Genomic DNA, 71,112 nt, shown 5'->3' on the forward strand with positions numbered 1-71,112 from the left:
AAAATAATACAAATATAACTCATGACTTAACTCTAAAAATTCTATTATATAATCGTAAAGCTGCTGAAACTGTTGTTCAGTTTGACATTAACTTTTTAATATATATATATATATATATTTTAAAAATGAAATTATCATCTATTATTTTCGATTAGACGTGACCAATCACGTATAAAATCACATTTTAAAAAATATTAGAATTCATTTTAAAAATGAAAATTTTACAATTTTGCGTTTAAAACCAGAGTAAAAATGTTGAATTCAGGAGTTGATCGTACGTGGAGAATATTAAAGAACTCTCGTTGCATTCAAAATTGATGTCTTGCTAATTTTTTTTATTTTCATTTTAAAAAGTTACCAATTATAATTAAATTTAAAATATGATCCTTTGAATATAAATACAAATTTAATTGATGTTTAATATGTTATTTAATCGAAGTTTAATATGTTATTGATTTTCTTAAAATAAACATTCCTTCATATTTGTATTCATATTCAATGTATCACATTATAAATTTAAATTTAAGTTCGTAACTTTTAAAAATCGAGATAACGTATAACTAATAAAGTATTAATTTTAGATGTCGTGGGTACCCTAATATTTCTCATACTTAACCAACTTTTAAATCTAACTTTTCTACTCTGGTTTTAAATATAAGCTCTTAACATTGTCCTTTTTAAAATAGATTTTCAAAAATCTTTTTATAAAGTTTGATTTTATAATTGATCGATAATGTTAGTCTAAAATAATCAATGACGACTCTGATTTTAAAACACGCGTTTATTTTCAAGAAAATTTAATCGTCGAACTAAGTTTCGGGCCTTGATGTTTATAGGCCGAATGACACTTTGATTAGGGTGTATAAAGTATAGGGTAAACTACACTGGTGCCACTTAACTATTATCGGAGTTTATTTTGACCACCGATATTTTGATTTGATCAAACAAATCACTAGAATATTTAAATGTTTCATTCAAGCCACTGTCCATTAACTTTTAATGGAGGAGGTGAGAGGGTAGTTAAAAACTTGGTATAATTACATATTTGATCTACAATATTTATATATTCTATTAATTTGGTCATAATTTAATTCTTAATTGGATTAAATAAATAAAAATTAAGAAAATATACTCTAATCAGGTAGTGACACGTGTAACCATCTAATTAGAGATTAAATTTATATTTTTTTAATGAAATTATGACCAAATTGATAGAATGTATAAATATTGAGGATCAATATGCAATTATACCAATTTTTTTAATTGCTTCGCACCTCCTCCGTTAAAAGTTAACGGAAAGTAGCTTGATTGAAATATTTAAATAGTTGAGTGGTTTGATTGATTAATTCGAAACATCGGTGGTCAAAATAAAATCTGACAATAATTAAGTGGTCACCAGTGTAGTTTACTCTAAAGTATAATAGAGCCATTTTTGGATCACTAATGAGAATTTCCATAACCTTTTGTAATCATTTGGCCAAATCAATTTGAGAATTAATAAGAATTATTAGCACATCAAAGAACAAGCCACTCACTAATGAAATTCTTTGACAAAGTTAAACAAGTAGTAATCTGTTTTTTTTTCTTTTTTGGATGAAATAACATAGAGAATATATATATATATATTGTCTAGTGATGAAGCAAGCGACGTGCTTTTAACAATGTAGCTCTAAACCTCCTAACATCAAGCTTCACATTCTGTTTATCCAAATACGTTGACCTTACTGCATCCCATCCCTTTTTATGAACTGATAATGGGTCTTTAATGATCAAATGGTCCGCCTTGTACTTACTCATTAGACTGCTCTCTTTTGCCTTTATTTTATACTCCAAGTACCTTAACTTCATATCCATGGCAGGTTCGGCAAAGTCTTTTCTAGCCAACCCATCAATGGATCCTAAAGGAACTATTTGAATTACGATTGCGTTATCGGGAAGGAACACCATGTTTGTTAATCCAGCTCCATGGATGCCCATCATTACATCACAAGAATTCACTGTCTGTGCAACACTTGCCAAGCTGGTCGATATATTCGGCTCTATTGTAACTACATTGTACCCCAAGCTCAAGGCCATTCTCGTTATTTTTTCGGTATTCATTAGCAATCGAGATCTTCTTCTGGATATGATCAACAGCCGAGGCCTTTTACCCGCATCATCCCTTGTCTTGATTGCTTTTTCCCTCTTCAATGAGTAGGTTCTTCTCAAAAACTGCCTGAAATCTTTCATTGATAGCTGATCTCGCAACTTGGATCGGTCAATACCGAGTTCCTGGTGATATTTAAGCCCAACGATCATCCTTGGGTAGCAATGTGTTTTCCCTTTTCGATCGATGTCAATAATGTCGTATCGAGATAACTTTCCGAGCATTTTTTCGAACTTGGCGATCCACCAAGGCCTGTTATCTGTCACAAGAAACTGCACTTCTCCATTAAATTGTTTAGAAGTTATGTATAGTGGGATCACAAGGTCACTGAAATCATGGAAATGGTTTCCCGAAAATCCACCGAGAGAGAAAAGGATGGCCGGAACACTTCGAGTAACGTCACAGTTAACGAATCCCATCGAAGTTACAGACCAGCTTTTAACAAGGTCCATGGCTGCAGTGTTTTCTTTTCTTACATAAGGCTTTACCGTCCAAGAGATCTTTCTGGTCCCTAACGAAACGATAGATATAGTGGAGGAATGCCCCTGAACTGCAACATCCCCATTGATATCGCAGTAATTCGATATCGGTTCGCAATTGCATGCACTGCATATTGGCTTGGCTGACGAGCTCTCTTCAACTTCAAAACCAGGAAAAAAAATACCATGAAGTTACTAACAAAGAATACATGGTTTTTGTTTACCAGATTGAATTGCTTACTGGAAATTGAGCTTTAAGATGATTATGTAGTTTGAACATACCTAGTTTCTGCAAAGGACTTGTATCCTTGAACATTGTAATTTGATTTCCAGCATCCATGGATGATTGTGATTGTATATGCACTGCATCATGAAGTTACTATGAACAAATGTCGACTTCAACATAAAAGTTGAAGAAGAAAACTTACAGAGAGATAATTGAGTGCAAAAATAAAACTTGAAACCGAAAGGAATGCTGAACGCCATGAACAAGCTTCCAACGAGTACTCCATATGTTAATCTCTTGTCTTTAAAATTAAACCAACCAAAGCTTCTGCACTTGCGCATTTTGCTCACGACTCATTTCTTTGATATCAATTCTCTTCCTTTATACCAATGCTAAACTGAAGAACTGTAATCCTTGAGCTTTTAACATGCAGGTAATTGGAGGAACGGAATTGCTGTAGAATGTTTGTTTCAGAAGGGACATGGTGAAATGGACAAGTGGAGTTGATTGTGTAGACAGTAATCATTTCCTCTCATTGATGCGTTTTGCTTCAATGTCAATTTGCTTTTCATGGAAGTTAACTGATGTTTTTGATTTTTCAACATTGAAAGCAACGAGCTAACTAAAGTTGTTAACAACAATTTTAAATGATGCAATTAATGTGGTTACTTCTATTTTAAAAAATGAGATCAGTGTGCATTTATTTAGTTTAGGCCCATCAATCTTTTTGCTTTACTATTTTCCTTTTGATTGAATTCAGCGTGTATTGTATGAAGGGCAAACCTATCTATGGTCAAATTATTTTGCTGACGTGGTATCCTATATGGACATGCCACGTCAGTGTTCCTATCTACGTGGACATACTATGTTAGCAGGAAACGTTAAATGTTAGTCGATTAACAATTTCTATCCAACCAAGAGTATTTTACCCCAAGATGAAACATTGAGGGTCAAATAGGAATGGCAACGGGGCGGGTTTTGCTTCCCCGTCCCCGTCCCCTCCCCGTTCCCCGTCGGGTTTTTTATCGGGGTGTCCTATCGGGGATTTTTTTTGTCCCGTCCCCAAACCCGACCCGAAATATTGTACCCGAACCCGAGAAAAACCTAGCAGCCGTAGTTTTCATAAAAAAATAGAAAAAACGATCACAAAAAATGAAAAATTAGTCTACATGATTTACAATTCAAACTCAATTCTAAATAATTGTCTAAACTCCGAAATAAAACACATACATAATTAAATACAAATTTGTTCCGATATTCAAATCATACAACGAAGATGCATACGTAATAGTAAGTCAAATAAAGTCATCCAAAATCGTTGTGCCACTTTTGTCACTTTCTTTGGTAGCTCCCTACATTGAGAAATTTATCAATAAATCAACCAAATTTTACTTTAATAATTAATATAAAAATATAAAATATTATATATATATATATATATATATATAATCGGGGACGGGGCAACCGGGGCGGGATACCTTGCCCCGTCCCCGAACCCAAAAAAATCCCCGAATTTACCCCGATATCCGACCCAATATTATTCAAAACCGACCCGACCCGAATTTAACCGGATTTCGGGTTTCTCCATCGGGTTCGAGTCGTTCTGCCATTCCTAGGGTCAAAGTGTTAAAAAGAGAACCGGGGTTAACATGATACTATTGTCAAATATTAGGGTCCAAGCCATTTTGACCTTATTCGACTCTTGAAACCCCTATTTTCCCTTTAGGACCCTTTAGATGACCCAGCCCACCTAAAATGAACTTTCAAGTCTAATTTAAGGTCCTAACCCTTTGAAAGCATTATAATACCCTAATGTTTGTTAATTTAATTTGAAGTCTAAAATTTTGAGAAATGACTAAAATACTTTAAGGAATATTGGTTAGACTTGGAGCCAAAATCTTGTGGAATGATCAAAAGACTCTTAAATCTAAAACATTTGATTTTAAGAACCTGATTTGATTTCTAAGTACGATTAATTTATGTTGATAACATAAACCTTGTTTATATGTAAATAAACGTATAGCGTTTATAAAAATATATACTTGTGTGTGATCATTGGTTGATTGTATCTAAATGTTAATAATTATGTGTGGCTTTGTGGTATTCAAGCAAATAACAATTTAACGACGACAATCAACTTATTATTTAATCTTTATAATACGAGTTTTTCTGGATATTTGATGATTTGATGCATGCATGCATGCATATATTTGTCAACTCTCATACAACTATCAATCAAATAGCATAATGTTTTATGATCAACTTAATTATGTGTGATAATTCTTTTGATTATATTTTTAAGTTTAATTAAATGTGTAATATGTAATCTGATAATAACTAATTAGATATTATCACGGTAACAAACCGGAAATTTGAAGAAAAAAAATATAATTGTAATTTGAGGTTTTAATTAAGTAATTTGGTGAAATTTGGAGACTAAATTGTAAGATTTTAAAAATTTGTAGCTTATTTTAGAGTTAAAGAAAATTCATAGACCAAGCCCTGAATTTACCCAAGAAATGTTGGTAAAGTTCGGTATTATATACGACAATTGGTTTCTGAAAAATCAGAAACCAATTGCTCCTAAATTGAGCCTAAACTCCCTTCCCCAACCTCAACTTCCGACTACGATCCCGACGTCATCCGAATTCCGATCGTCGTTTTAAAACCACCATCGTGTTCGTTATCGAGTGAGGAACAAATCCCTTAAGTTAATTGAAGTGAAATGCTGCCAAACGCCGTGAATTTCAAGTCAAAACATCGACGTTTATTTTTAGCTCAATCGCCGAGAAAATCTTAAATTCATCGCCGATCGTTGCTCCGTTTACGACGCCTCCCGCACCATCGTGTTCCTTGTGCCGTTCCGAGTCCGCCGGTGTCATCCTCGGTCTCCGTCTACGGCGGCGCGTGGGGTGGTGAAGCAGTCAAACTTTCCGATTTGTTGAAAACGAGCTCTCCGCGGTTCAAAAATTTGAACCGATCTTTGTAAGTATCTCGAAATCGCTCAAAATAATTTTTAGAAATTTTTTCGTGATTTTTAGAGCCCCGGAGGAGGTCCCACGCGCCACACGCACCGCCGCAGAACGAATGCATAACTGGAAAACCGGTTTTGAACTGATTTTGACCGGTTCGAACCGATCTGAACCGGTCCGACCCGACCCGATCGTTGACCCGACCCGACAGTTGACCGTTGACCGGTAATATTCTGGGAATTAATTCGATTTTGGTGCTATTCTGAGAATTAATTTGAAATGTTTGCTATTTTGGTAATTTTTTAAAAAAAAGTGATATGCTAGGAATTAATTAGAAATATGCTATTTTGGTAATTAATTTGAAAAGGATGCTATTTTGGTTATTATTTTAAAAAGGGTGCTATTTATGTAAAATGTTTGACAGCTTGTTGACCTCCTTTGACCAGAACTTTGACTGGCTTTGACCGGCTATTAAACGATCGTTAATCTTTTCTGAAAATACCTATCCTGACAGTTTTCGACATCCCGAATATGTTTTTGGGGTCCGTTTCATAAAATTCAAACCCAAAAGTCTCCGAATCGTCAGTCAAACCCGTTGACTTTGATTTTGACCAAGAATTCAAATTTTCGGAAAGTCATACTTTATGTTTTTCGACGTCTTGAATCTGATTCCAAAGTCTGTTTTACCAAATCCTGACCCGAAATTCCCGAATCGAGCTTGTAAACCCAAAAGGCTTAATATTTTAATATTTTGATTATTTAATTGAGATTTGGTTAAGGAATTGATTCAATAAAAAAATATTTTATGAAGGTACTCGTGTTTCACCTGAGCAAGGATCAATTAGGTCTGGTGTTGTCCATTCGTTAGATCAGCCTGAACCGCGTACTACGAGAATTACCCGTAGGTTTCCGTATATTATTTAAATAATATTTAGATTATTTATATTAGGTTTCCAATATGGATTTTTCCAATTCGTAGGAGCGTGATCGACAAAACCAGTAATAAGCTTCCCTATTTGATTTCTCAGACTGTTACAGGTGTGTTTCATGACAGTGTTATTTTACTGTTTTAAAAATATTGTTTTAGATTGGTGATAATTCATAATACTGTTATGACATGATACATGATACGTGATTCCTGAATATTGATTTCCTGATATCTGATTTCTGTATTTCGATATATGTTTTTTTAAAGCATGAATTATTCACCAATTTTACTTGAATACATACTTATTTATTACTGACATTGAGGGGGAAATTGTTGGAGGAAGAATACTTGCAGGCTTCTCGGCTTTGTGCTCAGGGCCTTACTGGACGTGACGGGGTGTATGGTTATGGGAAACCTCCATATTTTGTTCGTGACGGATGGGGGTAGTGTTCATATTTTAAATAAAACAAACATGTTTGATGAAATGATTTTACTGAAATATTTTATTAAAATGTTTTTATACATTGTTTGAAGCACACTGGGCTTTTTAGCTCATTCTATAGTTTTTACCATTTTTCAAATAATAGCAGACCGTAAGCTAGCAGATTTGGCATCAAGGGAGATCAACTACTTATTTTGTACGAACATATATCTCTACATGTTTTATGTTGTATCTGGTGACATGTATTTGCTGTCGTTTTGGATATATATTTTGTTTTGTATTATATTTAATGTTCTATAAGTTATATAAAAAAAACCTCTGAATGGGATATGTGACCACTTAGGTTTGAGTCTAACTTACAGACCGGGTCTGGGGGGTTACAATCACGTTTAGAAATAGGGATGGATCGGGGACAGTTGGGGCAATAATCTTTTTTTAGAAATTTTAAATTTTCATATAATTTAAATTTTTCTATTGATAATTTATTTTCACCTAATATAAAATTTTGTAGCCATTTCTATTTAGAAAGGAGTAAAATTTTTAGAGGACAAAGTTTTGGGAATGATTACTATTCAGAACAAATAAAATTTATCTAGGGTGAAATATTACGTACTTATTTATTGTCCCAAAAGTAGTAAAGATAATTATGGAAGCAACTGTAAAATTATCTAACCCAAGTTAATAAAGTAACTTTCTAATGCAATCTATTTTATGAATTCATTCATACGAAATTCCAAAAGCCTTCAAATTTACCTCTTGAGATTAAAGTTTGATCGTTTGACATGGGAATGGAAGAGTTCTAACTTTTCTTGTTTTACTTGGACCTTACGAGATACATAGTTTTAGTTAATTTCTTTGTTTGGTATGAACCAAAAGCCCTCAATGATAAGTTAATTATTATCTTATATTTACCTCAAAAAATTGCTCCGTTTAATCTTTGATTTACGTTGGACACTTTAAGTATTTTAATGTGTCTATTTGTGTTTGTACGACTTTTATGATATTCTTTTTACTATATTATTTAAATCAGACAAATTTTATCAACGATATATATGATTATTAAAGTGTATACACATTATTCACATTAATTCCCTAATAAGTTAAAATTAACTCCAATATTTATTAAAATAGTCATTTTAGTTCTTATCTTTTATAATATTTTAACTCCTGACATTTTATTTTAAGATAAAAAACTCTGACATTTTATTTTAAGACAAAAAACCCTGACATTTGATTGGATAATTACTTTGACTCTTATTTTTTTTTATTTTGAAGTATTTTAAATCTCAACGTTTTATTTTAAAATAAAAAACCCTCTATTTTAGAGCATTAACTGTTTGTTAACTAACGGTTTCCATCCATAGAAGTACTTTTTTCCCATTTTCTTTCTCATTTAGTTATATGAAGACTGAAGAACAAGTTATACTCAAAATTCTTACCTTCTATGGGCTAATAATAATACATAATTCATCAAAATGTTGAAAGGAGTCGCCTTTCACTTCTTCCTTTACAGAATTTTGCAAGTCAGAAGAAAATCCTCTGAAAAATAAAATTCCTCAGCCTCAATGGTAGCTGCTTCTTTGCTATATGTAAGGGTAAGACACTGACCAAATAAAACCGAGGTTGCAGATAGGAGGCCGCTCGAGGTGGTTATTTAACTAAAAGCCTCCAAAGGATTCGTCATGTCTTATTCATCGTGATGGAATTCAAGATCAAGTTTCCTCTTCAGATGAGATCTATCTGCACTGTGTAAACATTAATTTTTTTCATTTCGTTTTATTATTATTATTATCAATATTAGTATTAGTATTATTATTAAATAAAAAATAAATATTACAAGGCCCAAAATTAGGGCCCGATTACAATTACAACCGACCCAGTAGAACCCAAACCCTTTAAGGTTTGTAACATTTCAACTAGGGTTTTCTAAACCCTAGCTTCCAAACGCCGCCGCCGCTCCAAGAGTTCCAGTGAGTTCCAGCCGCCCCACGCCTCCAGCTGCTTCCAGAAGCCCAAGCCAGATGTCTCGTCCAGCCGTTGCCGACGCTTCAGTACTACCATGACACCTCTGACGAACACTCCAGAAGCTCTACTGCCACGACTCCGACCGTCCACGTCGCAGCTATGGGGTGAGTCACCACCTAGTTCGGTGACTCACCAGAAAAACCCCTTTGGACTGGTCCGATGAGAGCCTCGTCGAGGCTTATAAAAGCCATGAAGAGCCTGTAAAACAGAGGAGAGAGACATAAATCAGAAAGGAGGACCACAAAAACAACGAGCAAGAACAGAGAGGGAGCAACCAACAGCAAACCCAAAGCAGAGCGAACCCACAACACAGCAACCAGAAACAAAAATAAAAGAGAAGAGAGGAGAGGAACTTACTCTGTCATCGGAGAGCCCCAAACGTCGCCGGAGAACCGAAACGTCGAAGGTGAAAATCGTAGATTTACGATATATTATGGGGTTTTAGGTTAAAATAGCCTTAGATCGGGCCTTAGGACGTTTAGATCTACGCTTTGGGGGTATTTTGTCAATTCTGGCCACCGTGAACGGTGGCCGGCGGTGGTGGCCGGCTGGAGCCTGGCTGCCGGTCGGAGACATTTTAGAGAGAATGCAGAGAAAATATTTTCTCTCTCGGTTAGAGAGAGAAGAAAAAAGAAAGAATGAAAACAATGGCTTTAAGGCCGGCCATTTAAGGGTATTTATACCCAATATGAAACGACGTCGTTTCATGAGTAGTACTGTGCGTTTTGGGTAAAAGGGTAAATCCCGTCTGCAGTGCTCCAAATTCGTGTACTTTTCAATTTAGTCACTAAAATTAATTTTGATTATTTTAATTTAGTCTTCTAACTTTATTTAGTTTTATTTTAGTCATTAACTGTATATATAATTAGGATAAATAATATATTTAATCCTCTATAATTTTAATATTTTTGTTTTAGTCCCATATTATTAATTATGGTTAAATCATACTTTTAATGCCCGTATTTTATATATTTCGAATTAGGATTCTAGTTTTATAATTTTACATTTTAATCATTAATTTTCATTTTTGACTATGAATTTTTAATATTTTACATTTCAACACTATATTTTTAATTTATCTTATTTTAATCATTATTTATTTTCAATATTATTTTATTATTACTTTTATATTTTAATTATTGCTTTAATTATTATTTTATTAGTCATATAAATATATATATTGGTTTAATTAATAATCTTTATTTATTTTTCAAATATCGAAGAAAATGACAGTCTTAAAGCAACTAGATGTCCTATTCTGGTATTTTAAATAAATAAATATCTTACTTATAAAAACAAAAAAAAAAACACATTGTTTTATTTAAATTATTTTCTATGAAAAATAATTATATTTTAAATATATATTTATTTTTCAATATTAAGAAAGTGCAGTCTTAAAGCAACTGGATGTCCATTTTCTGATATTTTTAAATAAATAAATATTTTACTTTTATAAATTATAATTTTAATAAATGTTTTATTAATATTTATTTCTATTTTAATATTAAGAAAAGAGCTGTCTTAAAGAACCTAGAAGCCATTTTCTGATATTTCTAAATAAATAAATATCTTATATATATATATATATATATACACAGATATCTTAATATATTTTCTTAAAATTATATTAATAAATTTAAAATAACAGGATTATGAATTAAATATATTTTTAAATTTTTAAATTTCTAATAATAGAGACTATTTATAATTAAATAGGACCGATCTTGGGCATTGTGGGGATGCTAATCCTTCCCCAAACGTAATCGACCACGAATCCCTTTTTATTAATAAAAAGAATGAATTTTTGGTTATAAACGCAGACCAGTTTATCTTTTAACTGATGTTTTTCTAAAAACTCTTTTAAAAGATAATTTTTAGGTATTCGACCTACCTGACCCAAAAGGCCGATGACGACTCCTTAAAATATTTTAAAAACCATTTATTCACATTATTTTCCCGCCAAGTAAAAAAATTTCATGCCCGGGCGAAAACCGGTTACGACAGCTTGGCGACTCTGCTGGGGATCAGTCAAGCTTTGAAATTAATTATAAATTGTCTCTAGAAATTAAAAATTCATATATTTAATTTATCATTCTTTCCTTTTAAATTTTTTATACATATACTTATTATTTTTGTAATATTTTATATATTCTTCTTTATGATTGTTTTTATTTTATTTAAAGGTGTTAAATTTCATATTTATTTAATTGTTTGTTAGAAGTCTGAATATTTCTCCTCACACACAACACTTGCATTGCATAAACATAATCTCTATAACTTAGATTTGTCCCTTTTAAGTGGGAGTGAAAGCGACGTCTTCGTGAGAATTTATTCTCCGTGTCAGACCTAGCAAGTAGCTTTCAGGGTTCATATGCTTTATATCTTCGTGAGAATTTATTCTCTGTGTCAGGCATAAAGGAATATGTCCCCTCGAATTGAACTCGGTCCGCTTAAGTCTGTGATGGACTAGGATTGAGGGTTGGCAGCCCAAGGGGGCATCAACAAGGATAGTTCGAGTACCATTACTCTTAGAACCAAAACCCTACATATAATGAACCCTAGAAATTCTCCTGATCTAAGACAGTATTGAACCTCTGTCTATAAGTGTACACAAAGGAGAAATAAGCTTTAGCTTTTAATTTATTATTTTTCTCTCTGAATAAATGCATATGAACTAGTAATCATGCGGTTAGGTTACTTTTTTTCAAACAAAGCATGGAACTAGAAAGCATGAGGTTAGGATTTATACCTTGATAGATAGAAATTTTTTCTTTCCATTAGTTGGTACTAACTATTTTATTTTTTTTCTTTTTTACTGCATGTTATTTTGCTCTAACTTGTTCATATTAATTTCTTTTTTCTGCATTGCATGATCATGGCATAACCAAAAGGTGTTTACTTGAAAGACTGTTCATCAAATTGGAAAGAAATCATAAATGGATAAAAAGTTTTATGATCGAACAAAATATGACGCAGCCAATGAAAGACATCCTGAGGGAACTCCAAGGATAGAGGAGAGCTGTGCACCCAAAGGTCGTATGCCCATTGAAGAGCAAAAGGAGATACGACAAATAACAGAGCATATGTCCAAGATGATGGAAAGAATATATGTTTTGGCCAAAGAAAAAGAGATTCCTGCACAAAAAGAGAGAGAGATCAATGAACATAATCTTGCAATTTCATATATGCAAGGGACTTATTATCCTAATCAATTGGAGAAGTTACAGACAATCATCATTCGTATTCACAAGTCGTCTAAACATACCAAAGAAATGATGACAACTGTAAAAGCTCCCAGAGAATAGAAGAAATTATGTAACCTGAAATCATCGAAGTTTAGTCTGCTCCCGACATCTAAAACTCAGGTTCAATCCAAGACAAAAGGCGGTTCTCATGTTGATGCTATACCTATATCATATAAAGAGTTGTATGAAAAGCTACTTGAAGCACGAGAAGTGGCTCCATATTACATAAAACCGTTCCAACCTCCGTATCCGAAGTGGTATGACATCAATGTTTATTGTGAATATCATGTCGGAGCTCAAGGACATACCATTGAGAATTGTCTTGCCTTCAAACGTCGAGTCCAAAGTCTTTTGGATCATGGAACCTTACAATTTATGATAAATGCTGGACCTAGTTTGGTAATTAAAGATCCTGCTAGATTAATACCAAAAGTCTTCAAAGGTAAGAGTATCAGTAGGGGCACCCAGAAAGAAGAAGATTTGTTGAGGTTCGAGGCTCAAATACGTCATTTAAAGATTGAATACAAGAAATTGAGCACAGAAATGGAAATCATGCATGAAGATTTTCAGAAGATTAGTCAAGCCTTTCAAAATGCTGGCATAGGAAATACCCCAGAAGAGTGGATAACAGGGGTCACCAAACTAAAAAAAGAACTGCAACATAAATGAAGGACGAGCCAAGAAGTTTTCTTATGATTTACGAGTTGCAGAAGAAAGACGCAATACATCTGTCAGTGAATTGAAAAGATGTCAAGTTGAAAATCAATTGTTGAATAGTGCTATATGGAAGCAGCATATCAGATCCATCAGCATGAGATTGATACTGAATTAAAAGCCACAATAGACAAGAACATGACATTGAAGAAATGTTTAGAGGATTATGGAAATCTTGTACAATAACTTATTGAGCACAAAGATTCTCTCATGAGAAAAAATGAGCAATATTGTTCGCAACTCCAGGAAACGACACAGAAGATAAAGGAAAAAGATAATATCATGAATAAAGCTGCTGCTCAAACAAGTAATGTGGCTCATAAGCTGGTGGACTTAGCTGGCTTCACGAGAGACTTAAAGTAGATTGATAACTCCACACCTGAGCATGAGTGGAAGTTAATTTGGCTTTTAAGGGAAATAGAGAAATTAGGAGTGAAAGATATCCCCTACATGTAAAAGTTTTGTTTGTTGCACGAAAACTTTTGTGTTCAATGAAATCTGTTCTGAGATGATCACTCTTGAGTAACACCTTTTCATACATGCATTTGCATTTCACATCTTCGCATTTTTTTTGTATTTATACTTTTGTTTTTGCTTTTGCATTGCACAGTTTGTATTCTTATTTTTGTATTTATGCATTTTTGCACTTACATTACATTTTTTATTTGTTCAAGTATTGGTATATACATTAATTATAAAAACATGTAAATAATTAATGAAAGGTTTTGTAACAGTAAAATCAAGATCATTTATTCATTTTACTGTACCATCATCATGAAAACAATGGAGCAATCTTATGATGGACTACAAGATCAATGGCCAGAACAATTGAATGGGTTACCTCAGGATATAAGGAAAGAAGCATCAGATTCAGTACCAGATGGATCAAATCAAAGGAAGGCATCTGATAAAGAAGAGATAACCGATAAAGAGCAACTATGCTGTCAGATTGAAGAGTAAAAAATGATAATATACCCTGGGGCATCCCTCTCGAACCCAAGGAATAGCCTCGTTAATTATTCACAGTATGATGAGAGATTCAAGAGGATGGATGAAGCAACCAGAAATATGAAAAGTGTTAATGCCTCCCACAAAGAATTAGAAGAAAGAGAGCTCAGCTTGGTTCCAGACTTAGTTATTCCCCATGAATTCAAAATGCCAGATTTTGAAAAATACAATGGCACCAGTCGTCCCCTAATCCACCTGAAAATATTTTGCAGAAAAATGGAAGGATATTTAAGTTCTGATGATCTGTTAATTCACTCCTTCCATGATAGCCTCAGTGGAATAGCAGTAGTATGGTATAATCAGTTGACCCAAGAACAGATCAAGAGATGGGTTGATTTAGCTGATGCATTTTTGGAACAATATCAGTATGTTAAAGGCTTAACTCTAACAAGTATTAATCTTCAAGGAGTAAAGAAGAAATCCAATGAAAGGTTTCAATAATATGCCTTAAGATGGAGAGGAGTGGCAGCACAAGTGCAACCTCCCATGTTAGAAAAAGAGATATCACGTACGTTTTGTGATTCCCTTCCCGCTCCTTTCTTCGAGTTAATACAGGCAAATCCGACAAAGGAATTCGAGAATCTTGTGACAAGTGGAGAATTAATTAAGAATGTAATCAGCGAAGAAAACTCAAAAGTCACATCCAAGAGCCCGACGGATCAAAAAGCGAAAGTTGATGATGTAAATAAGTGTCGTATCCAGAGTCCCCACAATTGTAAAAGAAAAAGAGCAAGTAATTGTTCGGATCGACCAAAGAAAGTCACACGATCAAGAAAAACTTTGGAAGTGTCCCAAACTTCCATTTTAGACTTGTACCCTCATTTGATTAAAGGTCGGCACATCACACCAAGACCAATGAAAATGCCACCAAACCCTTCTGCTCATAGCTATGATCAAGGTAGTGTTTTTGATTTCCACTTAGGAGTACTTAGGCATTCCATGGGCAATTGTAGGCAACTGTTAAAAGAAATAGAGATGCTTGCTGACAAAGGAGTCATGATACAAGAAATGATCAAGAAATGGGGGGCATATGAAGACAATGACCTTGATCATATTACATACACAACATTAGAGATGCATGATAAATAAACAAGTGGAAGTTGTTATCTACCATTGTAGTACCTTCTATTTTCAGCATCTTGTTTGAAAATGTTTTTGTTCCTTTCTCCGCCTTTTGTGCAATAAATAAATTTGTGTTGCTTATTAAGGTTATGAGCATTGAGTCAATTTTGCAATCTTGCAGTTCTTTGAATATCAACTGGATTAAAAAGCTCTTCATGATTAGAGTTATAATCTTTGACAGAATATCATGATTGAAAACTAGAAAAACAAGGACCATTGACCTTACCTCATAAGAAATACACCCAAACACTATCCTATTACAAATATGAGATAGCCTACTCCTATTGAAAGAAATTAAAAAAAGGCTTGGTATTTATATATAGGAGCGTACAACATGGGGCATCGTTGGTGTATTATATTACAAAACCGATTAGAATATTTTTCCATTGATGACATTCGATGATGAACATAATTTTTACAAATATGTAAATCTGGTTTAAGTCAGTTTCTTGCGAATTGAACTCTAACATAGAGATTTTCTGAATTCCACCAAAACACCTAGACTATAACAGGTTCTTCTTAATAAGCTTAAGAAATTGGATTTGGATACCCATGTTATATTATTATATACAATAAAGCTTGAATTGTCCCACTAGAGCAAATGGTTAATCGCCCCGGCTTTATGGATAATATTCATCTAATCTATTTATACTATTATATGCAATAAAACTGTCCCTCTAGAGTAATTGGTTAATCGCCCCGGCTTTATGGATAAGTTTCAATTAGCCTGATAAAGGTGATTATATTATTATATACAATAAAGCTGAATTCAGCTAGCCAAAATGGTAAATGTGTTAACAAATGGACTAAGGGAGTTACGAAACACCTGTTATAGTCAACTTCACACAAACACTCAGAAATTTCATTTTTAGACCGATATTTTCGCACTATTTTGATTAGATGAGTCTAAATGAAAGATTCCAGAGAATTGAATTTGAACGACTCTAGAAGGTCTAGTAATTGACAATCCTAGCTGCGTCATTTTGTATGTATCCGGTTAAAATACCAAGTTCTTAAAGTGAGGCATGTGACAAAGTTCACAAAGAGCGAGAGAGGAGTGGCATCTTAAATAGATGTAACCATAGAAAATAGGAAAACTATCCTGAAACCAAACCAAAACTTGATACTTGTCAAAGAATTATAATTCTAAAACATTACAGAGTTGTTGATTCTTTTGATATTCTTTGAATTCATGCTTATGATTTGATTCTATTGTGAACCTGAAATAGGCAATACTTCACAAAATTCTGTCATTCTTTGATATAGAAAGGAGAAAAAACATTTTCAAATAGGACAATCTCAAATGAAGAAGGTCCTTGAAACAAGTTGATTTTTATTCTACTTTTATTGTAGAAAAAGAAAGTGATGCCAAAAACATGAAGCATTTCACATTCTTGGAAGAAATGAGTCTGAGAGTCCAGAAAATCCAGATAATTGAACTTGTGACGTTCTTCTGTGACATCATTAGCAATCCCTCAAGAAACATTATCACTTATCTCATGCTGAGGGCAATAAGCATCACCAGACAAATTATTTTCCCCAGCCATCAATTCATCCTTCAATCATAGAGCTATAAGTCCCATTAAGGTGTATTATGGGAATGAACAAGTCAACAACTGCACTTTGGTTATACCGTGATACTGACTCAAGTCTTGATGCATTATTGCTACTTCTTCCATGTCGATCATTTTCCTTGTCAGGATTATATCCATTATGTCCTTCAGAAGATTGTTGAACTTGAAATTGAGGACTTATGGCACAGAATAAGACATTGGAACAGATTCTACACTTGTATGCCTTTCATATTGGGTAACATTGGTTACAGAATTCCAAAAGTAAAGATAACCATTTTTACTATCAACTAAACCTTTCCATGGTTCGGGAAGAGTGAGATATGTAAGTGTGTATCTTGAAGCAGCAGAAGATGACAGTCACTTTAGCATCCATTGCAAGAAAAGATGCCAACAAAAATCTTCTAGTTCATCCCAATGATGTTTATTTCTTCCGGTAAGGTTGTTACACAGAATGCCACCAACAATAAGGTCGAATTCGCCAAATCTACTCATCAATTGCTCTAATTGATCACCATTCAGTTCTTGCACATCTCAAAGGTATGCTAAGACAGTAGAAGGCAACCTCTGCATCACTGATCCCAGAGAAAAGAGACAGAGCATTGATACCACCAGAGAACATGTCTCTAGTAGATCTTTCTCCTCGTATATGGTTTTTAGGGAAACCTAGATGCATTTCCACCTTATCCGGTTCAAGTGGAGCAACTTTATTTCTCCCAACCCATACCAGATTCCATTTTCGGAAATCATCAAGAACATACTTCTGGACATTCAAAGGAAGGTCACCAGTTTGTTATCAATGGAAAAGCATCATATATGGTGCGTGGAGGAAGCGGAATAAGAGAAAATTTGTTATCAATTGGCAGATTATGAATGTAGCCCATTTTCCAACAACACAAAAATACTTCGAATCTACAAATTCTGGCTCTGCATCGTATAAGTATCGTGATATTTTGGTCCAAACACCAACTAGAGCAAGTGCCACGTTCTCATTATAGAAATAAAGAGGCCCAATAGCATTTTCTGGAAGTGTTCTTTGAGTTATCTGATCAGATTCGATAGGAACCCTAAACCAATCATTAGATTTGGAAGAGGAACTACATGATCGTTTTCATTAAGAAGCTTCTTTTTAAGCTTCTTCTGCTTCTTCCTTTTCCAAAAATCATAGCCCGAGTTTCACCTTTTCTTGTAATTGGGGTCATTGTATAATGGTTTCCTATCTTCTACCGGAAGAAGTGCATCAGCAGCCTTAGCCATTTGAGCAACACATATAAAGTATGTCAATTCTGTAATTGATGAACCCGGACCACATATCTCCATGATTATTAAAGCCTCGGTCTCTGAGTACCCCATTTTTTTCAAGTATAACAGTTTATTCTCCTCATCATAACCAAAATTCAGGATTTCCTCGGTATCAGAAGAACTATCAATATCTGTGAAATCATCCTGAAAGGCCACTTCATAATTAGATGAGTAGTTATCAAAATCAACATATTGCATGGGTGCAGACTTTTCAAGAGCCTTCACTGAAAACAATGTTCATTGTGTCATCCTGAAATGAATTACCAAGCGATTTACACCATTATGTTCAATTAGATCCCTTCAGATCCAAAGAATGGGCACCTCATTCAGAAGAGGCACATATCTCAGACATTTCTATCAAAATGATTGATTACTTCTTAAGTTTGTGACAACATGAAGAGAATTCCTCAAATTACTTGATAACAATGCTGTTTTGTAATACCAGAATGAGAGCATTCAAGATTAACAGATTTCGGGCATAGATAGAGCCAGGAGTACCCACAACAGTACATTGTCAAAACTGGACCCCATGGGAATCATGATATTGAAATCAAACAAACATTGAAAGTAAGCCTTACAGTTTAGAAGATTGGAGGGCATTTTGAAAGCCTAATTCAGACAGATCCATGCGGGACATCTCGAAATATCATTTCAACCAGAAATAGAATGGTGTAGCATTTTGAAGGCTCATAGTAATATGAATATTTGGGCATTTTTGGAGGCTCATCTCAGCAAGAAGTAATGTTGAGCTCACTTTTAACATCTATATCAGCAAATGTTGGGACACTTTAAAGGTTACTTCAGACAGATACATGTGGGACATTTTGAAAGCTCACGTCAAAAATCAGCAAATATGCGGAACATCTCGAAAGCCCATTTCAATCAGAATCAAGAATGTTGGCACATTTTAAATGTTTGTATTAGCCAATGCCGGGGCATGCTGAGACCCCATATCATCTTACAGAAAGATCATTGATTTCGGCAAATATTTCCATTGAGGCAAAAAGGTATGAAGAATGAAAATGGTAAAGCAGTGACAGCGTGTTCTTTGTTAAACTACATCACGGTTTCATGGATAAAGATGGTCCCCAGGCAGACTACTCGATCCCGGGAATAGTTCCTCAAGATATCGGCTTTGAACTTGGTCTTTTGTGTGTCAGTGATGATTAGAAATATTTCTTTGAGATTCCTGACAATTAATTTCAACCATACTATTGAGGTTACGAAGTTGTTTTACACATCAGTTCTTGTTTGAATTTTATCCTTATTCCCGTTGTTAATGGGGTTATCATTATCGGCTAGGCTAAACTGAGTTTTCATCCATTTGGTTTTATCATGTGCGTTTCATCCCCAGCGGTAAGAATTCCATGGATATCGTTCTGTACATGACTCCTATAGCTAATGTGTTTCTACTTCCTACAATACTCACTATGGAAGAAAAAGTGACCGGTATCACACTAGTACTTACCTGAGACAATATCAAGATCAGTTAGTGTCTCTTATTCAATTCAACACTAACATATCTTGTGAATTTGACCAACTTTTTGGTCATGAAACACGCCAGCATCTCATTTGTATTCCCACTGAATTTTGTTCTCAAGTGGTCTGGTGACATCATACAAAAGCTTTGAACACCGTGCAAAGAGTTTCCCTGAACATCAATCCGAGCAGAAACCACATGAGATGATGAATGTGTTGGCAAATGTTTTACAAACCAGTAATTATGATTTTGAACCAATATTGTGATCATATGGTTTCCATTTATTGATCCAAGATGAAGTTTGTCTTTTTCAACCCCAAGGTCATAAGTGAGATATGATGAAGATTTCTTTACACAGAAGGGAAGCAGAAATTTGAACAACAAGAAATTAGTTGAGCCAACTAATGTCGAACGACAGGTTGTTGTTAAGCATCTCGACATGATATGGTCCAAGTTACCTTGGTCGAGATCTGATTAGATGTGAAGACATGAAAAGAATTAGGATAAATCCTCCTTGTGATGTGTTTCAAGAGTCAGACCAAAACAGATGTTAATCTCCTAATTAATCCCTGTTGAGTCAGGTATATCTACATCTATACTCTTCAAAGATGATAGATTCTCTCTTTAAAGATGATAGATTCTTTTTTTCAAAGATGAAAGGTTTATTGGATTTTTACACAAGTCCAAGCAAAGGAAGTCGGTTTTATCCAGATAAAATGGGGCAACAAGATCATAGCTCTGACTACTACAAGAGCTCCATAAATGAAACATTTCTTCTGAGACTTTCATGAAGCCAAGAAGACACAAAGATACAAGATTGATCAGATGGTTCTTTAGCTTTATGGCATAGGTTGTTACACTGATATGCAAAGGTAACCATGGCAATAAATGATGAAGTGAAGGAAGACCAAGTTCACCACTTTAAAGTCAAATGAAGATTGCATCAACATTCATGCATTCATAAGAACACCATTTACACAATAGACAATGCATTACATTGATACATCTGAGTGCATTCAAACATAAATCTCTACAGATCTTCGTATGAACAAGAAGATTCATGATGGAAAATACCTTACAAGAAGAAGGTATTCAAAACCATAAATGCAGGAATCACGCAAACATCTGAAGAATGGATGGATGCAATCCACAAATGAAGCATTATCTTGAATTGGGGAATATTACCCAATCAACAAGTTATTTCAATGAGAAAACGATTTCCAAAATTTCTCATTTAATCTTTTCTAAAAATGAAACTGTTGAAAAGTAAGAAAGTGATTTCCATAGTTTTTTTTACTTAGTAAACTATTTCCAACATCTGTAAGTCCTTCAGTGCATGATGTTATCAAAAAAACCTTCGGGTCATCTGTAAGCCCTTCAGTGCTTGATGTTATCAAAAACCTCCGGGTCATTTGTAAGCCCTTCAGTGCATGATGTTATCAAAAACCTCCATGTCATCTGTAAGCCCTTCAGTGCATTATGTTATCAAAAACCTTCGGGTCATCTGTAAGTCCTTCAGTGCTTGATGTTTTCAAAAACCTTCGGGTCATCTGTAAGCCCTTCAGTGCTTGATGTTTTCAAAACCTTCGGGTCATCTATAAGCCCTTCAGTGCTTGATGTTTTCAAAAACCTTCGGGCCATCTGTAAGCCCTTCAGTGCTTGATGTTTTCAAAACCTTTGGGTCATCTGTAAGCCCTTCAGTGCATGATGTTTTCAAAAAGCCTTCGAGAGCTTTTTGATTTTAAAGCCTCAGGGTCATCTGTAAGCTCTTCAGTACATGATGTTTTCAAAAAAGCCTTCGGGAGCTTTTTGATTTTAAAGCCTCAGGGTCATCTGTAAGACCTACAGTGCAAGATGATAAGACTTCAGAGCCATTCATAAGACCTCTGCGTAGAATGTTTTCAAAATTTCCATCCTACTCAAAAGAAGGCAAATGAAAAAAATTATTGTTTTTTCGTCTTTACTCTATTCTTGTTAACACAAGAATGAGTAAAGAGGGGCAGCTATAAACATTAATTTTTTTCATTTCGTTTTATTATTATTATTATCAATATTAGTATTATTATTATTATTATTATTATTATTAAATAAAAAATAAATATTACAAGGCCCAAAATTGGGGCCCGATTACAGTTACAACCGACCTAGTAGAACCCAAACCCTTTAAGGTTTATAACATTTCAACTAGGGTTTTCTAAACCCTAGCTTTCAGACGCCGCCATCGCTCCAAGAGTTCCAATGAGTTCCATGCCTCCAGCTGCTTCCAGATGTCTCGTCCAGCCGTTGCCGACGCTTCAGTACTACCACGACTCCGACTGTCCACGTCGCAGCTATGGGGTGAGTCACCACCTAGTTCGATGACTCACCAGAAAAACCCCTTTGGACTGGTCCGATGAGAGCCTCGTCGAGGCTTATAAAAGCCATGAAGAGCCTGCAAAATAGAGGAGAGAGACAGAAACCAGAAAGGAGGACCACAAAAATAGCGAGCAAGAACAGACAGGGAGCAACCAACAGCAAACCCAAAGCAGAGCGAACCCACAACACAGCAACCAGAAACAAAAATAAAAAAGAAGAGAGGAGAGGAACTTACTCTGTCATCGGAGAGGCCCAAACGTCACCGAAGAACCGAAACGTAAAGGTGAAAATTGTAGATTTACGATATATTATGGGATTTTAGGTTAAAATAGCCTTAGATCGGGCCTTAGGACGTTTAGATCTATGCTTTGGGGGTATTTTGTCAATTCCAGCCATCGTGAACGGTGGCCGACGGTGGTGGCCGGTTGGAGCCTGGCTGTCGGTCGGAGACATTTTAGAGAGAAGGCAGAGAAAATATTTTCTCTCTCTGTTAGAGAGAGAAGAAAAATGAAAATGAAAACAATGGCTTTAAGGCCGGCCATTTAAGGGTATTTATACCCAATATGAAACGACGTCGTTTCATGAGTAGTACTGTGTGTTTTGGGTAAAAGGGTAAACCCCGTCTACAGTGCTCCAAATTCGTGTACTTTTCAATTTAGTCACTAAAATTAATTTTTGACTATTTTAATTTAGTCTTCTAATTTTATTTAGTTTTATTTTAGTCATTAACTGTATATATAATTAGGATAAGTAATATATTTAATCCTCTATAATTTTAATATTTTTGTTTAGTCCCATATTATTAATTATGGTTAAATCATACTTTTAATGCCCGTATTTTATATATTTCGAATTAGGATTCTAGTTTTATAATTTTACATTTTAATCATTAATTTTCATTTTTGACTATGAATTTTTAATATTTTACATTTCAACACTATATTTTTAATTTATCTTATTTTAATAATTATTTATTTGCAATATTATTTTATTATTACTTTTATATTTTAATTATTGCTTTAATTATTATTTTATTAGTCATATAAATATATATATTGGTTTAATTAATAATCTTTATTTATTTTTCAAATATCGAAGAAAATGACAGTCTTAAAGGAACTAGATGTCCTATTCTGATATTTTAAATAAATAAATATCTTACTTATAAAAACAAAAAAAAAAACACATTGTTTTATTTAAATTATTTTCTATGAAAAATAATTATATTTTAAATATATATTTATTTTTCAATATTAAGAAATGGCAGTCTTAAAGCAACTGGATGCCCATTTTATAATATTTTTAAATAAATAAATATTTTACTTTTATAAATTATAATTTTAATAAATGTTTTATTAATATTTATTTCTATTTTAATATTAAAAAAAGAGCTACCTTAAAACACCTAGAAACCCTTTTCTGATATTTCTAAATAAATAAATATCTTATTTATAAATAAATATATATATATATATATATATACAGATATCTTAATATATTTTCTTAAAATTATATTAATAAATTTAAAATAACAGGATTATGAATTAAATATATTTTAAAATTTTTAAATTTCCAATAATAGAGATTATTTATAATTAAAGGGTACCGATCTTGGGCGTTGTGGGGATGCCAATCCTTCCCCAAACGCAATCGACCACGAATCCCTTTTTATTAATGAAAAGAATGAATTTTTTGTTATAAACGCATACCAGTTTATCTTTTAACTGATGTTTTTCTAAAAACTCTTTTAAAAGATAATTTTTAAGTATTCGACCTACCTGACCCAAAAGGCCGATGGCGACTCCTTAAAATATTTTAAAAACCATTTATTAGCATTATTTTCTCGCCAAGTAAAAAAATTTCGTGCCCGGACGAAAATCGATTACGAGACACTGCATAAGAATGGTTTAAAGAATCAACTCAGTGACCTCACATATTAAAAGATATGATGTGAAATCAAAAATAGAATGTACAGCAACTTCGACAAATTACATGTTCTTTGATGGTTTTCTTTTAATTATATTTAGAGAACCATGTAAATTTCAAACTCATCATCCAATCAATAAAAGTTCTCTTCAAGGACCATCCAAACAAATTTCGCTCATACGTCATCTTATTATATATACACACACATACACATGCGGAGACTTGCAAAAACACCTACACATATTGCACCTTAGTTAACTCGAGTGATTTCTTTTTTACTTGTGCCAGAGGCAAGATACTTCTAGGTTTCTAGCGGTTAGAGCAGGCTTGAAAACACTGACCCATCATCCTAAAAAACACTCCCAGCATCACATGATATCAATTTTTTTCTTCAGAAACCTGTCAGCAAGATGATGAACCAATTTGGCTCTATCCTCTTACAGACAATCTGCTTGGAAGAAATTCTCTTGTGAAGGATGTCAATGGTGAAATTCTTCTCAAGATGCTTCGGATGCAAAGAGGGATACCTACGTTAGGGCTTTGTCTTACACAATTTGTAGCAGAACTTTCAAACCCTTCCATTGAGCTCAACTTCTTTTATTCCATCTAGAAAGATCGTTAAGCACTTTGTGAAAGATTCACTAATACACAGTGGAAAATGCTTGTACTTTATAAATTGACATGACTAGGAGCTTAAGGTGTTCTACAACTTGAATTGCATAAGAACAAAAAAGAGCATACCCTAGATTATGACTTAACGCTAGAGGTTTAATATAATCGCTTTAACCCATTTCAGGAGGGCAACAAGCTGTCACTATTCTGTCCAAGACTACCGAAAATGATTCTATTTAATAGTATTCTTACAAGGTTTAATCTCCACTCTCATGTTGAACCACTTCATGTTGCACCTTTCAATCACTTATAATGCTAACTATTATTATATGATCATGCAATTAGCTGTTACCTGTTATTTGTAGGTCTACTCTGAGGTTTTGCGCCAAATATTGAAAAATCTACTGACATTGCCACTTGTTTATTCTTTCCTGCAATGTCACCAACTGCCTGTCCCACTTCACCAGCACGCTCATCGATCTTCTCCTCTTGGTTGGAATTACCTTCAAACCTCTCAGGACCTGCCATTACTCTCCTTGATTTTCGTGGGGGAGAAAGGACAGTGGGACCATCCTGGGGATTAAAATCTGGTGCTCGCGACTTAGGAGCAAGCCTAGGAAGCTTAGCTAGATCTGTTGGTAGAGGTGCAGATGAAAAATACCTGAACAGAAAAAAAAAATAAGAAAAAGAAACCAAACTTGTCCTCATATTTATAATTGACAGAATTCGCACACCAGTGCTCTAATGCTTGCTGCACTGAAATCCTAGCTTTTAGACAGATCTAAAGCATCACCACTGGCCATCGGAAACAACGAACGCAAAGGTGGTGCTGGAACATATTGGTATTCTACATAATCAGGAATGTATACCATATCGGGCCATTGGGAAGATGTTGGTGTGCCAAAAGCTGCAAAGATCTTTCCTAATTGATCAATGTCACTTGTGCCCTATCAAATGTTAAATGTTGAATCAATGAAAATGCAAAAATATAATAGGAATCATACTTTAAATAGATGACATATAGGTACAGAGCTCTGTAGCAAAGAAGTAACTAGCCATAAAAATCACATGCATCAAAAACACTGAAGGAAGTTGGGTTCACCTGCAGAAATGGTCGTCGTAGGAGAAGTTCAGGAAATACACAGGAAACCGCCCAAACATCCAAAGAAGAAGCATATTGCCTGGCACCAAAGAGTAACTCAGGAGCTCCGTACCATCGAGCAAAGACCTATTTATAGTTCCATAACAATACAATTGCTCCAAGAGAGTTACAATAGATGTTGAAATAACAATAAAGAAGTGTTTCTAAATCAAATGCTAATTACATAGAATGTGAAAAAAGAACAAAGAAAAAAGAAACATAAAATTCATCAGAAAACAGTGTTGTTGTTGCGTTGTTAACATCTCTCCGTAAAACTTATATTTGTATGTTTGCTATAAAATACTACACTAACACAGAAATGACAAATACCAAATTATGAATAATTAAATATATATCACAGATATCAATGGATATTTACTTGGAAAACAGCATGCATGTTTTGCGTACAAAACCAAGTGGATGCATAACTAGTCAAGCCAAATGCAGAAAACTGGTAATTAGAATTGGAAACAATTATATATATATATATATATATATATATATAAACCAGGTTCTAGACTTTTTCCACAGAAACATAATACTTGGGGAAAAAGCAGAGTGTCAGCTGCGAGGGTCAACTCTTCCACTAAAGGTTACCAAAGAAATGCCACTAGGCAAGTTTATTCTTTGAAGAAAGTACTAATTGAAGGTATAAGAGAAGTATCTGAAATTATGGAGAGTAAAAAGAAGATTTTGCTCAAAGCAGCAATTAGTCAATGCACAGATACAACAAAACATACCCATTGGGAGCTATAAGCTTACCTGATGAGTAAACCTGCGATCTGGACTCCCAAATACGCGTGCTAAACCAAAATCAGCAAGTTTAAGTTGTCCATCGGGTCCTATCAGCAAATTATTTGGCTTCATATCCCTGTAAAGCACAATGAAGAGTCAAGCAATTTAAGAAGCAGCAACCATTAAACTAGAGTAAGAGTAGACAGAAATAAGACCTATGTAAAACCCATTTTTGATGGCAAAAGGCAAGCCCTTTCAATGTCATTTGAAAGTAGGATTTGATGTCAGCTGGTGATAGAAAAATATTCCGATCTCGGATAACGGATTCAAGGTCGGTCTCCATAAATTCAAACACAAGATGCAAGTTACCTCTGAGTGGGAATGCATCTGTTAACTCGATTATATTTGGATCTTTAAGCTCCTTAAGAAGTTTAATCTACCTGAGTGCTGTAAAATTAACCCTTCCTTTTGCCTCCCGAGACGAATTTTCTTAATTGCAACAGTCTGTCCTGTCTGCAATGGACCAACAAACAACAAATTTCATAACAGTCAACCAACAATTAATCTAGTAACCAGAGATGCCTAATGTTATTGTTACTTGTGCTACTTTCCGAAAAGCTCATTTGGCTACCGAAAACAATTTTTGCAGAAATTCAGCCCCCAAATAAGCATTTTAAAATAATTAAAACTTATACTTGTAATTTTCTGGAATCTGGGCGAACAAAATGCATTACTTTACTTTTATGCCAAAAAAAATATGGTCGAATTACAAGTTTTTTTCAGGCCAAAGGCAGTCCAGCATTCTTCTTCAATTACTCCATTCAATCAGATTCTTACAGTTAGAAAAAAGGAAAGAGCTTTCGAAAGTTAGGATTACCTTAGTATCGATGGCTTTGTAGACAACACCGGATGTACCTTCACCGAGAACCTCGCGTTTCAGATACCTACCCGCCACTTTCTTCGGCTGATCCGTTTCTGTCATTTTTGTTATATTTTCTTTAGTTGATTAGGAATGATTGTGTTTATTGTAATTTTCACAACGCGTTACTCTTGTTTTCTCCAATTTTCCATTTCTGATCTTACAACCAATTCTCAAACACAAAAACAATGTGCGAGAAACTTCTTGGATTCCTCAGCTCTGGATGAAGAGAGAGGAACACAGCAGAATCGATTGGAAATGATCGGAGATGAGAGAGCGTTGGAAACCAAATATACCACGATTTTTTTGAGGTATAGAGTCTAATCAAACATCAAATTTGGTAATAAAAATACTCAGACAAAAAGCAATATATATATATATATATATATATATATATATATATATCGGTGAAGATAAGCTATGGCGAGGGATGAGAAGGGATATTTCTGAACTATGCATAAGTTATATGTATAATTCTCTGTGAAACTTAACTATACGCATAACTTTTGGATCTTGAACTCTAATTTATCAAAGAATAAATTATACAAATAGTACCTCCATTATAAGGTACATTTTATTTAATTCACTTAAATATAAAAAAGTTACAATTTAATCCCCCAAGTTATCAAATATTATACAATGATGTGACATACAAAAATATTAGCATAATAATAAATTTAGACGTTAACTTTTACACACTACTATAAGTTGATCCTAATTTTAAAAATTTAACAATCAACGTTTAAATATTATATCAAATTAATTTTAGAACATATTGAATGACCTTATTGATTAAAGGAGATTATTCTCATTAGAGAACTCAAGTTCAAGCTAAAATGTGTGAATTATTAATAAGTTACACCCCTTTAACTACTTGATGTGTTCTATTATTTTAAATTTATACCGCCAAATAAAACATAAAAAAGTTAGAATAAACTACATGTTTAGTATCTAAATTATCACTTTTATTTCATTTTACAATCTAAACTTTCAAATTTTTTTTAAAAGCATATATAACGTTTACTATTTATTTCATTGCAGTACTCGTCGTTAACTTTTTGTTTCATTTTTATACCTCACCGTTTACTTTTTACTCCTTTTTAGTACCTAAATTTTTTGCGGCGGGATACAAAAATGAAACAAAAAATAAATGTCAAGTATGATTTTGAAAAGGAAAAAAATTAGGTACTAAAACGAAATAAAAGTGGTAATTTCAGTACTAAATGAGCACTTTACCCAACAAAATTAAGATATAATTATACTTTACCGATTGAACATATTTAGAAAATGATTTATTCAAGTATAATTAATAGAATAGTTAGTATATTTTCATACAACTGCACTGTGATGTCCAAACATCCTAAGTTGTATTCTGAACCTCAAAGGAACATGGTAGTGGTACCAAGTTAACCTTGGACGATTTGGATTCCATGAGTCGCCTATAATTTCAAAGCAGATAACAAACGATAAATGCCATGCCCCTGCCCTTCAATCTCAGGCTTTATTTAACACCATTTCAATCAAATCGCTAGATTACCAACATTATACCCAAAAAAATATACAAACTAATGGAATAATCCTCAGCAACTTGATTTTGAACCTCAAACCTATCTCCATTGTGAGAATCTTTGCATTGGTGCAGCTGCCCTTTGTAAATTACATGTGAATTAAGAGTACAAACATGGTCTCTATGAGGCTGACATACTGGAATACAGGAGAGTGAAGAAGAGCCCGACTTCTGGAACACTTGGTATGATTTGGATAAACTGGTTTTTGCTTGGTTCCTCGACCAAAGTCGGACATATCTGTGCAAGTCGTGGCAAAAGTCTAGCTAGAGGCATCCCATTTGTTAGACTGCCTCCTCCAGATCGAAAGCCCTTCTCCACCAGGGCTTTCGCCACTGCTTTTAATGATAGTTCAACAACATTACTGAATTCGGCACTGCAATGCAAAATAACAAATTTCAAACTTTGACACCACATACAGTTATCTGCACGAGATTAAGATTTGCAGCACATAGTTCACAAATAACATTTATAATTATGTTTTGCTTTTTGAAGTCTATATGAAAACTATTCAACATACTACAGGCAAGAAGGGGAAAGTTATCAGGCTCCACTATAATGACTTCCAAATAAAAGAAAAATGGGATGATATAATAGTCATCAAAATTATCAACTGCTACAAACTACATGCATTGCGGCAGGTAGTCTCATTCACAGCATTATTCCAAGATCAAAAGCCTTTCTGACTCAAATATGATGTGATAATTATGAAAATAGTATATTCTAGATAATCCAGACAACAAGACTTGACATGCTTGGGCTAGTTTCATCTCCCCTTGGTCATTAAAAACCTGTGTTTTATTGGCTAATTAACTTTTCATCTCACCAATAAGGAAACTAAAGCCTTTTTTCCCCTTTTCATAACACTCCCCCCTCCCTCATGACTCATAAAACCTTCCCAAATCCCAACCGAGAGGATTTGGAAAGCATAATAACTATACAGGACAAGTTACTATACAAAAGCATGATAAGCAATTGTTCCCATCTCCTCATCTTTTGCATTTCCTTTTTTAAGGAATCTAAACAAGGGGGAACTCTAATCTCTTCTCCCTCACTTTCTACTCCTTACTCCAAGTGGCTTTTCTTAATGAGGAAAACAATTCTTTAAATATTTTTTTATTATTTTTAAGAACGATATGTCTCGAGTGATTAGTCACTCATTCCCGATAAACCCCTAACATGAAGCCTTAGGTTTACCAAGCCCTACTTCTGAGCGGTAAATAAGATAAGGTAGTTAGAATTTGTTATTCCTGTAGATAAATCTGATTAGTTTAGATTATTCTTATCCCTAATTTAAAAGTTAAGTGTTGTATAAATATAGGACTCCTTACGGGAGTGAAACTCTCCATGCTGAAGTCTTTTAAAAAAGACTACCTTTCTAAAGTTTTATTTGGTGAGAAATACTGAGAAAACAAATATGTTTTCATCAGATTCTACATGGTATCAGATTATGTTTCAAATTCTAAACCTAGCACGATGACCAATTCATCTTTTTCTAACATCAACTCTATCATAGAACCTAATTCTAGATCTGATGATATTTCTGAGTCATTAAATTCGACAGTTACATGCCATAAACTGTTGGGACACAATTATCTTCAATGGTCTTAATCGGTGAAACTTTTTATTACTGATAGAGGAAAGACGGGTTACATCTTGAGGGAGATTCATCAACCTGCCAGCATAGCTCCAAAATATGAAAAATGGGTGCGAGAAAATGGAATGGTGATGTCATGGTTGATAAACTCAATGGTAATCGCAATCGGAAAAAAGTTTTTGAGAAAATGGAAAGGTGATGTCATGGTTGATAAATTCAATGGTACTCGCAATTGAAGAAAAGTTTTTTCTTTATGCAGCAGCACATGAAATTTGGTGTGCTATTAAAGAGACCTATTCTAGTTCGGATAATATATTTGAATTATTTGGGACTGAGAGAAAGGCATCGAATCTTAAACAAGAAGCCATGAGTGTTACTCTCTATTATAGCACCATGACTCAGTACTCGCAACAAATCGACTTGTATGATGCCAATGATTGGGAAACTCCAAATGATGCAGCCCTCTACATATAAACCTTCTACACCTTTTACTCTAAATACACCGACATTTGGGGCCCTTCTAAGGTCAAGAATATTAATGGCTTTAGTGGTTCATAACATTTATCGATATCATAGTGGAACCACTTGGACATATTTAATGAAAGAGAAGTCTGAAATTGCCCATATTTTCAAAAGATTTTACACTATGAAAGAAACCCAATTTAGGAGTCAGATTCAAATACTTTAATCTGATAATAGGGAGAGTACTTTGCTATGACTTTGGGTATTTTTTCTGAGAGAAAGGCATAGTTCAAATTAGTTCTTTTGTTGATACACCTTAACAAAATAGAGTTGCAGAGAGAGAGAATATGCATTTGTTAGAAGTCACTAGGGGTTTGTTGTTTACTTCTCATGTTCCTAAATATTTCTGGGGTGAGGCTCTTTTGAAAGCTACCTACTTGATTAATAGAATGCCTAGTAAGGTTTTGAACTTTCAAACCCCCACGGTCTGTCTTTTTAGATCAGTATTTCACTTTTAAACCTATGTCTTCCAATCTTCCAATAGTCCCAGTCGGTCTAAATTAGATCTCCGGTCTCTTAAATGTAACTTTTTATGATATTCTTCTCTAAAGAATGGCTACAAGTGCCACTCTCCTTTTACTCACAAAACCTACATTTCTATGGATGTGACCTTTCCTGAACCAGTTCCTTTTTACAAGGAGGCTGCAATCCAGGGAGAAACATCAGATGCATTTCAGCCTTCCCAATCCTTTGAGAATGATCAACCTCTTTTCTGGTCATGTCCTTATTTCTTACCTTCAGACCGTTCAAAACCTTTGCCAACACCTACACCAGACACTCATACAAGTCTCATTAGTCATTCCTATAAATACTCCTACTGCAATATCTCCCACAAGCCCTTTACCTCCTTCAACATCCTTCAACAGCTCCTCAAAATACTAAACATCCACCAAGACACTAAGTGCCTATAAACGAAGGCCAAAATCTGTCCCATAGTCCATTTTACAGTCTTAACATTTGTGGAGAGTTAATACTAGGTCCAATTGCTTCAGAAAATGTGGAAGGTAATGGAGCTCCTATATCTGATCTAAATTGTGATGAGTTACCTATTGCTAAGAGGAAAAGTGTGAGACAATGTACAAAATATCTTATCCAAAGATTTGTTGCTTATGGAAAATTGATGTCTTCTTTTAAAACTTTTAAAACTTAGATAAGGTGAAAATTCCAGCAACCATAGAAGAGGCTCTACAATATCCTAGATGGAAGAAAGCTGTTGAAGACGAAATTGGAGCTCTAGGGAGGAATCACACGTGGGTCAAGACATATTTACCATAAGGGAAGAAGCCAGTAGGCTACAAATGGGCGCTTGCTGTTAAATATAACTCGAATGGCAGCGTTGACTAGTACACAGCTAGGCTTGTGGCTAAAGGTTTCACAAAAACCTATGAGATATACTACAAGGAGAAATTTGCACCAGTAGCCAAACTTAAAACTATGAGAGTTCTACTCAGTTTGGCAGTTAATAAAGAATGGATACTTCATCAACTAGACATAAAAAATGCTTTCTTAAATGGGTGTTTAGAGTAAGAGGTTTACATGAAGATTCCTCCAAGTTTAAAGACAACTTCAAAGGTCCAAAGGTGTGCAAACTGAAAAAGGCTCTCTATGGCCTAAAGCAATCTCCAAGGGCCTGGCTTGAACAGTTCACTAAGGTAATTATGAGAGATAGTTACAAGCAATGCTAGACTGTTCACACACTTTTTATTAAAATAGCACCTAATCATAAAAGGATTATTTTACCAACGGGGTTGGTTCAAGTGGTAAACAGCTTGATATCGCTTAAGCAAGTCTCGAGTTCGGTTCCATGTGTATGCAGAAAATCCCCACTGGGAGACTTACCAACCACAGCCAAGTGTGCGACTTTGGATGGTCAGGATTAGTCAAGGCGAAGCCTAGGGTACCATGATGGCAACCAAAAAAAAGGATTATTTTAATTGTGTATGTGGATGACATTGTGATTACTGGTGACGATGTTAGTGAAATTGAAAGGTTAAAAGGACTACTAAACAGTGAGTTTGAGATAAAAGACTTGGGAAATTTGAGATATTTCCTCAGTATGGAGGTAGCAAGATCGAGTACGGAAATTGTTATTAACCAAAGGAAATATGTTCTAGATCTTCTGTTCGAGACCAAGATGTTGGGTTGCAAAGCCTGCAGAAACTCCAATGGACACAAGTTTGAATTTGAAGAAGAAATGGGACCTACAATGGACAAGGAGCAGTATAAAAGGTTGGTTGGAAAACTAATATTCATATCGTTAACTCCATATATAACTTCTCCTGTTAATGTTATTAGCCAACATATATCAGATCCTAGAGAAGAGCATCTTACTGCTGCCCATAGAACAGGGGCGGAGCTAGAAATTTCAAATTGCGGTGTTATAATTTTAAATTACGGTATATAAAAAAATCATATAAATTAATGCATAACACTAAGATTCAATAAATTAATGTAAATATAACTAAACTAACATAAGGTGTCATTTTAAAGGGTGTCAAAACTTTTTTGAAAGGGATGTCATTTTTTAATTTATATTATATATATTAAATTTATATATATATATATATAATAAAATAAAAATTGGAAATTTTTGGGGTGTCAATTGACACCCCTCAATAGGCATTGGCTCCGCCCATTTATAGAATACTAAGGTATTTAAAATTAACCCTGGGTCATGGTTTAATTTTCAGAAAGTCTGAAGATAGAATAGTAAAGGTCTTCGCAGATGCAAGCTGGGCTGGGGAGCTAACTGAAAGAAGGTCAACTAGAGGTTATTGTACATTTGTATGGGGAAACTTGGTAACCTGGCGAAGCAAGAAACAATCTGTTGTTTCTAGGAGCAGTGCTGAAGCTGAATATAGAGCTTTAACACTTGGAATATGTGAGGGAATGTGGCTGCTAAGATTACTTAAGGAGTTGGGACTGAATCAAGATGGTAAATTTTAAATTTTCAGTAATAATTAATCTGCAACCATGATTGCTAGGAATCCAGTTCATCATGATCGAACTAAACATGTAGAAATTGATAGACATTTCATCTCAGAGAAGGTTAATAGTGGAATGGCAGATCTGTCCTATGTTTCTACCACGGAACAGTTAGCTGATGTACTTGGTAAAGCACTGCCAAAAGCAAGTTTTGATGAATTTACATTAAAGCTGAGACTATACAATGTTATATTCACCAGTTTGAGGGGGAGTGTGAGTTGTGAATAAGGCAGTTAGAGTTTGTTATTTCCTGTAGATAAATATAATTAGTTTAGATTATTCTTATCCCTAGTTTAAAAGTTAAGTGCTATATAGCTATAGGACTCCCGAAAGGAGTGAAACTCTCGGAGCTGAAGTCTTTTAAAAAGATTCACTTTGTAAAGTTTTATTTGGTGTGAAATACTGACATGACAAATATGTTTTCATCAGATTCTACACTAATATTTCTGGTGGCGCCCCCTCCCCCAACAAGGCCCTGAACTCTCTCCAAAAGAACCCCTAAATTGCTGTATATCCCCCTTCTTTTTCCCATAAAAAAATTTTAAAAAATAAAAATAGGAAAAAAAATAACGGCAGTTATCTAAGACTTGAGCAACATCAATTTTTATTCTGTTTTTAACTTTTTTTTTATTTATGTTCTTTCTTTCCCCAAGCAATGCTTTACAATATAACTATTAAATAAGAATGGTTGGTGTTAAAGCCTTTTTTGAGACGGAATGGAGTTATGCAATTGACCACACCACCCCTTGTTCACTTCTAAGACTCGTAAATTGCTAAACAAAAAGCACAATAAAACAATATTTCCTGGGCCAATGTACTAATGATACCTTGAAATTACTTCTCGTGTCTCAACCATAAGTTGATCAAATTGTGTTAATTCAGGAGGATTTGTTTTATCACTGCTGGATGTTTTGGCAAGCTTGTGCAATCTTGGGTCCTCGGGCATCAAGCAGTCCACCCAGTGATGAGGACTTCCCGTGCTAAGGAACATGTCAAGTATCTGCATGATAGTTTGATGAAGAATTGCGGTATTGAAGAAGTCTCTCAACTGCTTTCTGCAAAAAAGTAACAAAATTCCAAACCATTTGAGGGGACTTTAATGTTCACCCAATGTCCTTGACAATCAAAGATAACATTAGTGAAGCATTCGATTTTATCGATTTCAGGGGAAAACAAGAAGTTTCATAGTGGTACTATCTTCTGAATCCTAAGTGAAAGCATATAGGGCTTGTATGTAAGCAGGGAATGCCATATCTAATTACGCTTAGTTAAAAGGGTAATAAAGTAAACTCAAAGAAGGCCACATAGTATGGCAAGTGTTGTACAATACCGGAAATCCGCTTTCAAGGACATTTGGTTTGGTCATTTACTTTTGGGAATAGAAGCATCAGGCATGTCACACTAGCCATCATCATTATTTTTTCAGTCCTTCAAAGAGCTTTATACCTCAGAAGTTTTACTGTTACATGCCCTACATTTAAATACTTGTTCTATTTATTTTAAATAATAATTATATAAATAATAAATAGTTTTATTTTGTACAAATATTTAAAATTTGTCCAAAAAATGAACAAATATTACCATTTAAAGTTACAATATAAAGTTGATTACTTTCAAATAATAGTTATATATATAATTGAATATTATAAAAATGAAATTAAAAAAAATGAATTCTAACTTAAAAAAGTTAGTTCTGTATTTATAATATATCACAATTTCCTTATTTATAATATATCACAACTACATAAAGTGCAATATATTTTACATTAATAGAAAATTAAAAACATTGAAGAAACATTTCCAGATACACGTTAACTCAATTTTATTTATAAAATAAATTTATTTAATTATACTTGATTTCTTTTTTATGAATAGGATAAATCTTGTTAGTATTTAAATGATAAAATCTTAAAATGGCAATTTACAACAATAATAAACAATGATTTAAATGAAAAAAAAAACCTTAAAATAACAATTTACAAAATCTTACTGATACTTTAACGATGAAATTTTAAAAGGCAATGTAGAAATATAATGAACAATCATATCCATTTTTGTCAATTCAACAGATTTTCTACATTCGTACTTTTATATAGTATAGATTATGCAGTACAGTGTATTCCTTATTAATTAGGAAAAGGAATGTCAATGGATTACTCCATAAACTGGAAGATCAAATTGACAGATCATATCTTATCTAACAATGGATGATTGGAAATGCTAACCGCAATCAAGCCCTAAGACAAAAACCAATTTGGGTTGGCTATATAAATAATTTTCCTATGCTTCACTCATTTATGGCTATGTTCTTTAGTAAAATATTTACATGACTAATCCTGCTCTAGCTTATTACTTATGATAATGATGATTCAAAGAATAATAAACCAAAAAGAAAAGTTAAGGAATTGAACTATTGAAGAACCACTTACGCTTTCAAAACTTCTGTTGCTGCTGTCTGTATACCGGAAATTAATTTTGGCAAGCCATGATTAGCAAGAAAGTCGGCACTTGCCAGAAATTTTTGCTGGTCATCTCTGTCAATGAGGTCAGCCTCCTCCTGCACGAAAAGGCACAAAGACCATATTCAGAGAATAAGAAAAACAAAGGCGCCTGAAAGATCATAACTAAGATTTATGGGACCAAAGATACCAGGTGTAATGACGGTAATCGACAATGAAATTATTCAGTGATATTACCTATCGATAAGATGATGGTTTAAACAATACAAAAGTAAAGAACACTCAGAATCACATATCAAAAGGGGGGGAAAAGAAGTGATGAAGCTAAGAGGTTCAAATTGATTGCAAGCATGAATGGTTTAATCTACAACAATCTCCGTTAACTCATACAAGTACTATTTATTTATATGGATGGCATTGTGCCTAGAAGACTTGACAGCTAGTATGAATTGAAGTCTCATTACTATCTTGATCTTTTAACAAACACTTCCAATATGCTTAGATCCAGGATTAAACAAAAATTTATTTCACAGTTTATCAGCCAAATAACCATTCAAACTAGATTTAGTAAAGAATGACTAAAAGTACTGGATTCTTACTAAAAACTTCCTGTATGAGGTTATTGACTAACTAGAAATATATAAATGCAGCATCCTCATCCTTTTTGATTTCATTTTCTTAGTTGATAGTTGTATCATTCAATCTTGATGGTCCAGTTTGGTGTTTTCAGGCATATGAAGCAAATATACAAGGTGAATAACAATAATAGCTTAGGTCAAGTAATATAGCCTTCAACAACAAAACTTCTCCGATATCAAACTTTATAGGAGGAATACGAAGGTCCAAATAAGCCTCCAGGTAGTAACATATATGAAATCAAAACTATTATCATAGGTTTTGTGCAAGCAGCTGATTTTCTAAATGTCGACCAAAAAACCTCTTTTATTATACCAAAATTTAAGATTTAACACCTAGAAGGAAGGGCATGGAAAGCCATCAGAATCTTTCGATATGTGATGGTCATGATTTAGGTTTAAGAAGAACCTGAATTTACTTCTGCCCTTCCAAAGCCCTTGAACCCCCCCACCCACCCCCACCCCCCAAATCCCTGTATCTTTAACCACCACGTCAAGAGATTTAGTCAAAACTAACACAAGCAAGATGTTAATACATGACTGCATATACCACAACTGTTTGGCTTCAACTAACATTTTCAGCCAACAAGCTATCAGCCAAGGGACAAAATGACTTGAAAAGCTACAAAGTCCAATCTCCAAAGTTGGCATCACTATTTAGGGTTCAAACCCTATGACACCCCTCCCTCAAATTTGAATGTAAACATTTTACAAAACAGAAGCCCAAGTCATGTATCATATCACCTTAGTAAACCACCTTATTGAAAAATTGACAAAAAAGAATCATCAAAAGAAATCATCTGTTTCTCAAACAATAGAGGCAAATAATTCGAAGTCAGGTGGATATGCCAACTATCATTAAAAGTGAGAACGACTTAATTGAACTCTCAGTAATTTCACCATATGAAGAGGTAAAATCTGTCAGTTGATATGGTTTCAAAAATCATCTGCAGTTAACAATTGATGAATTGAACATATTCTCAAGCATTATGGATAAATATGTAGAGCTCTTACAAGTAAATGAGAGCTTCCAAGACCATGTACAGTATCAATATATAAATGCCTTCCTAGAATGTTGACTTGTACTCTAATATATAAGCTAAGAATTGTTACTGCCCATATAGACACCACCATTCTTGTAAAACCTGGAAAAAAAACCAAATCAGATATTAATTTGAAAGATTTGATATGGCTTAAGACCTTGCAATTTATAAAATCCAGAGCAGCAAAACACTAAGGAAACAGCCTCATACTTAAAATTTTGAGTCTCTCCCATAATACAAGCTTCTCTGAAGAAGACAAACTGCTGGGTTGATCCTTCCCTTTCATCAGTCTATTTGTAAGATGTGAAAGGTTCAAATCGTCATCTATCCGACAACTTAAATAGTGTATTGCATGAGGTAATGTTGTTGTATCAGCAATTCGTTGAATGTTCTCAAAATGGGCTTGCATCCTGTCCACGTTGCGAAAACCAGAAAATATAAGAACCAAAATGGTGATTTGTTCCACTAGGATCAAAACAGTTTTGATCAGTCTTACTGGGCTTTGATGAATTCATCGTTTTCCCTCTCTCTTGCAAGTTCCCTTTCCAAATCAGTAAGCCTACGTTTGTGAGCATAATATAGCTTATACAACAAATACCCACTTCCTACAACACCTGCTGTAACCAAAACCTTCCTCCTATGCCTTCTCCACAGATCCCTATATGCACAAAAATGTACTAATTTACTACAAAGCAATTCAACCTCATAAGGAAATGTTAAAAATATCTCGTAAACCCAATATTAAAATAGAAGCAAAGCAACGTATGAAGAAGCAATTAAATGAAAACAACAGAAAATTAGCAATCAACTCATACTAAGCATAATATCAGCGGATGCAACTGACCCAAAAGCAAAAAAAAACATCAAATTGAATAACAAAACAAGCTACGTATCAGAAAATCCATAGATAAAATTCTAATGAAACAAACAATTAAAGGGGGCCATTAAAACCGACCTTAAATAGAGCATATTTGCTGCTATCATCTATCGAAGCGACAATCCATTTGGAATAAGTAAATATGCAAGGGGAAGAACCCAAAAAGGAAAACAAACCCTACAATGGATATAAGATAAACAAGGGCAATCTTCAAAGACTAAAGACGAAATATAAAAAATATTCTCGATGACGGGTAACGGAAAACGGCATGAATAGGTATACCCACCCCTTAAAACACAAGAAAAATTAAAATTATGGTTAATTCCAATACGATGATGGTTTATTAGAGAAGAGAGAAGGAATCTTGTCTATGATGCTCGGCCAAAACGTTTATCATTTTGATTTGTGATGAAATAAAGGAATTTGGGGTTCCCAACTAATTAGAGGTGTAGCGGAATACTTTCCAGAAATTCTCTTCATTTTAATAAAAACAAAATAAGTAATGAAAGAAATAAAAAAAATGGTTAAGGCCTCTTGCATCTTGATTTTTTATATTTTTAAAATTTAGAATTAAATTAATATAATATATAATTATTAAAAATTAAATTTACTATTATGTTAATTTTAAAATTATTATGCAATGAGTTAATTGCATCATATGTCTCCAAACTATAACCCTCATTTTAAATTGGTCCTTAAATTTTTAAATATTCCAATTTCATCCCTAGACTATGACTCTCATTATAAATTAGTCCTTAAACTTTTGAACATTCTAATTTCATCCTTAAAGTATGACCCTCTTTCTAAATTAGTTCTCATACTTTTGAATATTTCAATTTCATCCCCAAATTCATGTAAATAGGTAATTAGTTTCAACCATGATTTAACCTATATTTTTCTTTTTTTTCAAACATATAATAATATAACTTGGTCAAACGATTTTATTAACAAAGGATGTGGTTAGTATATACATATAGTTTGGGATGAAATTGGAATATTTAAAAAGTTTGGGGCCAATTTAGAATGAATATCATAGTTTGGAGATGAAATTGAAATGTTTAAAAGTTTAAGGAATAATTTATAATGATAGTCATAGTTTTAGGATGAAATTGGAATATTTAAAAGTTTAGAGACTAATTTAAAATGAAGATTATACTTTGAGGACATATGATATAATTAACTCTTACGTAATTTGTGTTAGTCATTTAATGGTTTGTAAAAAAATTAAAATTATTAATATTTATAATTAAATGACTAAAAATAAATTTATTGAAAATTGGATAGTTACCAATGTAATTTAGCTAAAAATGTGTTTAGTTTATTTTAGGGTATAAATCTAAATATATTAAATAGACAATAATAATTTATTAAGAAATATTTTTTAATTAGTTTGTAGTTATTATAAGCTAGTATTTGTTCATAAAATCTCTTAACTTATTAACAACGCACTCATCATGCAGACGTAGTTATTCGAACTCGAGATTTTTAGAAAAAATAACACTATTTTTTTTATCAATAAGACCTATTAAAAGATATTTAAAAGTAGATATAATTTTAATTTAAATTAATAGATACATCTAATCAAGTGTAATATATGTTACTATATAAATATTAAAATTTATTTTATTTATCATGTTGTCTTCGTTTAATGCTATTTTTATTTCTATCATATTAAAAAGAGAAAATAACCTCAGTGACCAAAAATCCCATATAATATACGATTTTAACCAACTTTTTCCGGATTTGCCAAAATGACCAACAAAATCGCAATGCGATCGCTAATTCGCAACGTGATCTCCATTATCGCAAATTTGCGTTGCATTTTCGCAATGCGATAGTTGAAAATCGCGTTGCGATGGTCTACAGTGTCGTTGCGATTTTCCCAATTCGCAATGCGAATAAGTAAATCGCAACGCGAATTGGGAAAATCGCAATGCGAATAAGTAAATCGCAACGCGAATTGGGAAAATCGCAATGCGATACTGACTATCGCAATGCGATAATACAAAATCGCAACGAGATACTTACTTTTGCAACGCGATAATACATAATCGCAATGCGATTTTCAAAGTGCCATTAGTATCCTGGCCAAGTATTTTATTTTTAAATTCCAAACACGAATATTAATATATTGGAACACTGAACCGTCCACAGTATATCCCGTAATCGCAACTCATAACCTAAAACCTAAAATCACAACTCAGTCCCATCTCCATCTCTCACTCTCTCACCCATCTCCGACGAAATCCGTCCCCATCACCGGCGAAATCCGTCTATCTCCATCTCTCAGAGCCACCCTCACAATCAGAAATGGAAAATCAACCAAATCAACCAACGAGGGTTAGTTTTTTTAATTATTTTCTTTTTGAAATTTTTGCATTATTATTAGGTTTTTCATATTGAAATTGATGATAAGTTTACTGGTAATTTCAATAATAGATTAACCATTTCACTTAGATTGCTTATTAAATCAACCGAGAATTGCAACGCGAAATGCAAATCGCAACGCGATTTTAGTTTCGCGTTGCGATAGTCATTTTCGTGTTGCGATTTTCATTTTCAGAAACTATTCTTCTTCTGCAAATTGAAACTTGAATGAATTGCATTACTTCAACCAAAAAACAAAGACAAATACGAAATTCACAGTGTTGCAAATTTAAGTTTGAAGAATAAACTACTACTCTTTATGTTTATTATTGTTTTTGGTATATCTTCACAGTGTAGTTTTTGGTATATCTAATTTAGTATGTTTATTGTTTTTGTAGAACTTTTATTCTGCTCAATTGACCTTGAGAAATAAAGTCAGCCTGGCCAAAACAATTGCGTCGAAGCTTTCACCTGCACAAAGAAAAATGTTTGAGGATACATGCTTCGGGCCATGGCTGAAAGTACAACATCCCGGTGGAGATGTGATGTTGACACACCTGTTTCTTCAAACCATGACTAGCGATCTACCAGAGACTATACAACATCGTGATGAAGAGTTATGGTTTGATTTTCCACCGGCGTATACGTGTTTTGGGCGGGAGGAGTTTTGCTTAATCACCGGTCTACGCTTCGGACACGATGATGTAGGTCGGTACACTAGACACATTACCCGCCCATCATGGCTATCCCGGGTTTTTCCTGAGCTGGAGAGGCCGAGTCTACACGTAGAAGACCTGACAAGATTGTTGAATAATAAAGATGGTTTTACTCAGATGGATGACGTCGACGTTGTCCGAGTATGCCTTCTAATTCTTTTGCATGCCGGCTTTTTAGGCAAAGAGGCCAGACAACCTATTACAAATGATCTAATCAAATTGGTAGAAGACCTAAATGCGTGGAACCTGTTTCTGTGGGGCTCGTATTTATGGAAAGCTACATGGAATAAGTTATCGTCTGCCTTGGATGATCGAAAAAGTTTACATGGCGATGGTTCCAAATACACTTTGACAGGCTTTATTTGGGCCTTTAAGGTAAGAATTTTTATATGATGTTTCCAAAATTATAAGTAATTATTTAACAATTACTAATGTTTGTTATTATATTGTTTGTAGATTTGGATATTTGAGGCCTTTCCCGCCATAAAGACATATGCAATAAAAACTTCAAATGATATTCCTAGGGCTATTTCCTGGAAGAGGAAACGAACCTTGCAATGGGAAGATTTACTACGGTATACGACAATAAATAATGTAAGTTAACATAAATACTACCATATGTTTATAAAAAAGTTATTACTAGTACACGTTTAACTTTGTTTGAGCTTTTATATTGTTAGGAGGCCAACACTCCTCTACAGAGGCTGACACCCACGGAAGCTGAGCTTGCCACTGATTGGTGGCAAGCTAGTAAGCGTTTTTTTGATGGAACGGTTGATGAGCAGCCTCCACTTCGGGAGCCATCACCTCGCCCAGAGCTATCACCTCACCCAGAGCCATCATCTGATCGACCCGGCTATACACCTCCACAACGACAGCCATCACCTATTATGTCACATCATCGAGCCTCTTCTCCACCATCACCGCAAGATAGGCGACCGGCAAAGATGCCACGACGTTTATCTCCCTGTTCTCCACCTCCACCTCAACGGGATGAGTTAGGGGAGTTACGTGATGAGGTCAATGCCTTGCATGAGGAGGTCGGTACTTTACGCAAAGACGATGGTGCATGGCGTGTTGAGGTGTCTACATTACGCGGTGAGGTAACCGCTCTACGTGAGATGGTAGCATCGTTGCAGAATGAGGTTCATACTCTACACAACGAGGTAAGTTTAAGATTTTTCATACTCGTAATTCATTCGGTTGCTGCTAATACTGCTAAACTGTTTTTGTTAGTATTTGTTTTTGGTTTTGTTTTTATCTTTTGGTTGAAGTAATGCAATCCATTCAAGTTTCAATTTGCAGAAGAAGAATAGTTTACTTTCGCAACACGAAAATGACTATCGCAACGCGGAAATGGCTATCGCAATGCGAAATGAAAATCGCAACGACAAAATCGCAATGCGAAATGAAATCGCAACGACAAAATCGCAACGCGAAATGAAAATCGCAATGCAATTTGTGTTTCGCGTTGCGATTTTGTCGTTGCGATTTCATTTCGCGTTGCGATTTTGTCGTTGCGATTTTCATTTCGTATTGCGATAGCCATTTCCGCGTTGCGATAGTCATTTCGCGTTGCGATTTTAAGTTTCGTGTTGCGAAAGTAAACTATTCTTCTTCTGGAATGTTTATATATGTTGTCCTTTTAAATGTTTATATAAGTGCTTACTTCTGGAATGTTATCTGAGCATTTTGTGAACTATGATAGAATAATGATTTGGGTGAATACAATGCTAGTTTGAAACATATTTGTCTTTGTTTAATATCATGTCTGTTTATTTACTGATTTATGTATTATTTTTTTTTAGCGGCCCGATAAGGTGGATGCTTTACGTCGGGTTTTCCTTGCACGATGGAGTTCACGCATCAGACGGCGTGGACGTGCTATTACGTCTCCGTTCACCCCAATGGTGCGAAGACTCTGCAAGAAGAAGCCCGACTCACCGGTCATCCCTCAAGAGTCCCCTCCAATCGTTCAATAGGCCCCTATTCTCCCTCAAGATTCCCTCCCCCACCGTTCAAGAGGCCACTGTCATCGTTGAAGAGGTCCCTCCCACCATTCCAGAGCCCGATTCACATGGGGTAATATATCGAAGTATTGAGAAACCCCCACCGGTTCCGGACATGATGGATGAGAGTTGGCTCTCGTATGAGTTACCGGCTAGTACCCTTCCGGTATCTGAAGTGGAGAGGAGACAACTACCGGAAACAATTGTGGATAATACCCTTTGGGCTAAGACCGCAGTTGATTTTTATCTACATGAGCGGAGCCAAGGGTGTTACACTGACATCAGCAAACTCAACGATGAAATGTTTTTGTTGCTTGATCGATCTTGGTGGGGTGTGCTATTAGGGGTTGAAGACAGTGGCTATTTGGATGGGGAGGTAAGTCTTATATTTGTCTTATATATGATTTTGATTAATTTGTTTAAAAATTAATGTAATTCACTAATATATGTATTTTTTTGCAAAACAGCATATCGATGCGTGGGTGTCACGTCTACTAATAATAAGGAAGCTTAGGAAAAATAAAAAAAATCGCTATATACAATAATGCCAACGGCTTTTCACGCAGTTCACTTGAAGAATCAACGAGATGAATCATTTTTGTTGGGCAATGGACAAGTTAAACTTTATCCTGCATGGTGGGAGATTGATAAGGTTAGTGTTTATTTTTTAAATTTTTTAAAGGTGTTCATAAATAAGTGCGCAAATAAATGAATTATTACTTATGATCGCAGGTGTTTATCCCTGTTTTGGAACGTCGTCACTGGCTTCTCGTCCAACTTCAGCTCCCATCCCTGAAGATAATAGTGTATGACAACATGATCAATTACATATCACTGTCTGATTTGAGAGATATTTTCAAGGGATGGAGCTCTCATTTGGCTAAATTCTTGGATGAGATTAAGTATTGGAGTCATTCTGGACACAAGAAGCCAAAGAAGTTCAATGTCACAATTGTCAGAGACGAGACCGCGCCACAGCAATCGCCGGGAGCCAGAGGGGATTGTGGTCCTCTCGTATGTCTTTGCTTGGCGCGTTTGACGACGGGAAGCACATAGTTTTTACCTCCCACCGATAGAGATAGAGCTGCAGTAGGCTTGTGGTTTCGGCATTATTTGGCTAGAGCAATATATTCGAGACGTTGCCTACCTGCATCCGCGTTATGAAAGTGTCCATTGTTAATTGGTAAGTCAAATGCAAGTTTTGTTAACATATATACTCCTTTTGGTTTGAAAATGTTTGGTTAAGTACCTAGAATTCAATAATTTGCTGTTTGTAGGTTTTAGATGTGTAGGAAGTCTTGTTTGAGCAAATGTTTGGTTTCTGCAGGTTAATCCTTAAGTGAGCTGCGTGAAATAGATGTACGGGGTCACAAAGTTGTTGATTCATTGATTCAATAATTGATGAAGAAATAAGAATTATTATTATTTTTTGATTGTTTAATTGATTTGTAAAAGATGATTTGTAAATGTTGATTTGTTTAATTGATGTGTACATAATTTGTGTTGAAATGTAATAGTTGATTTGTTGATTTTCAATCTGCTTTATGTTGAAGGCAAAACAGACTATCGCAACGCGAAATGGCTATCGCAACGAGAAAATCGCAATGCGAAATGAAAATCGCAATGCGAAATGAAAATCGCAACGAGAAAATCGCAATGCGATTTTCATTTCGCATTGCGATTTTCTCGTTGCGATAGCCATTTTCGCGTTGCGATAGCCATTTTCACGTTGCGATAGTCAAATGAATGTCTAATAAGTGATAACAACTGAACAGATCATAGCAATGTTCAAACTCAAGTTACTAATACATGCCTAACTGAAAATGTTAAAAGTGCACACATAAAATACACATAATGCAAGTTTTGTTAACATATATACTCCTTTTGGTTTGAAAATGTTTGGTTAAGTACCTAGAATTCAATAATTGTTAAAAGTTTATGCATGTTAATCCTCGTTGCCTTTTTCATTTCGCATTGCGATTCTATCGTTGCGATTTGCATTTCGCATTGCGATGGTCAAATGATTGCCTTTCGCAACGCGATTCTGACTTTCGCAACGAGATAATACAGAATCGCAATGCGAGTTTCAAAGTTCGCAACAGGTTTTAGTTTCGCAAGCCAATTTTTTTGTGTATATATATACGCAGCAGCAACAACTCATAACCTAAATCCCTAAATCGTAACTCATTCCATCTCCATCTATCACTCTCTCCGGCGACATCCGTTCCTATATCCAACGACATCCTTCCCCATCCGGCAACAGGTCTTAGTTTCGCATCTCGTTTGTTTAGTTACAACCATGAAATCATCTAATGTTGATCATGTTTGGATAAATTTGTGTTTTGGAGGGTCATGGGAGAATGTTCATGGTGTTTTACAATATATGCCTTTACCCATGAATCTTCAACTAAAACTGTCATTAAAGAAGTTAACTTATGAAACCCTAATGTTACGTGTTTCAAAGAAATTGAATTTAGAGCCCCTAAGTGGATTTAGGCTATCTTATCAGAGAAATGGTAAAGTTTATTTGTTAACCGACAATGAAGATGTTGAACGATTCATTGCTTACATTAATGTTTCAAGTGATGATGTTACATTGTATGTTATTGAACCTAGAAGTAGTATTGTTGGGTCAGTAGCGGGTAGTAATCAACTAAGTGGGTCTCAAAACCCACAGCCTTTCTCTAATCCAAATCCAAATCAACTTTCAGCACCAAATTCTGGTTTTCGTATTGACCAATTAGACGATGATGAGCCAAGAGAAAAAATTGTGAGTACTAGTCAGTATTCGAAATTTGATCTTGGTCAATACCCGGACTTTGATATTGGTCAATACACGGATTTTGATGATGTTTCAGAAGAAGAAACAGACCCTGCGTATAATGATTTTGATATTGGTCAATACCCGAATTTTGATGATGAAACACCCGTTGCCGAGGAAGATGTTGTTGATGATAATGAGGAGGAAGTTACGACTGTGAATGAACATGTTGAACATCCATTCTGTAATTCATATAATCCTGAAGAAGAAAAAGAAGAAGAAAAAGTCCCCGAAGAAAAGAAAATGCCACGGAAGTATAACTGGAATATGCCAGAATTACTTCAGCTACCGGAAGAAGAGTTGGCAAAGAAAGCAGTTGATTGTTTCACAAAAGTTATTCGTATCAAGAAAGATGATTGTTTTGATACAAAGGAAGACTTGAAGATAGCTTTGTATACGAAATGTGTGGAATATGGCTATCAACTAAAAGTTAACAAATCAAGCAAAGATCGTTTCGAAACAAGGTGTACGATTGACAAAAACTGTACGTGGCGTATGATTGCAAAGAGGATAAAAGATTGCGCAATGTTTCAAGTTAGGACTTTTATTGATAAACATACATGTTCAAGAACCCAAGTTTTTCCTCACCATAGACAGGCAAACAAAAAGGTGTTGGGTGGTTTTCTGGCTGAGTTAATGTTTTTGAATGGCAGGGTATATCGAGGACATGAAATTATGACTGACATGAATGCTCGGTTCAAGATTAGTATATCATATTCTCAAGCTTGGAGAGCCAAATGTTATGCCTTGGAATTGTTGAGGGGGTCGCCAGAAGCATCGTTTGCCCAACTGCCGGCTTATTGTCACAATTTAAAGCTGAAAAATCCTGGGTCGGTAACTCATATCAAAACAGATAGAGATGGACGCTTTGAGTTGCTGTTTATCGCCATTGGTGCTGCGGTTAGTAAATCAATATAATTCTGTTGACTCATTTCTATTAGTTATATGCATTTCACATTTAAATGATTATATTTCTTGTGTATATTATTTTGTAGATTCATTCGTTTATTACTTGCATGCGCCCAATTATTATAGTTGACGGAGCACATTTGAAAGGTCGATACCTTGGAGTAAACTTATTAGCAGTAGCCATGGATGCTAACAATGAGATATTGCCAATAGCTTACGGGGTTGGCAAATCTGAAACCTCTGATTCATGGACATGGTTTATGGGGCATCTTAGGGATTGCATAGGTCCTATTAGCAATCTGACAATCATATCCGATAGGGAAAACTCAATTGACAACGCTGTTAGAAGGTGTTTCCCAGATGCTTTTAATGGACTTTGTGGTGTTCATTTGTATAGAAATCTAAAATCAAGGTCTGCTGGTATAAAAAAGCACAAATAGACATACTGGAAGGCTGTATAGGCTTATCGGGAAGTGGATTTCAATAAGCATATAAACTGTTTAAGACGTGTTTTGCCTCAATGTGCTCAAACACTAGAAGATGTCGGGTTTGAAAGATGGTCAAGAGTACATCAACTTGGAGCAAGATATGGTTTCATGACGTCTAATAGTGCAGAATCAATTAACGCTCTAAGTCGTCATTCCCGGAAATTACCCATTACTATGTTAATGGAGTTTTTTCGAGCCTCTATTCAACAGTGGTACTACAAGAAAATAAACCATGCAGGTATTATTTCTTTGAATTCGTAACTTATCATATATTTTACTAAGTATTATTTATTTAAATTTACAGGAACATTGGAACATCGTGTTACACCATGGACTGAAAAAAAGATAACGAAACGTGTTGTGAAGTCAACGTCATGGAGAGTTGAACCATGTTCAAACACTTTGTTTGAAGTACTGGATAATAACTTAAATGGGCTTGTCGATCTAAATGCAAGGACGTGTAGTTGTATGAAATGGCAAACATCTGGTTATCCGTGTGGCCATGTTATAAAAGTTGCTCTTCATCTAAACCAAGATGATTCAAGCACATACGCTATGGATTGCTACACTACAGAAGTATATCGACAGACTTATGCCGAGATTGTCTACCATATTTCACATCCTTCTGAGTGGGACATACCAGATGACTTACAAACAGTTTTGCCACCAGCCATGGATAGAAGGCTACCTGGCCGACCAAAAAGTCACGATCGTATACCGTCTAAGGGTGAAGAGAAGAAGAGATCGACATGTAGTCGGTGCAAGGAAAGTGGTCATATAAGGTTGACATGTGGATCACCAGTGCCATCACAATCATCTTTTCCTCTACCAAAATATGGATCATCATCAAAATCCAAAGCTCATATGGTGTCAAGAAAAAGGCAATCAAAATCGCAATCATCTTTAAAATCCCAATCACAACTGGCTTCACCTTTTGGGACTGTTAACTTAGGTGATTTTTAAATGCAAACGTTGTATTATGTAGATTTTATGTGTGAACTTTTAACATTTTCAGTTAGGCATGTATTAGTAACTTGAGTTTGAAAATTGCTATGATCTGTTCAGTTGTTATCACTTAATAGGCAATCATCTTAATGTCTATCGCAACGCGGAAATTACTATCGCAATGCGAAATGAAAATCGCAACGAGGGAATCGCAATGCGAAATGAAAATCGCAACGCGAATTTAATTTCGCGTTGCGATTTTCATTTTTCGCGTTGCAATTCCCTCGTTGCGATTTTCATTTCGCATTGCGATAGTACTTTTTGCCTTCAACATAATGCAGATTGAAATCAACAAAATCAACCATTACATTTCAATCAATTAAACAAGAACAAATAAGAATTATGTTAACATCAATTAAACAAATCAACTTTTACAAATCACCTTTTACAAATCAATTAAACAATCAAAAAATAAGCAATAATTATTAGAGAAAATAACACTTCTACTATTGAATCAACTTTTGCAGCCATACATCATTTTCACGCAGCTCACTTCTGAGATTAACCTGCATAAACCAAACATTTGCTCAAACAACACTTTCTACACATCTAAAACCTACAAACAGCAAATTATTGAATTCTAGGTACTTAACCAAACATTTTCAAACCACAAGCCTATAAACATACCAATTGTTTATGGACATTTTTATAACGCGGATGCAGGTAGGCAGCGTCTCGTATATATCGATCTAGCCATATAATGTCGAAACTACAAGCCTACTGCAGCTCTATCTATATCGGTGGGAGGTAGATACTTTATACTTCCTGTGATCAAACGGTCCAACGCCAAGCATACGAGAGGACCACAATCCCCTCTGGGTCCTTTCGTTTGTTGTGTTGCGGTCTCGTCTCTGCTAACTGTAATATTGAGCTTCTTTGGCTTCTTGTTTCCAGAACGAGTCCAATAATTTATCGCATCCAAGAATTTAGCAAAATAAGAGCTCCATCCCTTAATAATATCTCTTAAATCAGCCAATGATATGTAATTTATCATGCTGTCATATACTATTGCCTTAAGGGATGGGATCTGAAGCTCGACGAGAAGCCAATGGTTACGTTCCAAAACAGGGATAAACACCTGCAATCATAAGTAATAATTCATTCATTTGCGCACTTATTTATGAATACCTTTAAACTCAATCTAAAATAAACACTAACCTTATCGACCTCTCACCATGCAGGATAAAGTTTAGCTTGTCCATTGCCCAACGCAAATGATTCATCTCGTTGATTCTTCAAGTGAACGGCTTTAAAAGACGTCGGCATAATTGTATATCATGTATTTCTTTTATTTTCCTTAAGTTTCCTAATTATTAGAAGACGTGACACCCACGCATCGATATGCTGTTTTAAAAAAAAAAGACATATATTAGTAACTTACATAAATTTACAAAAAAATAATCAAATGAAAATATAAGAAAAATATAAGACTTACCCCTCCATCGAAATAGCCATTGTCTTCGACCCCTAATAATACGCCCCACCAAGACCGATCAAGCAACAAATAGATATCATCATTGAGCTTGCATATGTCAATGAAACACCCCTGGCTTCGCTCATGTAGATAAAAATCAACTGCGGTCTTAGCCCAAAGGGTGTTATCCAGAATTGTGTCCGGTAGTTGTTTCCTCTCCTCTTCAGATACCGGTATGGTACTGGCCGGTAACTCATACGAGAGCCAACTTGAATCCATCATGTCCGGCACGTCAGAGAGTTTCTCAAGAATCCTACATATGACGCCATGTGAATCGGGCTCTTGAATGGTGGGAGGGACCTCTTCAACGATGACAGTGGCCTCTTGAACGGTGGGAGGGGACTCTCGAGGAATGATAGGGGCCTCTTCAACGATAGGAGTGGACTCTTGAGGGATGACAGGCGAGTCGGGCTTCTTCTTGCGGTGTCTTCGCACTATTGGGGTATACGGAGACTTAATAGCACGTGCACGCCGTCTGATGCGTGAACTCTGTCGTGCAAGAAAAACCCGACGTAAAGCATCCACCTTATCGGTCCGCTAAATAATTAAATACAAATATCAATAAATAAACAGAAATGATATTTAAACAGTGAAAACAAAGATAAATATATTTCAAACTTTCAACCAAAAGACAAAACAAAGACAAATACTAACTTCACAGTGTTAAAGTAAAAAGTTTAGCAGTTTTGGCAGCAACCGAATAAATTTACTAAGCAATCTAAGTGAAATGGTTAATTTAAGTGAAATTACGAGTAAATTTATCATCAAGTTAAATATGGAAAATCTTAAACTTACCTCGTTGCGTAGAGTATGAACCTCATTCTGCAACGATACTACCATCTCACGTAGAGCGGCAACCTCACCACGTAAAGTAGACACTTCTACACGCCATGCACCATCGTTATCAAGTAGAGTACCGATCTCCTCACGCAAGGCATTGACCTCATCACGTAACTCCCTTGACTCATCCCGTGGAGGTGGAGAATAGGGAGATAGAAGTCGTGGCATCTTTGCCGGTCGCCTATCATGAGGTGATGTTGGAGAAGAGGCTCGATGATGTGACGGGATAGGTGATGGCTCTCGTTGTAGAGGTGTATAGTCGGGTCGATCAGGTGATGGCTCTCGAAGTGGAGGAAGTGAAGGCTGCTCATCATTCGTGCCATCAAGAAAACGCTGACTAGCTTGCCACCAATCAGTGGCAAGCTCAGCCTCCGTGGGTGTCAGTCTCATTAATGGAATGTTGGCCTCCTAAAAATATAAAAACTCAAACAAAGTTAAACGTCTACTATTAATAACTTGTTTATATATGATAGTATTTGTGTTAACTTACATTATTTATTGTCGCATATGGTATTAAGTCTTCCCAATCCAACAGATGTTTCCTCTTCCAGGAAATAGCCCTGGGAATATCATTTGAAGTTTTTATTGCATATGTCTTCATGGCGGGAAAGGCCTCGAATATCCAAATCTACAAACAATATAATAACAAACATTAGTAATTGTTAAATAATTAATTATAATTTTGAAAACATTATATAGAAATTCTTACCTTAAAGGCCCAAACAAAGCCTGACAAAGTGTATTTCGACCCATCGCCCCGCAAACTTTTGCGGTCATCAAAGGCAGACGACAACTTAGTCCAGGTAGCTTTCCATATATACGAACCCCACGGAAACAGATTCCATGCATTTAGGTCCTCTACCAATAATATTAGCTCCTGAGGAATAGGTTGTCTGGCATCTCTGCCTAAAAAGCCGGCATACAAAAGTAGTAGAAGGCATACTCGGACAACATCGACGTCATTCATCCGAGTAAAACCATCTTTCTTATTAAACAATTTCTTCATGTCGTCGACGTGTAAGTTCGGCTTCTCTATTGACTCATCAGGAAAAACCCTGGATAACCATGATGGGCGGGTGATATGACGAGTGTACCGGCCTACATCATCGTGTCTGAATCGTAGACCAGTGATTAAGCAGAACTCCTTCCGCCCAAAACAAGTATACGCCGGTGGAAATTGAAACCATATCTCTTCCTCACCACGTTGTATATTGTCGGGTAGATCGCTAGTCATGGTCTGAAGCCACAAATGGGTCAAACTAGCATCTCCACCCGGATGCTGTACTCTCAGCCATGGCCCGAAGCAGGTTTCTTCAAACAATTTTCTTTGTGCAGGTGAAAGCTTCGAAGCAATTGTAGTGGCTAGGCTAACTTTATTCCTTAATGTCAATGAAGCCGAAAAAAATTTCTACAAAAAAACAATAAACATACCAAGTTAGATATACCAAAAACTACACTGTCAAGATATACCAAAAACAAAACAATAAACATAAATAGTAGTTTATTCTTGAAACTAAAATTTGCAACACTGTTTTTGTCTTTTGGTTGAAATGAAAATCGCAACGAGATAATGAGAATCGCAACGCGGAAATGACTATCGCAAGGATAGAATCGCAACGAGAGAATCGCAACGCGAAATGACTATCGCGACCAGACAATCGCAACGCGAAATGAAAATCGCAACCGCGAAATAAAAATCGCAACGCGAAATGAAAATCGCAATGCGATTTTTGTTTCGCGTTGCGTTTTTTATTTCGCGTTGCGATAGTTATTTCCGCGTTGCGATTTTCATTCTCGAAACTATTCTTCTTCTGCATTACTTCAACCAAAAGACAAAACAAAGACAAATACTAACTTCACAGGCTAAACAGTTTAGCAGTATTGTCAGCAATCGAATGAATTTAATAAGAAATCTAAGTGAAATGGTTAATCTATTATTGAAATTACCAGTAAACTTATCATCAATCTCAATATGAAAAACTTAAAATAATGCAAAAATTTCAAAAAAAAAAAAAAACTAACCCTCGGAGGTTGATTTTCCATTTCTGAATGATTGTGAGGGATTTTTGACTGTGAATGGTTGTGAGGGATTTCGCCGGCGATGGGGACGGAAATCTTCGGAGATGGGGACGGATTTCGCCGTAGAGAGTGAGAGATGGAGATGGGACTGAGTGTTGTGATTTTGGGTTTGAGGTTATGAGTTGCGATTACTGTGGACGGTTCAATTTCCGATTTATTAAGAAAAAATTCGTGTTTGGAATTTGAAAAAAAAAATACGCGTTAATACGAATGGCGCTATGTAAATCGCGTTGCAAAAGTCAGAATCGCGTTGCGAAAGTCAGTATCTCGTTGCGATTTTGTATTATCGCATTGCGATAGTAAGTATCGCATTGCGATAGTCAGTATCGCATTGCGATTTTCCCAATTCGCGTTGCGATTTACTTATTCGCATTGCGAATTAGGAAAATCGCAACAACACTGTATACCATCGCAACGCGATTTCCAACTATCGCAACGCGAAATGCAACGCGAATTTGCGATAATGGAGATCGCGTTGCGAATTAGCGATCGCATTGCGATTTTGTTGGTCATTTTGGCAAATCCGGAAAAAGTTGGTTAAAATCGTATATTATATGGGATTTTTGGTCACTGTGGTTATTTTCTCTATTAAAAATGATTTGTTGTATGGGTTTATATATTTCGTAAAGATTTTGTATTTTGATACAAATCTTAAATGCTTTTTATTTATTTCTTTACTTTTTCAAGCCAACAAAATTTTATTATTATTACGGGTCTCGTGATAGGATATGGGGTGATTAATAATTCTCTAAACATAATAAATTAGGTATTCATTTAAGTTTAATTTGATTCATATTATCATTAATATAATATATTAAAGACATAAAAATAAATATAACTAAATATTTAATATCTTTCTATTTATGGATAGAAACTTAATAATATAGCTAAATTACATAAATTGTATCTAATGTTTGAGTAAGTTTTTTTTTGATATTTCAAAATTAGCAATGTGATTACTAACGTTATCGATTTATAATAAATCAGTCACTTGACGTTAATAGTCGTTATTGAGAGTGATAAAATGCCGATGTGGTGTGTTAATTCAACTAGCTTGGCATCGTCTTGGCACGTGAGATTGATCGTTCGATTTCCCTATAATATTGACCGGTGTTTGAACAAATTTTAATGGTTATCAGTTTGTATATGATTCTTTTAGTGGCTTCCCGTCGAACTCGTTCATAAGAACCCTAACCTTAGAAATAGTCACTTGTCTTAATAAAGCAAAGCTTTAAGCAATCGTTTCAAGATTCGTTAGCAACCTTAAAGACGAAAAAGGAAGTCCAACGTCAAGCATCTCCAGTGGTAGAAAGAGGGTTTCGACGGTGCACGTAGGGCTTGCTGAAGAATATGCCATAGTGGTGAACGAGGACTTTCCAACGACAAGATTTTATGAATTAATTTTAACGAATCACACAAAAGTGCACCTGCAATAGCTGACAATGGACACATCAATAATACTAACAACTCGAATAGTGCTGGAGTTTCATATGAGAATGGTGTTTCCTTAAATGCTTCTAAACATGTTGCCAACGTTGATATATCTCTAACTAATAACAAGACAAAAGAAAATGAAATTTCCAGCTTACCAGAGTTAGCTGAAAATGATTCTTCTAACATATTATTTGATGTGTTGTTCGTTGGAGAATATAAGCCATCTACAGGTATTCAAGATTAAACATTTATGAACTGTAGCATTTCTTGCTACAATTGTATCATTCTTATGCGCATAAACATACTCTTTTGTTTTGGTTTTGTTGCCACTGGTGGATAATCTAGATTGTTGTTTATTATCTTGTTACCGTTCACTATTTTCATAATAATCTTCAAAAGGTATTACGTTTGCTGCATTTTCGTGCTTGCATGTATTGTTTGTGGGTAGTTTTCTTAAAATAAATGAAAGAAAGCAAATCGGAAGCGAAATCCTGATGACCGGAGAATGGCTATTTCGAAAGGAAAACCTTAGATCTACTATGTTCTCGAGGGATTTCGATGAAACCAAACTGAGACCGAGGTAGAGGAGTCAGAGAGGATCGAAAAGAAATTATTTTTCTTCATTCCCGCAACTGGAAGTGGTGGCCGGCGTTGCTCCCATGGCTGTCGGCGTTGAAAAATGAAGAACACACTATCAACACTACGTAAAGGAAATGAGTTATTTTTATTAGTTTAAGTTTTGTAGTCTCATTAAAGTACCCATTAGGGGCCCCGTGTTTTTTAAGTGACCAAGGGAAAACCATTGTCGTGGTTCCCCTTGTTTTTCCATCCTTTCATGTTGGTCCTATTTTCAAATATATATATATATATATATGTGTGTGTGTGTGTGTGTGTGTGATTTTGACCTGCATTTCTTCGTCAATTTCATATTAGTCCTCTTAGAGCTCATGGTCTTTACTTGGCAAATTTTACTCGAGCCCCTACAACTTCGTTTTCATCTCGACCATGTTCATCATTCCATTTGGCCACTGTCTTTCCTTTTTGTTTGTCGAATGTTGTCGTTTTAATTTATGCATATTTATTTCCAGAATTTTACTTCTACACGTTATACAATCTATATCTAAACCATTTTACAGTCTATATTTATTTATTCAAGCCTTGCATTGCATGTTACCACTTTCCAATTTAATTCTTTTCCGTTTGTATGTAGTGTAATCTGTCTAATGTTTTTTATATGGTGCTGTTATTAGTTTTAATCATTGTATTTAGTTTAGGTTTGCATTTTAAGGTCATATGTTCACTGTTAACACATTTTAGTCATTGTGTCATGTTTTTTATATATGCGTATATATAGGCATGAATACATGCTAGAATCCCGTGTTTTTCTGTATGAAATATATACATGTCCTTTTGCAGACGAAATATGGTATGAATGCTTTGCATAGCCCTTTAATAAGGGATTTAATTTACTATATATGCGTTGACCATTTGACCCCATAATGTTGCTCACTACTTTTCTTTCCATGTTAATAATATATATATATATATTCCTTTTTAAATGAAATATGACATGAAATGTGACATGCATGCTTTCAGTAACCCTTTATTAAGGGATTTAATATTTGCATATATGCAATCATAATGTTCCCTATTTCTTTTCTTTCCATGTTAATGTAATAGATATGTCTATATTAATAATGTATATTTTTTTGTTTTAATAATTGATTGATAACTTAGTATACGTACAAAGTCACTTCTTTTATATGTTTGTTTGCATATAATTGTAGTCACATTTTCGATATGTATAATATCCTCACAAATATAACTAGACTCGATTTAAAAAATTGGATTAAGGGTAATATCATTTTATTTTAGGGTTGTTGTGAAGTGATTGTCTTAACGTATAAGAAAGTTGCTTCCGATAATTTTAAAATGAAAGTGTATCCATCAAGTGAATCCCTAAAAATCCGATCACACCAAAAATTTGGAAACAAGAGAAAAAGAAATGTTCGTATATTTAAATTCATCGAGATAATATCGTTAGAACTTATAAAATGTCCGATCTCAACATCTTTAAATAATCGAACATCCTTCTTCTTTCTAAAAGGTTTGATATTTTTTTATTTTATTTGTTTTATTTTATTCTTGTTCATGAATGCATTCTAATTAATAATGAATTTTAGAATGAAATAGTAATATTTATTTATTTTGATTGGAGTGAGAATTGACTGCTTTAAGGCATGAGAGGTCTATTCTTCTCGATAGGAAATAATTAAATATTAACGTTTTGTCCTAAAATTCAAAGGTGTTGTTTAAAAGGATCCTAAATTAAATTAAATTCGAATTTATAAATTTCATTGCAAAGACAACTAATTAATCGACTAGGTACCGATTTAGGGCGTTGTGGGATGCTAACCCTTCCCCATGCGTAATCGACTATCGAGCTCAATTTTTTTGTAATGTAAAACTAAAAACGTCATTTTGATAAAATTAAAATTAAATTTATTAAAATGACAATCATTTTGGGTTCCCAATCACATCGTAATCGAAGATTGGTGACGACTCTTCAAACAATTTTTTAAATTTTAAAAGGAAACACCGAATTAATCGAGATGATTTTTTTTTAAATCAAACTTAATTAAAAATTATTTTTTTGAAGAAATCGTTTCAACAAGTAGTAGCCTTAGGTGAATTTGTGGGAGATTCGCTTGCTTTTTGACGCTATGTAATGGCAATGTTGGCGACATGTATCATGTTGTTGTTAGAGTAAAAATTCTTCGACTCTCTTGGTCAGAGGAAACTTAGTGTGCTAGATTTCAGGGAGTCTCAAACAATGAGTGGGAGCATCTTGGCACTGGTGGAGAGGTGGCTATTTCTCTTACAAAAGTAGGGAATACTTTTCTCCATTTAGAGATATGTTAGTTTCACGATGTCCTGTTAGAGTATTGGCTTTAGCATTCTTGGGTAGAGATTTTTGCGGAGGGTGATCTCATCTATAGTGCGTAGTATCTTACTTAGTGGATGATCCTTATCGTGGGTATGTTATGTTATGCAAATTTCTACTATTGTGATAAAATTAATTTTCTCGAAATTAATTTTGTCAATATTAATATCTTTTTGGTGATAAAATAAATAATCGTAGCATTATATTAAAAAAAGATATATAATTATGACAAAAGTTAAAATCGTCATAATAATTTGTCACAATTAACAAACATATGTAACATATGGTGACAAAATAAATTTTATTATTAATTTTTGTCACAAATGTTTCTCTACAATTTTTTGATGTCAAATTGAAGGAATATAGTGACAACGTTTGTAACTAAAAGTTTTAGTAACTATGATAAAAAAATTTATCATAACAAATAATGGAATTTAGATTTGTTGTGACAAATTTTGTTTGTAATTATATATTTTAATTATAGTGACAAAATGTATAGTCACAAATGATTATCTCCAATTTTTGGTAAAAAAACAAAATCATATAGTGACATGTTTTGTAACTATAAACTATAATTATTGTTACAAAAAAATTGTAACAATAAATAATGAGATTCAAGTTTTTAGTAAAAAAAAATGTTTGTCGTTATATGTTTTAATTATAGTGACAAAATATATTGTTACAAAGATTTTCCTCCATATTTTTTGTGCCAAAAAAGTCATAAAGTGACAAATTTTGTAACTATAAGTGTTAATAATTATTACAAAAAACATTGTCACAAAAATAATGATATTCACGTTTTTGTGACAAATTATATTTGTAGTTTTATATTTTAACTATAGTAATAGCATATATTAATTATCATAACTATTTTCTCCACTTCTTTGTTTCAAAAGTTATATTAAGAATTTTTATAATTATAATTTATAGTTATTTTTATAGAAAAAATTATCATATCAAATAATAAAATTCAAGTTTTTTGTAATAAACTATTTTTGTACTTATATATTTTAATCATTATGAAAAATTATACTATCAAAACCATTTCTCTCTATTTTTAATGTCAAAATGTTATATAGTAATAAAATATATTGTCATAAAGATTTTCCTCCATATTTTTTTGCACCAGAAAAATCATATAGTAACAATTTTTATAACTATAAGTGTTTATAATTATTACAAAAAACATTGTCACAAAAATAATGGTATTTACATTTTTGTGAGAAATTATACTTGTAGTTATAAATTTTAATTATAGTGATAACATATATTGTGATAAATATTTTCTCCATTTTTTTTGTTTCAAAAAGCTATATTGATAAGTTTTGTAATAACAAAATATATTATCAAAATGTTTTCATTTATTTTTTACGAAGTTAGTTTCAAATAAAAGATAATAACAAAATATATTATCAAAATGTTTTCATTTATTTTTTACGAAGTTAGTTTCAAATAAAAGATAATAACAAAATATATTATCAAAATAGTGAAAATGAAAATTAAATTTCTAAAAAATTGAACAATATATATTAATCAAAGTAGGACAAATTTCCTATTATTTTTTTACATTAAGTTTAGGTGAAGTTTACTTCCGTCAATCATATTATATTCACTACAAAGCTCTTTTTAGTTGTATAACTACTTTTTAATATTTTTTATTACACAGTTTCATAATGGTTAATGATATAAATCATTGATTAAAGGGTCACATTAATTTTTTTCTAAATTCGAGGGTCATATTAAATGCAACAATAATTCAATGGCCAAATTTATCTTTTCACAAAAGTACAAGAGCCTTATATATCTTTTTGTTGAAAATTAAACTAAATTAAAAAAATAAAATAAATATTAATCGGGTATCGATGACCTGAAAATAATGGTACCGAGTTTTATAGTTACTCGACTTACAGGTACTCGCATATTACGGCTAAGACATGGACCACGTTTTTGACACTTGAAAATCTCAAATACTTAAAAAAGTGAGTATATAAATATAAACACTCCTAATTAATAATACAAATGATAAAAAATCATGTATTTAATAAAATTATGGAGTTGTTTTTATTAATGAGAAATAAATGTATTTTTATATAAATTTACTGAAATGTTATTATGTTCAACTCTAATTATTTTATTTCAACCCTACGTACCATTTTGGATGAAAGCTAGATGCTTTAAGTTTAATGGCTTGTTGGAGTTACCCAATTAACAAGAAAGTAAACACAAATCAAAGAGAAAGTAATTGGGCCTCTCCGAAGAAGAAGATGAAGAAAACAAATGAAGCCTATAAATGGCAGGCACCTCATTTTTTCAAATCTTCCATTAGTCCCCATACAAAACAAGCGTTCGAGAAAAAACTGGGGGAGGAAAGGTCCATCGTTCTAGTAGGGGTTTTCAGTGGAAGAAGAAGAAACCCTTTTTTCAGATTAGTCTCTTTCAACAGCTTTAAGTTCTAATACCAAAAACAATCATAACCCATGCATGCCCAAGTTCTCGTTCTCGTTCTGAGTAAGTTTCTTTTCTTTTGATGCATTTTTTAAATCCTTTATATTCAATTTGTTCCTAAAAATAACATTGAAATAAGCAGAGGATTCGTTGAAGCGGGAGTCTGGGACTAAGGTTCACCATGCTAATATCTAAGCCTCCAAGGTAATCCTTTTCTTTCATTGTTTTTTTTAATTATTCTGTTTTACTTACTCTGTATTAATCTAGAGTGTGATTGCTGAATAAGCTGCTTAAATTTTGAAAGAATGTAAACCCAGTTTTTGTTGCTGAGTTCTGATCTGAGGACTTTATATATATCTAAGAAGGCAGGATTCAACATGCTTTGGGTCTTCGATATGATTTCCATTTGTTGTTGTCTGTTCAATGCTCACTGAAAAAAATTACTTTACAGGCTATTGATGACATTATTTGAACAACATTGGGTCCTCGATCCATGTTGAAAATACTCCTTGATGCTGCTGGAGGTAATCCTTTTTACTTCAATTTACATTTCCGGTGCAGATGTTTTGGAATTAACAAAAACATTTTATTACCCTTCAAATACGCTTTTGTTAAACTGGTATAAGTATTGTTGTATGGTTTTGATTTCTACCAGGTATTGTCGTTACTAATGATGGAAATTCCAACCTACGTGAGTTAGATATAGCACACCCAGCAGCAATGGCATGATATTCCACCATGCATCTCTATTTGATTTGCTTTTAGCATGTGAATGCCTCCCCCACCCCCACCCCACAAAAAAAAAAAATTGTCTTATTTTCTTTCAGTCTTATCTTTTTTGTTGGTCATGGCGGTCAATGATTGAATTCAGCCATACGCAAGATGAAGAAATTGGAGATGGAACGACATCTGTCATTGTTCTTGGTAGATTTTTTTTATGCAGCAGAATGTTGTTTATGTGCTTTGATACTTTTGCATATATTAGTTTATTTTTCAATTATATTCTCATCTATAAGATCTTTTTTTGTGAACTAATAAACTTTTCAAAAGCTCAATGGATTTTTTATTTCTTAGCTCAATTGGTATTCAATTTCCTTTAGTACTTATATTTGGTGTACTCTGTGGTGCAGCTGGTGAGTTGCTTCATGTCGCAGAAGCCTTTATTGAAAAAAATTATCATCCTACGGCTTTGTCGAGGTAATGCAACTTAGAACTGATGCTAGATTCTTAATATCTGCTTTTGAAACATTACTTAGCATTTGATTATGAACTATTTGTTGGGGAAATCGGGTTATTTCCCACACGAACGTAGTTTCAAAATTGACCTAAAATGTCAAGATCAAAACCACCAAAGGTTGCACAGCAGATAAACCTGTCAAACTATTGAATATTGAAACACAATGGAAAAAACCGAATAAAAACAATAAAGGAGAGAACACACCAAATTTACGAGGTTCGACGAGAATATCGTCTACTCTTCGGACATCACACCGGATGATAACTTCACTATATCGCCAATATTACAACAAATGGAATTCTTTAGAATTCCAAAAGTTGGAGAATGAAGAATACAAGAGGAAGAGAGAACTTGTTTTTAGGATAATTTCTAATGAAATACTTAGGCCTATTTATAGTTGAGTTTTAAGGACTAAACTTATAAATAACCTAATATTTTAGGGATTAAACATGAAAAATAAGTTGGCCACCTACCAAAGAATTTTCCAATGTGTACAAGTCAGCCACCAAATATGAAATTCCCATGTTCAAAGTTTGGTCACTAACCAAGATGAAATTTCTAATAAGTTGACTACCAACCAAGATGAAATTTCCAACTTGCCAACTTAATTTCAAGCCAAATCTAACAAAACTCCACCTTGGCTTGAAATTACCAAGCCTACTCAACTTCTTCAACTCCCCAAATTTGTAGTGCCTCTAATTGCGCTCACAAGCGCCACACACCCGAAGGTGTTCATACTTTCAGGACGTTAATCAAGTTCAAACAATGATTGAACTTGATTACTGTTACCACCTTGGTTATCATATCTGCAGGATTTTCTGATGTCGCAATTTTCTGAAGTAGAATCATTCCTTCTTTAAAGATCTCCCGCACAAAGTGATACCTCACGTCGATATGCTTAGTCCTTGAATGGTAGACTTGATTTTTCGCTAAGTGAATAGCGCTCTGACTGTCACAATAGAGACTAATGTGACTTTGAATAACTCCCAAGTCTTCCATCAAACCGTTAAGCCAAATTGCTTCCTTTACAACCTCTAAAACTGCCATGTATTCTGCCTCTGTAGTAGACAAGGCCACCGTAGATTGCAATGTAGACTTCCAACTTACTGGGGCTTCAGCAAGAGTAAACAAATACCCAGTAGTTGATCGACGCTTATCCAAATCACCAGCATAATAGGAATCAACATATCCAACCACACACTGACCAAGTGCTTCATCCTGTTCAAAAACTAAACCAACATCCACGGTTTGTTGGAGATACCGTAGAATCCATTTTACAACTTGCCAATGTCCTTCTCCAGGATCATGCATGTACCTGCTCAAAACTCCAACTGCTTGTGAAATGTCAGGACGCGTACACACCATTACATACATCAAGCTCCCAACTGCATTAGCATATGGAACTTTTGCCATATACTCTCGTGCTTCGTTAGTTTTAGAAAATAATTGAGAACTAAGTTTCAAATGAGAAGCTAGTGGGATACTTACATGTTTGGTATTTTCATTCATGCCAAAACATTGTAATACCTTTCTCAGATACTGCTTCTGTGTTAAACAAAGTTTCCCTCTCTGTCTATCTCTACTTATCTCCATACCAAGAATCTTATTGGCCTCATCTATATCTTTCATCTCATACTCTTGATTCAACTGAGCCTTTAATTTGTCTATCTCCTTTTGACTCTTTGAAGAGATCAACATATCGTCAACGTACAAGAGAAGATAAATGAAAGATCCATCTTTGAGCTTTTGCAAATACACACAATGATCATATTTGCTTCTAGTGTACTTTTTCCTCCTCATAAAGCTATCAAATCGCTTGTACCACTACCTCGAAGATTGCTTCAATCCATATAGCGAATTGTTCAGCTTACAAACCCATTTCTCACAACCACCATCTTTGTATCCTTCTGGCTGAGTCATATAGATCTCATCTTCTAAATCACCGTGCAAGAAAGCCGTCTTTACATCAAGTTGAGCTAGCTCTAAATTCAACTGTGCTACCAAGGTCAACAATATTCTAATGGAGGAATGCTTCACAACAGGGGAAAATACTTCATTGTAGTCAATCCCCTCCTTTTGAGCGAGCCTTTAGCTACCAACCGTGCCTTGTAGCGAACATCTTTCTTGCTATGAGATCCATCTTTCTTTGCAAATACCCACTTGCATCCAATTGCTCTTTTACCTTTCGGTAATTGAGCCAGTTTCCAAATGTTGTTCTTTTGGAGAGATTGCATTTCTTCATCCATGGCACTTTTCCACTTATCACTTTCCAAGCTTTGTATTGCTTCTTGGTAAGTGATAGGGATATCATCATCAACAACTGGAAGAGTATAGGCCACCATATCAACAAATCGAGCAGGTTTACGAATTTCTCTTTTTGGCCTTGTAACTGCAAGTGGTTCTGGTGTCTCCAATGATTCTTGGGTTTGAACCTCTTCATCTTCTGATTTTTCTATTGGAGTTGAAGAATCAACTGCATCAGCTTTTGGGATCATCATCTGCTGAAACTCTACCTGTTTTGGAGTATGCTCCACCTGCTGCGGAGTACTACTTGTCTGGACAACTTCATTTGTTACCTTCTTTATTAGGGCAGATTCATCAAAGGTAACATCTCTGCTACAAATTATCTTCTTGGTGTCTAAACACCAAAGGCGAAATCCCTTCACTCCATGGGTGATTCCCATAAAGAAAACATTATTTGCTCTCGGATCAAGCTTGGATTCTTTCACATGATAATAAACAGTGGATCCAAATACATGTAAGGAATCATAATCAGTAGCAGGTTTTCTAGACCATACCTCCAATGGTGTTTTTCCTCCTATCGCTGATGACGGCAGAGGATTGATGAGATAACCAGCATATGTCACAGCCCAGCCCAAAATGTCTTGCCTAACCCAGCATTAGACAACATACATCGAACTTTCTCCAATAGTGTTCGATTCATACACTCTGCCACCCCATTTTGTTGTGGTGTATTTCTAACAGTGAAGTGTCGAACAATACCATACTCATGGCAAACATCAAAGAATGAGTCACTTTTATATTCCCCTCCATTGTATGTTCTAAAATGTTTGATCTTTCTACCAGTTTGGTTCTCGATCATATTTTTCCATTTCAGAAAAATTCGAAGCACTTCATCTTTAGACTTCATTGAATACACCCAAACTCTTCTGGAAAAGTCATCTACAAAAGTTACAAAATAATGGTTTCCTTCCAAAGATGATTTCTTTGAAGGACATCTGAGTGAATATAATCCAAAATACCTTTTGTATTATGTATAGTGGTGCCAAACTTCACTCTCTTCTGCTTTCCCATAACACAATGCTCGCAAAAGTTCAATTTGGAAGCCTTTGCACCTTTCAACAATCCTTTATTTGCCAGAATTTTCAAGGATTTCTCTCCAGCATGTCCCAACCGCATATGCCACTACTGGGTTGCGTCCAAATCATCACCTCCGGAAGTTGCTGCAACTGCTCTAATAATTGTACTACCTTGGTAGTAATACAAATTATTTTTCTTGATGCCCTTCATCATCACAAGTGCGCCATATGTGATTTTTAAAATTCCATCTCTCATAGTGACTACTGAGCCTTTGGATTCCAAGGCTCCAACGAGATGAGATTTTTCTTCAAACTAGGCACGTATCGGACATCCGTCAGAACTCTGGTTGATCCATCTTGATTCTTCAATCGAATTGAACCTATCCCAACAGTTTTACAGGCATTGTCATTGCCCATATAAACAACTCCTGTATTTAGTCTACTAAATCGGAGAACCACTCCCGATTAGGGGACATATGATAGGTGCAACCCGAATCTAATATCCATTCATCTGAATGGAATGTTGTTGATGAAGCAACCAATGATATGTCAGAGTCATTTTCATCATGCTCTGCAACACATACATCTGGAGCAGGTTTTTCTTTCTTCTTCAGCTTTGGACAATCTTTCTTCCAATGACCTTTCTCATGACAAAAGGCACATTCATCTTTTCCTAGTCTGGACTTCAACTTTGATCTCCCTCTCCACTTTGACTTTTGACTTTTTGAGCGATCTCTTGCCATCATGGCCTCCGCTGCTTCGTACTTGCTCTCCTTCTTAGTTTTCTTCATGAGCTCATAACTATACAAAGCAACAGTTACATCTTTAAGGGTAACATTATCCTTACCATGAAGTAACGTTGTCTCAAGGTGCTCAAATTCATCTGGAAGAGATGACAACAACATCAAGGCCAAATCTTCATCTTTGAAGGTTTTATCCATGCCTAATAAGTCTGCCACTAACTCATTGAACGCAGTGATATGTTCATTCATACTGGTGCCTGGTTGATAATTAAATCTGAACAATCTTTTCTTCATGTGGAGACGATTCTGAGAGCTTTTCTTTAGGAATTTTTTCTCCAATACTTTCCACATCTTACTTGCAGAAGTCTCGTTCTTGTAGCCATACTTCTGCTCCCTGGAAAGACAAGATCGAATCGTGCTGCACGCCAAACAATTGATTGTTCCCCATTCTTTCTCCTCCATATATTCGAGTTTTTCTTCCTTAATGGCGATGTCTAGACCTTGTTGGAATAAAGCGTCTAACACCTCACCTTGCCACATGCCAAAATGATCGGATCCATCGAACAACTCCATCGAGAAATTTGCATTTGACATCATCCTCCTCACCGGTCCGGATGAAGAGCTTGATGTCTCAACTGATCCGTATTTTGGCATTTTAATTCCAACGAACAATATTAAATAGCACGAACTGTATCTTTTCAGCAACGGAACCACCAGGATAACCTCAACCGAAGCTCTGATGCCAATTATTGGGGAAATCGAGTTATTTCCCACACGAACGTAATTTCAAAATTGACCTAAAATGTCAAGATCAAAACCACCAAAGGTTGCACAGCGGATAAACTTGTCAAACTATTGAATATTGAAACACAATGGAAAAAACCGAATAAAAACAATAAAGGAGAGAACACACCAAATTTACGAGGTTCGACGAAAATATCGTTTACTCCTCGGGCACCACATCGGATGATAACTTCACTATATCGCCAATATTACAACAAATGGAATTCTTTAGAATTCCCAAAGTGGGAGAATGAATATTACAAGAGGAAGAGAGAACTTGTTTTTAGGATAATTTCTAATGAAATACTTAGGCCTATTTATAGTTGAGTTTTAAGGACTAAACTTATAAATAATCTAATATTTTAGGGATTAAACATGAAAAATAAGTTGGCCACCTACCAAAGAATTTTCCAATGTATACAAGTTAGCCACTAAATATGAAATTCCCATGTTCAAAGTTTTACCACCAACCAAGATGAAATTTCTAATAAGTTGGCCACCAACCAAGATGAAATTTTAAGCTTGCCAACTTAATTTCAAACCAAATCTAACACCATTTCATTTGCAGCATACAATAAGGCTTTGGAGGATGCTATTGCTGTGCTTGACAAGATTGCAATGACTATTGATGTGAAACACCGTATGTTTCTCCTGGGAAGTTTTTATAATCATAAAAGAATTTTTTAATCTTTTATCCCCTTTTATTTGCATCTTTATCATCTTTGGATCATCATATTGTTGCTTTTATATTTGAATGGCAGGTTCAATGGTGTTGGGACTTGTGAAGAGCTGTATAGGAACAAAGTTCACTAGCCAATTTGGGGATCTGATTGCCGTGAGTGTTCTTTTTAATCAAAACTTGTTTTTATGTGAACTTTTATTATAGATTCATTAGCTTATGCCATTGAACTGGCATGGTAGTTACCTTTACTGTTTTTCCTTTTTGCAAATGACATGTTAGAACATAGAATAGTCATCTGACCATTTGAGCATTTGATTGTTTGGCAGTTTGCTCATATTTGAATATGAATAGAACTGGTTCCTCATCTTTAGTTTCAAATAATTAATATTACACCAATCAGCATTCAGCAAGCATTAGGGGAAAGACATTTGAAATATGTCTACATGCTTTGGGTATTTGAATATATGAGATAGTTGTCTGTTGTGTCTATGTATTGGGCCATATTTTACTAAAATATTTAGACTCTTGCATTTGGATGAAAAACGTACAGAAATAGTACACTCGGACTTTTTTTTTTGGTTCAGTTTGTGTATCATGTTTTCACATGACCCAGCAATCTCCCATTGTTGTCTCAGTACACTTTCTTCGTGTTGGTGTTTGGTCTGGCTCGCATGAAAGACCAAGATTGTATAATTAGTGCCCATGTCAGACATGTTTAACACACCGAAATTCATATTGTATTGACATGGGAACGGTGCCAATATCTTGTTTATTCTACTAGCCGAAAATACAAAGTTTGTTCCTATTTATAACAAATATTAATTTCTCATCATAAAAAATTGTGACAAGTAATATTCTTTCACAATAACAAATTACAACAAAATAATTTAGTCACAATAATATGTTAAATTTAATCAAAGTAAACAGTTATGTCAAATTTATTTCGTCCCAATATTTTGTCAAAATAAAAAATTATGACAAATTAATTTAATCAAAATAACAATTTATAACAAATATTAATTTCTCATTATAAAAAATTGTGACAAATAATATTCTTTCATAATAATAAATTGTAACAAAATTATTTAGTCACAGTAAAAAAGTTATAAAAAAATATTTAGTGTCGAAATAAAAGTAATGAGAAAATAAATTTTGTTTCAATATGTCTTTTTGTCACGAAAATCTTTTTTGTTTTATGTTATAATTTAATTGTGATGAAATTTACTTTTTGTGATAAAATAATTATTTTATTTTAACAAATATTTTGTCTCTGTAAGTTATATTTAGTGACGAAATAGCAACTGCGACAAAATAATTTTTGTTGCCTTATGTATTTTTGTCACAAAAATCCTTTATATTTGATGTTTAAATATAAGTTAGTTATAACAAAATGTATTTCTCGTGACGAAATGATTAATTGATTGTGACAAATATTTTATTGCGATAAGTTAATAATAATAATGGAATTTCATTATTACAATAAATATTATACTATGGTCATGAACACAAATTTTGTCACAATATACTTTACACGACAAGAGTGTTCTAGCAAACATGGTAACAAATAAAATTGGTCAGAATAAATATATCGTGACAAATTTAGTACTTTTAGTGATAAATAATTTTGTTGAAACAATCTAAATTTCTTGTAGTAGATTGCCATGGGACCCGAACCCGATGGATTTCGACCCCACCCGACTCGATCGAGTCGAGTCGAGTTTTTTTAAAATTTGGGTTCGGGTTTAGGTATGGTGTTTTTTTAAAGGTGGTGTTTGGGTCGGGTCGAATTCGGTTTTAGGGTGAAAAATACTCGACCCGACCTGAAAAAATTATAATTTTACGTTATATATTTATGAATAATTACAACAATACCCCTCTATATATTATTATTTTTAATTAAATCATTGTTTTAATTGAATAAAAATAATATTTGTTATTATTTCGGGTTGGGTCAGGTTCGAATTTTATCTCAAAAAGTCAGGTCGGGTGGAGGGTATATATTTTTTGGGTCAGGCCGGGTCAGGTCAGGTGAAGGATGTAAAATTTTTGGGTCAGGTCGGGTTTGTCGAAACATGACCCATGCCCATCCCTATATGCGAGGTATAGAGGGAGATGATGTTTATGTCTTGGCGTTGCCATGGGTATTGGAGTTACTTGAACTGTATTGTTTGGATACTGGTTACGACGTCAGGGTTACTTTCAATGGAAGAAAACTTGATGTCCTTGTATAGGTTTAGGTGGTAGGCGTAGGCCTTTTTAGCATGGTAAAATCATGGCAAGGACGTCTCGACATCGGGGTGGTGGTATCTTAACCTTTTGTGTAGATTCATATTCATAGGTCGGGCCCTTAGGGGCAACTTATGGTTCTTTAGGTACTGAATTTGCTTTATGTTGTTTTTGCTAGTGTATAGAAATGTACTATAGCGAAGGTATCTTAGTAATTCATGGAGGAAACCCTAAGATATACTAGTGGAGTGAGAGACTATGATGCTTTTAGGGATATTTGAGGTATTCAATATGTTAAGCTATATGAGGGGTGTTGACACTTATGTTGCATTGGATTTTTGCATCTCGGGTGTTCATACTAGTATTCTAAATCATGAAAGAGTAACTATAAACCCTCTAGATAGATCAGAGATGACATTGTGTTACTTAGCGTTGGGCTTCAATACTATGATAGATCAAAGGCGTCTTCATCATATTTAGTTGTAGGAATTTCTCTATACACTGTGGTATTATGCTACTCATTCATTTTTTTTTGTGGGAGAGAGAAATGTCTCAACACTTGCGATGAAGGTTAAGTTTAGAGGGATTCAAGTACTCTGATTTTGACTATAAATGAAAGCCTCTCTCGAGTCACCTACTATGAGACCTCAACATTATGTCTTAGTGTCTTTTCCATTTCTTGTTGTGGAGGTTTATATGTGTGGAGGATATTGATGCTTTGTGTGGGAGTATTTTAATATTTTTTGGGGTGAATTTGGTAGGTTTACCTTGGAATTTTTCAAGGTAGTATAGAGGTAATCAATAGGGCTTTACTTCACATATATAATCATGAGAGACGATTTGTATAACTTGTGTTTCTTAAAGGATGATTTGAGGCTTCTTCATAAAAAGAGATTCTCAATGCTTTATGAAAAGGTACTTGTTGTTGGAAAAGGGTCTTTTTGGGGGACTATTAGTCGTTGAAAGCGAAGCTATATTCAAAGGTGCAAGGTCATCATTATGCAAACTCCTCAATGCTCGATGCAGAGGTTTATGAAGGTATTTTCATCTTATCAAAATGTAAAAACTTTTTATGCAAGAGTTTTCTTCATCACATAATGTTTGGGAGGTAGCTCATCGTTGTTGTAGGTTGAATGCATTGATGCTTTTTCGTAGATGTATATGTCATAGGATGAAGGTTTCTTCACCTATTTGTTCTTGATGATTTATGAGGAGGTAGGATTTAACATCCTCAATGCTAGAGGTGGAGGTATTATTTAGAGGTGGGTTTTTAAGGTCCATGATTTAGGAGTTTTAGGTTTTTTTAGCATTTAGGGGTTAAGGTTTTTATTTTATAGTTTAAGGTTTTAATGTTTATGATTTAAATTTTTAGGGTTTAAGGTTTTAATATTTTAGGTCTTAGTTTTTTTAAGGTTTAGGAATTTTAGGGGTTTAGGGCTTTAAAGAATACTTTATATTTTAGGGTTCAAGGTTTTTAGGCTTTTAGGTATGGTTCAATGTTTAAGGTTTAAACTTTAAGGTTTAGGGTTTTATGGTTTATAATTTTATTGTTTAAATGT

At 34.4% G+C, this 71,112-nt stretch overlaps 3 protein-coding genes and 1 pseudogene across 4 annotated transcripts; 1 reads left to right on the forward strand and 3 right to left on the reverse strand.

Moving 5' to 3' along the window:
* Nucleotides 1-1,566: 1,566 nt before the first annotated feature.
* On the reverse strand, nt 1,567-3,243 carry LOC120165943 (alpha-1,3-arabinosyltransferase XAT2-like). Its single transcript, XM_039175373.1, has 3 exons — nt 3,054-3,243; nt 2,908-2,988; nt 1,567-2,786 (listed from the first exon to the last, which is right to left on the reverse strand). The coding sequence occupies exons 1-3, from the start codon at nt 3,190-3,192 to the stop codon at nt 1,630-1,632; spliced, it is 1,377 nt and encodes a 458-aa protein (XP_039031304.1). The 5' UTR covers nt 3,193-3,243; the 3' UTR covers nt 1,567-1,629.
* Nucleotides 3,244-8,838: 5,595 nt separating this feature from the next.
* Nucleotides 8,839-27,438, reverse strand: LOC120165944 (annotated as a pseudogene).
* A 1,053-nt stretch (nt 27,439-28,491) lies between these two features.
* LOC120165910 (peroxisome biogenesis protein 3-2-like) lies at nt 28,492-39,427 on the reverse strand. The gene is made up of 8 exons (XM_039175343.1): nt 39,110-39,427; nt 38,651-38,812; nt 38,365-38,564; nt 38,126-38,256; nt 36,447-36,574; nt 34,845-35,072; nt 29,017-29,289; nt 28,492-28,513 (listed from the first exon to the last, which is right to left on the reverse strand). The coding sequence occupies exons 1-7, from the start codon at nt 39,136-39,138 to the stop codon at nt 29,037-29,039; spliced, it is 1,131 nt and encodes a 376-aa protein (XP_039031274.1). The 5' UTR covers nt 39,139-39,427; the 3' UTR covers nt 28,492-28,513; nt 29,017-29,036.
* Nucleotides 39,428-60,933: 21,506 nt separating this feature from the next.
* On the forward strand, nt 60,934-67,709 carry LOC120165998 (T-complex protein 1 subunit gamma-like). 2 transcript variants are annotated; one of them, XM_039175414.1, is made up of 4 exons: nt 60,934-61,086; nt 61,218-61,486; nt 67,214-67,285; nt 67,407-67,709. In XM_039175414.1, exons 2-4 carry the CDS (start codon nt 61,288-61,290, stop codon nt 67,529-67,531), a joined length of 396 nt encoding a protein of 131 aa, XP_039031345.1. In that variant the 5' UTR covers nt 60,934-61,086; nt 61,218-61,287; the 3' UTR covers nt 67,532-67,709. The 2 variants fall into 2 exon arrangements, with proteins under 2 accessions (XP_039031345.1, XP_039031346.1); XM_039175415.1 differs by lacking the exons at nt 60,934-61,086; nt 61,218-61,486 and adding an exon at nt 61,686-61,759.
* Nucleotides 67,710-71,112: the final 3,403 nt, after the last annotated feature.

The sequence above is a fragment of the Hibiscus syriacus genome, unplaced genomic scaffold (assembly GCF_006381635.1).
Source record: "Hibiscus syriacus cultivar Baekdansim isolate YM2019G1 unplaced genomic scaffold, ASM638163v2 tig00111621_pilon, whole genome shotgun sequence".
NCBI classification, from domain to species: domain Eukaryota; kingdom Viridiplantae; phylum Streptophyta; class Magnoliopsida; order Malvales; family Malvaceae; genus Hibiscus; species Hibiscus syriacus.

What these genes read in the sequence shown, in the direction of transcription:
- LOC120165998 (XM_039175414.1), top strand. Translation starts at nt 61,288, where the DNA reads ATGATATTCCACCATGCATCTCTATTTGATTTGCTTTTAGCATGTGAA. An exon ending in GACATCTGTCATTGTTCTTG is followed by an intron (nt 61,487 to 67,213) that starts GTAGATTTTTTT and finishes TTTCATTTGCAG; the next exon opens with CATACAATAAGGCTTTGGAG. An exon ending in GACTATTGATGTGAAACACC is followed by an intron (nt 67,286 to 67,406) that starts GTATGTTTCTCC and finishes TTTGAATGGCAG; the next exon opens with GTTCAATGGTGTTGGGACTT.
- LOC120165943 (XM_039175373.1), bottom strand. Translation starts at nt 3,192, where the DNA reads ATGCGCAAGTGCAGAAGCTTTGGTTGGTTTAATTTTAAAGACAAGAGA. An exon ending in TTGCACTCAATTATCTCTCT is followed by an intron (nt 2,989 to 3,053) that starts GTAAGTTTTCTT and finishes TTCATGATGCAG; the next exon opens with TGCATATACAATCACAATCA. An exon ending in AAGTCCTTTGCAGAAACTAG is followed by an intron (nt 2,787 to 2,907) that starts GTATGTTCAAAC and finishes CTGGTTTTGAAG; the next exon opens with TTGAAGAGAGCTCGTCAGCC.
- LOC120165910 (XM_039175343.1), bottom strand. Translation starts at nt 39,138, where the DNA reads ATGATAGCAGCAAATATGCTCTATTTAAG. An exon ending in GCAAATATGCTCTATTTAAG is followed by an intron (nt 38,813 to 39,109) that starts GTCGGTTTTAAT and finishes TTGTGCATATAG; the next exon opens with GGATCTGTGGAGAAGGCATA. An exon ending in GATGAATTCATCAAAGCCCA is followed by an intron (nt 38,565 to 38,650) that starts GTAAGACTGATC and finishes CAACGTGGACAG; the next exon opens with GATGCAAGCCCATTTTGAGA.